Raw genomic sequence first — 60,948 nt, 5'->3', positions numbered from 1 at the left:
TTGCCAAAATTGGAGTAATGCAGAGCCATCTATATAATAGTTTGTGCCGTACTTGCATGTTTTATTCAATGACAAATAAAAACGCGCGAAGGTTGAAATAATTGCCGCGATGTACAACAGCTTTAATCCAAGCAACTTTCTGCCAACTGAAGCTTGAACGCACATCCTCGTGAGGACTCGGCATAGAAGCATTAGAGAAATGTCTGGAAAAACGACTTGCTGCTAACGTTTATGAGACGTTTGATCTAGCGCAAGCCGACTGTAGACTTTGGAGGTGTATCAAGACGTTTTTAAGGCGTTTCGTGTGTGGGAAGACGCAAACGAATACACAGAGATGTGGGCGTATGTCACTATAGCTGCCACCGCCGCAACAACCGGGCGTAGGAATTTAGCTGCAGACCGGTGCAATTTTTGAGAGCGCTGGGAGTGCTTCGCAGCGCCTAAACATAATCGTGGTGTGCAGTGGTTTTAGTCGCGACGACCGAGTTAACCAGCTTCATTATATGAAAACTTTGCGTTCATAAACGGTTTCTCGCTCGGATGCTTTTGTCCAGAATTGTGTATGGACACACAGAAGTTTATTCTGAGCTGTTAAAGCTGTGGTAAATGGTCTGCAATTGGTTGACGGCAGCCTTGCAGAATGGAAATACAAAATTTGTAGGACCTGAAAGCCCTTACGGGCATTGGGAATAAGTGTATAAGAGAAAAAAAAAGAATGACTCAGTTTGGCAGTCTATGCCCTTTTGCTGTCAGGCAGGTAAGCTACGTAGCTACATTCACTGGCTGACATAAACGTATGTTAATAGCTCCTTCCATACTAGTGACCTCTTTAGACTGCCATAATTCTACGGCTGCCAGGAAACACGACAAAATGCAATCAGTCACAAATAACATTAAGGAGGATTAAAAAAGAAAGTCGGTATCGTTTGAACCTACGATAAGAAGGGAGGCGAACGAGCACATAACCTCTCTATACTATACTTCATGAGTGGCTTAACTGATTAGCCAGCAGCTGCACCGGAAAGATGCGATAATGAATGCCTTCCGTGCCGAGCGCCTATGGGCGGATGCTGGTGGACAGTGGACGAGCTGTAAAAAAAAGGACGGCGCTGCATATTCAGGAGCACAACTGCAGGCGTTGCCATAACGCAAATTTCGAGGCGGAGAGAGGAAAAACGTTACTCACTATTTTCTTTAACCGTAACTCTTATTCATCCTGCGAGAGAGACCTTTGACAAATCAGTTTAATGAGGCGATAGATTTAGCTAGTATTTTCTTAAATGTGTGAGCCAACAAAGGTTTTAGTAGCAACACAATTGCAATTCTCTCGAAGGTGAAATCACGGAAAGCTCAGTCACGGCGAGCGCCGTCACAGAAGGCATGAAGGAGAAAGAGGACTGACACGCTAGCGCTATAAATAAATTTCGACAGTGTGTGATTCATTTGGAAACATTGATATCGCAGGGTAGTTTTAATTGAGGTACGCATTTATCGGCTACACTTTTATCTCTCCTTCCCCGCACTATATTGTCTGCCATCCCATCGTCCAACAAGTAACAGCAGCGGGAAAAAAAAGAGGAGCACAACAGTGGATCCGGAACTCCTCCAAATGACAAGTCACGCTTCTTTGTAGTTTCTTTTTCTTTTGGTTAGCTACGGAAGACCAGTCCTGGTCAAACATGTTCACCACCACATTATCCCCGGTCTGCCTCATTTTTATAAACACGATAACTTTGCCCTCTTCTTCCATCAGACAGGAAGGACTCCCAGTGAATACAAAGTGGTTAATACAGAATTTTTGCGTTTAGTTTTGTGAATAATGTGGAGTTTGTAATATTGTTCAGAAATTCACAAAGAAAGGTTGGTTTGGTTTATGGGTGTTTAACGTCCCAAAGCGACTCAGGCTATGAGAGACGCCGTAGTGAAGGGCTCCGGAAATTTCGACCACCTGGAGTTCTTCAACGTGCACTGACATTGCACAGTACACGGGCCTTTAGAATTTTGCCTCCATCGAAATTCGACCACCGTGGCCGGGATAAAGCCCGCGTCTTTCGGCCCAGCAGCCGAGCGCCATAACCACTCAGCAACCGCGGGGGTTCACAAAGAAAGGAAGGTAAGGATTGGCAAACCGAGCCGTACTCTACAACACCATAATGGTTATTTTAAACACTGGATATAGGTATATGTTCCATCTAACGGATGTTCCGTTAGGCAGTAACGCGGGAAGCACCATCAGCACGCAGGGGGGCCGATTTCGAATTGCCGTTTCTTGCACAATCTCTGAATTTCAATATAAATACTTTGAATTATTAATTATCGGTTTTCATCTCAGACCAAATCCAGAAGGCAATATTTAGGCGTTGCCACAGGCGCAACCTTCCCCTTTACATGGCGGAATTCCGGTTGTGCCCGATACTCAATTGAATTCAGTAAAATACATCAGGCCAGCTAGATTCCGGATCGAATTTTGACTTTATTCTTTGCAGCCTTTAGACCGACCAGTGAGTGAATCCAATCACGTGGTGTCCTTCGACAGGGGGAAGCACTGCGTTCTTGCTATAATTTTTTCATCCAAACTCCCTGAGCCATCGCTAGTATTCGTGCACCATCCGATAGCACGAAACCTTACCGGGATGGGAGGCTGGCTTCACAGCTGACCCATAGCTATTGGCGAACTTCAAGAGCTCGGGTGAAGGGACTTGCTTGAACTCGCGGAGAATCGCAATCAACTCCTTAGCCCGGCGGCGGTCGGTGGGCGCGAGGAAAGTGTGCATCATGCCAGACCCATCAGCGCGAACGGCTAGCTTAGCCCTGCGAGCGTAGTCGACTGCGTATCGAGGGTAATCGTAGTTGGCCACCAAGCGCACGCCGTCTGCATCTATGTGCCGTGCCACTGCATCGGTCGCCACCAGAACCGCCACCTTGTGAAACCGCCAGGCACTCAGCGCCCACTCCTGCTCCTCCTCGGTCATCTTGCCGTGGATAGCGACAGCAGAAAAGCCTTGGTGTTTCAGGCTCAACACCAGACTATCCACTGTTTGCCTCATCTCGACATACACGATAGCTTTGTCGTCCTCATCCCATGGTACCCCCTGGAAGAGGTCAGTGAGGTGTTTCTCTTTCTCCCCTTTCTCGCACACTACCAAGAATTGCTCGACTCGACGGTCGTGGAAAGCTTGGGACGCCCCGATTGTGACAGTGACGGGCTCAGTGAGCAATTTTTCGGCCATATACTCCATGCGCATTGTCCGGGAGCCTGCCCACAAAAGCGTCTGGCGATCGGGCCGGATGTTATCAGCAATAACGCGCAGCTGCCTCTCGAAGCCCACAGCCAGCATGTGGTCGGCGCCGTCCACCACCAGGTAAGTGCAGCGGCGCAGGTTAACTTTACATTCCTCCATGAAGGAAACAAGGCGACGGGGCGTTGCGACGCAGATCTCTGCGCCTTCTTCCAGCTGTTTTAGCTGCTGCTCTCTCGGGGCGCCAGAGCAGAGGCACATGACTCGAACACGCGTGTACTTCTGGAGGTCGCGTACAACCTGCTCAACCGCTCGCGCGCACTGACGGGACTCGGTCAGCACAAGAACAACGGGTCCACTGCTGGGCTCGATGGGTCGCTGGTGTTGAACGTGAGCGATGGCCGGGAGCAGATAACCCAGGGTCTTCCCCTCACCTTCGTCCTTGACAATGGCGAAAAGGTCCCTGCCACTGAGGGCCACTGGCCAGCACTGGGCTTGGAGTCTGCTGAAGGTGCCGTGCTTCAGACTTTGAATGGCTTCCACCAGGTCTTCAGGGAAGCCGGCCTCCTCAATGTTAAGGAAGGGTTTGGGCACACCGCGTCCTTGTACCGAAATGTCGTTGGCCTCGCGGTAGGCGCGAACTTCAGCAAGCGATCGCTGGGTAGTGGACGAACGCTCCCTGTATAAGTTCTTCTCGAAGGGTGGAAGTTGCAAACGGTTCCATTTCGGTGGGCGTAGGTTTAGGTCTACGAGACTGTGGCGGGCACCCTTTGGAGCGCACCTGTTCTCAAATAACCTCAAGCTGGAGTAAGCGGTGTCTCCGAGGATCTCCGGATGTCTTCTTGCGACCCACCAAGGAGCGTTCTGATTTAGTTGGTTGAAGAGTTGAAAAGGATTCATCATGGCGTTCATACCGGCCATTGGGAGGGGAACCTGGTTCTGGTTAACCACTTTTCTCGGCTGGATGGAATTTGTAGCGCTGGAATCCGTTCGCCGGTTGTTGTTGTTGGCCTCTGGAGGAATTGGAGCAGACACGGGCCCCTGTCCCAGCTCACGTCAACCTCTTCTTCGTCTGATAAATGCATTGGACACACAGGATACAGTGCGACTTCTTACCATGGGGAAGTCAAATAATAGCCTCAAAAATTGCAGAAAAAATCATGAAGAGAGGGTAGCTTAGACCGATACTGCATTGAAAAAGGCGGGACAGATAGGAGGGTGGTAAAGCAGTGTAATTAGCTATTTAGAACTGTATTTATAAACAGATCTGAAACCTTTTCAGTCAGGTGGACAAGGAAGGCACCATTAAAGAAATTATAAGTAATGGCAAGCATTTATTGTAAGACGTACCTGCACATTTCAGCGGTGATAATGCATAAAGGTAATGGATGGATGATGACGTGCGGAAAAATAGGCTTTGCCCCTATACATAGCGTTGCAATCAGAGCGTTATTGAGGAGAGATAGAAATTGGTCTTTATTCATTAATTACCATATTCTAAACACAAAAACAAATTTAATTTCAGGAAATCACCATTTAAGCAGAAAAAGAATGCAATTATAGACAGCTATCGCCGCTACAAGACGATTCTGCAAATGCAGTGCGATAACAGCTACACAGGTTTCTCCGCCTGATTGGGAAGCATGGCGCTAACTATACCTCTTCTACATGAGATGCTCAGTTGATCGGAAGGAGAGGCAGATTCCTGCCTCATCGGAATCAGAAGCCTTCACATCCTTTGATGTGGGCGACTAGGATAGAGAGCACAACGAAAAACACCCCTCTGTGGAAACGTTAATAATAATAATTGGTTTTTGGGGAAAGGAAATGGCGCAGTATCTGTTGCATATATCGTTGGACACCTGAACCGCGCCGTAAGGGAAGGGATAAAGGAGGGAATGAAAGAAGAAAGGAAGACAGAGATGACGTAGTGGAGGGCTCCGGAATAATTTCGACCACCTGGGGATCTTTAACGTGCAATGACATCGCACAGCACACGGGCGCGTTAGCGTTTTGCCTGCATAAAAACGCAGGCGCCGCGATCGGGTTCGAACCCGGGAACTCCGGATCAGTAGCCGAGCGCTCTAACGTTCAACTTTACTTTTTGACCTACAGCAGTGATCTCAGTAACTTTCTTGCGCTAACATTTTCGCTGGCTGTAACTTTCCTGTGGATTGGCTGCGACTATACACGCTCAGCCATCGCGCCTTCGGTTCGAGGAATTTACCTTGGCCATGGCCCATGTTTTCTGGTTTACAAAGGTTTAGCTTCACAAAGCGACTGCGGCTATGAGCGACGCCGTAGTAAAGGGCTCCGGAAATTTCGACCACCTGGGGTTATTTAACGTGCACTGACATCGCAGAGTACACGGGCCTCTAGAATTTCGCCATCATCGAAATTCGACCGTCGCGGCGGGGATCCAACCCGCGTATTTCGGGTCAGCAACCGAGCGCCATAACCACTGGGCCAGAGGGGCGGCTGCCATGGCCCTTGATAATGGGGGAAGACTTTGATTTGGGTGCAACCAGTCTGTTAGCCAGATTCTGTCTTTCAAGAGTGGTAGCTCTGTAAGAGGCTCCGTTCGTCTAAACACAAACCTACAGCCAGAGAGGAAATTGCAGCGCCTTTTAACTATACAAATTATGACCTCATCACGGGGCCGATAAGAACAGTATTCCAGTTATGCCGTATTTGGAAACTTTTGAAGACATTTCATTCATAGGGATGTGACATAGATGGCTGTGGTTAGTTCACGCGCAGCGGTGAAGCTCCTAAAGCCGCCGTGAATATATAGCTACGGGATCGAAGTAGTGGTAAAATGTTTCCAGCTTTTTGAACGGATAAAATCTCGCTTGCATTATAAATGCAGAAGGAGAGGAATGGTTTTGAGGCACGCAAAAATGTCTCCCCAACAGAACTGCCGAATAGGGTGTTGCTTCACGAAGAATGGCAGTGCGCCAGCATGCATTTCTTTGAGATGTCTGTATAAGAAATCGACGCTCCTTTTGAACAGGATAGCACTGCGTGGTTCGCCTTGTAGGCGCGATCTGAAGGCTTATGGAAATTAGGTACAGAAACCTACCTGTTTCCTGGTAGGTTTGATAGTTTGATCACAAAACGAAAACACATAACCCACAAATGTATGCTGCGCGCGTTTGCTTTTCAAAACTCTCATCATACGTTCATCGCATAAGGTCACGGCAGATACATTAAAAGGCCGTCGCAAATTTTAGCAATGTCGCTGACGTGCATAATCAGTAATTCGTTACACAGATAAATCTTGACATTCAGGCAAGTGTCTCACAAAAACTTAACAAGTCCCACAAAGTCGACATTCCGATGCAAAAGGAGAAACGTCTCTGGTGGCTAATAAGGGATGAAGAGAAGAAACAGAACATATATCACCGCATCAGGATCGCGAAGAAAAAAAGAAAAAAAAGCATCTGCGAATTCATATTCTCTGTCGTGCTGAAGTCAGCGTCAGAAGAAGTCGGAGACGCCGCACGTGTCTTCGGGAACCATGGGTGATCCGGGCTTGCAGTTGAACGTGCGACCGAAGTCCCGGATGCTGCGTACTGCTGCGTTGCAGTTTCGGGTACGCTGACTGCCGACATGCCCGATTTCTGCACACCTGAGAGCAGTAGAGACGAAAAAAAGAAAAATTTTGCGCATTTTTGGTGCACAAGACCGCTCAACATTCCTAATTAAGATCCCTATTCAGGTCTGTTGTGATTTCAAGCTTGCAAATTCTTCTGAGATGGTGTCGAAAGGTGCTTGAATTGTAGAATGGCTTTTTTTGCATCTTGATTGCAAGCTGAATCATAATTCAACTCCAGAAGAAAATGACCATGCCTTGCTTGGTTTTAACAAAATTACCGAGGGGGACAGCGTTCAAAGCCATCGATGAGCCTGGAGGCAGCCACCGTTCAAATGTCTAAATGCTTTGCTCATGTGCGAATTAGTTGGCTTCGCGTCTACCTCGAAAAGAGATCCCGCGTCTCGCTACCATTCGGCCTCTCCCATTCTCGCCATTTAATTCCGGAATATCCGGCTACTGAGCGTTACACAACTTTTGTCCGTAAAGTTTCGAGACTGATTTGTTTTCTTTTTTTAGGAATGACTCCCCAAAAACAAATGTTGGTGCGTATGTGTAGCGCCACCTTTTCCTTCTAACCTAAGCTATTTATGTTATTTGCTGTGGCAGCCGCTAGACGGCACTAGATGTAGAAAAGTACGTTTTCACTTGTCGTCTGCGCATTCTACTGTGAGTGAATGTGGAGAGATGGACGACCACATCGAACAGCGTGTAAACATAAAATTCTGTGTGAAGCTTGGAAAGACAGTCACAAGACGTATGAGCTCCTTCGTGACGTTTAGGGAAACGAGACATTATCGCGGGCGCGAGTTTTCGAGTGGCACAAGAGGTTCGTTTCGGGCTGAACGTCGGTGGAAGACGACACAAGGCAGGGGCGCCCTCAACCTCACGAAATGCAACAACGTGGCTTGGATCAGGGAACTCGTACAGCAAGACCGCACCGTTACAGTCCGCATGCTATCAGATGTTCTCGACATAAGTAAGACAACATGGCACCAAATTTTTCGTGAGAACGGGGGAAACGAAAGGTGAATGCCAGACTTGTGCCGCACTTCCTCACACATGACCAGAAGGACACTCGGACATCATTGAGCGCTGATTTGGTCTCCGAGGCAGAGAAGGATGCAGCATTTGTCGACAGCATCATTGCTGAAGACGAAGCATGGTGTTTTCAATACGATCCTCAAAGAGGCAGAGCGCCGAATTGTGGTCCACAAGCTCTCCGGTGTCGACAAAGGTGCGGCGACAGAAGACCAAAACAAAGACGATGCTGAGAGTTTTTTTCGATGCCAGAGGTGTCAGACCACGAGTTCGTACCACAAGGGCAGACGGTGAATCAGGAGTTTTATATCCGCGTGCTCCAACACGTGCGTGATGCACTGCGATGCCGTCGCCCTGACTTATTGGCATCTGGACAATGGAGCCTTCTTCCCGATAACGCAAGGCCGCACACTGCTCTCAGCGTGACAAAATTTCTCGCCAAACACAGAATTACTAGGCTTCCCCATCCGCCATACTCGCCTGACCTCTTCCCATGCGATTTTTTCCTGTTTCCTCGTGTGAAGAGAGCCCTAAAAGGTTGCTGGATGAGGAGCGCGGAGGCCATTCAAGACGCCACGACAAAGGAGCTGACAGCCCTGCCAAAAGAAGCGTTTTCAAACTGTTTCCAAGACCTCAAGAAGCGTTGGAAGCTGTGTATAGACAGCAAGGGAGACTATTTCGAAGGAGTGCTGCACAAATGATTTCAATATTAAATGCATTTTTTTAACGGACTCAGTCTCGGAACTTTACGGACAAAGGTTGTATTTTGCGAACAACCTAGAAAATGTGAAACCGCTGAGGTACTATGCTCGGGGCCTACTACAACTTGAAGGTATAGCAGTGTTTGACTGACACCAGAATAATGGTAAGCGCACCTGCTCCTACAGTAGGTCAGGAAGAACAGCTGGTCTTCGTTGTAGAGATGTTCTACACGGTGGTCGTCTTTGATGGCCACACTGGAACGCGATTTACGCTTGCTGCCGTCTCCTCTGGAAGCATGAGCTTCGCTCCTCATTCCGTGCCAGGCCAGGCCCAAGGCGATGATGTCCCGAATATTTGGGAGAAACTCCGCGCTGCAGTTGAGCTTTTCTGCCGCCTCCACAATGCCGCCAATATCCGGCCAGCTGCCCAAGACATTGTCGATGTCGGTGTCCTTAGCCTGCACTCGTGTCCAGTCATGAAGCGAAGTGCTTACATCGATACCTTTAATCCATCTGCGCCATCTTCGTTTATTTGGGACAATGTCTGCAATGGCTCATGCGCACCAAGTCTAGGTTCAGTGGTCCTTTGAATTTCATGTCATAAGCCGTGTTATGAAACAAAGGACATACCCAATCGAAGCGGTATCAAGAAGAAAGTCTCCCGAGATTGTACCCACAAAGTTGCAGAGCAAGATTAACCAATTTTTCGGTTTAAAATATTTGCGTTTTGTAGAAAACTTCTTCCTATCCAAATCTTACCAGGAACTGTCAATAAAAAAGAGAAGACTGTCTGCCAAGTAAGCTTACTATTTCGTGTAGATTCTTGCTGGGGGCGGGCCAGACTGTTAAAGGCGCAACCGGAAAGATCTTAGTCTAATGGTCTGACCACAATCCAGACGTTATTAGGATTTGCTAAGTTTAAGGCGCCAAGGCTTCTGGGGTTACGAGAGACGCCGTAGTGAAGGGCCCCGGATAATTGCAACCACATGAGGCTCTTTAACGCGCACTGACATTGCACAGTACAAGGACCACTGGCCTCCATCACAATGCGAGCACCGCAGCCGGGATCAGATCCGTTTTTCTGGGGACAGCTGCCGGGCAATATAACCACTGAGCCAACATGGCGGTCTGCAAGGGGAACTAGTCAGGGGAATAATTTGGAACAGAGTCACGCGCGTGCTGCTTCCTGAACATGCTCTCGCACTAATTACCTCGAATCCGAGCGTTCATTCTCGAGACTACCTCAGACCTGAGCGGTCATCCTCGAGCAGTTACGATCAGCATTATCGGTGATGTAGCTACTTGGCAACAAAGAAATACTGTTCAAATATCTCAAAATGGGTACAGTGGAAGAAAAGAGAATATATCCTCGTGTTACTTCCAGACTTCTCTGGAGACTGACCCATGGAATATAGCTCATAACTTCCGAAGACAAAAGGCTGAAAACGCTTTGGATGCACAAAATCACTAAGCTTTGAGAATTCTGTGACATCAACGACATGTGCATTCAGAAACTCTTTGCTATAAACGACACATGAGAAGCGTTAGTGCAAAGGTTCAATACAAAACAATCTTTGCATGAACATATGAAACATGCAAGCCTCTGGCTGACAAACAGGCGCAAACGTTTTCCAGGAGCATGAACGTCCTCGACCTTTGAGGCACTCACAATTCCAAGCACACTCACCGGCCGCACAAACATCTGCAGCGCGTTGACCAGGAAGGCGGCTCCGAGTCCTCCGAAATTCGCCGCACTCAGCTCTGCGCTCTCTGAGTGGTAGAGCGGGGAGCGCAGAGCGGCGTGAGAGATCCGCAGCTGGTTTTTCAGGGGCTCGTATAGAAAAGCTTCCAGCGAGTCTCCCTGCCACTGTAGCTGCATCAGCTCTCGCTGCGGGGAGGTCAGGTTCCAAAACCTTGCGTGGGCGTTCCACCAGTAGTCTGTCAGCGTCAGTCGGTCTTTGCTGCCCGCGGTCCTGTTCTGCGATGGTCGGACTCTCACTGTACTGCTACGAGGATGGCACGAGATGCAGAAGTCCGCGTAGAGCTGCCATAGGGTCTCGTTGGAGTCGTCCACTTCCAGAGGCCAGAGTGCCATCTTAGGAACGTAGGATGCAACAGTAATTAGCTTAAATTTGCTCTGATGTTAAAGAAGTATGAGTGGGCAGGGAAGTACTGTTCTAGCAGTTTGAAACAAAATGTTTGACTGGTAACTTAGCTCATGACATATTGGACATTCAAAAACCAACCAATGCTTGACGCGGAAATCTTGTGTTTTTAATAATGGTAACGCAGAAAATCAGGAACAATGCATTGGTTAGAAGATTTATTACGTCAACAGTGGTGAAGGACAGTGAAGGTGCTGCGCTAGAAAATGGGGTGATCTGCATACACACTGCCAACTGACCTGAATGACCGTGATGAGACTTCTGCACTTAGTTGCATGAGGATAATTTACTTAAAGGTGTTCGCAAACCTGCTTTATCAAGTCTATAATTTTATTCTCTCCATTAAAGAAAAGAACAGCGCAGGCTCAAACGCTGCACTTCAATTAGCCCGTAGCAGGTGTTTGTTTCTGAAGCTGCTGGTCACCAATAATAATATACATGAAAACTGATGAAGGGGAAATTTATACATCAGGCTTTCGACCACGATTTCATGAACTGGGGAAAGGTTTAGACTTTGAAAGTGGCACGTGAAAATAGGAGTTCAAGTACAGGTAAACTTCCTTGGAGACGAAAGAGAGAACTTCTTCGTAGCGCATATACAGAAGGATAATTTCGATTTAATTATGTAGAAGCAGTTTAGGTGGAAAGCCGCACTCACTCTTCACAAAGTGGAGGGGGGGGGGGCAAAGGCTAGCAATTTCTCCCTAAATTAGCTCAGCATCGGATGAGGAGGAAGCTGGCACTCATGTGAAAACCGATGGTTAGCGACGGCACTTGACATCGAAAGCATCACCTCCAGCATACCACGGCGATTCTCATAACGGTTGGCTATCACTACGCTACTTACAGGACAGATAAGATACGTTTTTAGAAACTGGTTTAACGAAAGGAGGGATCGCTTTCTTGTTATGCGTCTTGCGTCTGCTAGGACAGGTGAAAGTGCTGCAAGAGGGAAAGTTGGTTCTGGATGCCTCAGTTTTACCTGACTAATATGAATGACAAAACCGCGCAGCTATGGAACGCAAGCTCGAAGGTGAAAAAAAAATCGGTATAAAATGAACCAGAGGGCAACTATTAGAGCATTGATCAGTGTAGACGGTAGATGCAATATTTAGCACGTTGCGCGTAGCAGGTCGAACGGATTAAAGAGAAAGTTACCGGACTAATGAAAGCTATTCCGCTGGTCTCAACAAGAATGCGAAACCCCAATGCGGGCCCAGTGACCTGAGCATCTGCTTCGTACTCTGTAGGTGCGGGGTCCGATGTTCATAGCCGCCGTTCATTTCCAAGTCTTCTATTTTGTACCACTTTTCTCATGGCCAAGTGCTCGGCTTCTCTGGGGTGAAATGCGTCGACAGCGAATCCTCGAACCCGGCTTGAAAAAACCAGAAAGCATTTTCTTGATGCTCTTTTCTAAGCAGCCCTTTTCACGCACATAAAATCAAATTCATTCCATTACGACAATGCGAGAGCGCTGCGCGCCGAAGTGAAGCGAATATGACGAAATGTGCAATTTATGGTCTCGTTATTTTCAAGAACTGCCACATAAGGATGAACGATGCCTTGGATTGTTATTTTTGTTTCGAATCGTGCAGTAGCAGTCGTACTTATGATGAAGTTTATAATAGCGTCCTTTCTGTCTTATAGGTGGAAGCGGGTATATATAATTAATGCGCCTACATCAAGATCAAGGATCTTCTTGGTAATGGTTGCTTTTGCCTTGTCGTTGAGCCAGGGCGTCTTCACTGCGGCCGCTCTGAGGACGCCTAGCAGACCTCTGAGGAACGCCTCAACCTCCCACCGGAAGTCGCGCGGGAAGAATGCGACGGAACTCTCCGAGGCGAGCAGCAGGCCGAACCTCGCAGCCAACGTCTCGTAGCAGTCCACCTTAATCTCTGTTGTAGCGACCTGCGTATGACGACGAGCTCAATGGAGGAGCGCTGTATTTTCATGTGCTTAGCTTTTATAGGGCGAGCTATTGACATTTTGAGCTGGCAGTCCATTGGGTATTTTTGCCTCTTTAAAATAATTGAGGTTTCAGTGAAAAGTTTTTAAAAAATACTGTTTTCGAAGACATCTGGCATATACATTGTGCCGTTAGTCAGCCAGGTCGAACGGACGCCCTCAAAGTGCCTCACTTTACTCCTTGTAACGATGTCTTTTCGAAAGAAAACGATATTTTTCCGCTAAGTAGTACATACAGGCACGAAGAGAGCGAATCGGTCAGTTTTTCACCGTATAACACTAGCTGTTTATTTTTTATATGCATGGTAAGTGCCCCTAGAGTAAAACGCAGAACGCGAGCAGTCTAAAAACCGCTTCCCAGCGCGTTCTAGTAGCAGAAGCGAATGCATACCTACATAGAGGGTCCGCCGGACGCATCCTGCAGTTGCAGTGCGAAAGCGATACTCCGAACCTACCAGCCCCGAGCAAAAATCTTGTCATCTTGTTGTTTTGTCCTGTGCTCCGAACTACGAGCTTGTTCGAGTTACTCGGGTAAGCTCGGGTAAGTTCGGAGGAACGTCGAGCAAGCTGCAGCCAATGGGAAGAGAACGTCGCGCCACCAAGGTCACGTAACGTTGTTTTGTCATCACAACCTGCCCTGGCAGGTGGCAGTTAATTAAGACTCGTCGCGAGTGGCTGCTTGGGAAGAACAACACAGATAGCACAATCACTACCAGTTTCTGTGATAGGAACAGCCACCTGCCAGTGAAGTGGTGCATCGCTTAACAGCTGCGCCACTGCGCTGGTAGTGGCACGAGGACTCGCCGCCATTTATGAATGTTAAGTAGAGAATGACCAATCCGGCATAAACAGGCAATAACCCACTAAAGCAATCGCGTCATACCTTTCAGGTGGAGCTTAAGTGTCCCCTCTAATTAAAGAATGAACTCCTGCGTTTGCACCTTTACTCGGTCTAACTGCATTAAACCATTCCCAGTACTAGATGCTCGCCTTACCGCTGGCATCCGTGAAGCCGCGGTTTTTCTTTACTGCTCGTTAATGGCGATTTAAGGCCTCTTTCAGAGGTTATTTGGTTGGCACACATCGTGCCCAAAGTCTTTGTCGGCCTGCACGTTCTGCTTCGACACCAATGCGACCTCTTTCAGGCTGCGTGTTCACGTGCCTGCCATGGTAAACACTTCGTTTCGCGGTTGTTCTTCAACCACCGAAATGCGGCGTGCCAGCGGCAAATTCATGCATCAGGCAATAAAAGCGTCCATGAAGGACACTGATGCAAACAGCGCGGCTGCGCCAGTGCCGACGGTAAGGCATGCATGAAAACTTCAGGATGGGTCCGCAGGTTCCCTATCTGTCTGCACGATCGTCCGCTGATTAAACAAGCCGGAAAGCACTTTTGTCTCTGATCGCGTGGCCTGTTTTACTTTTGGTGCATGCGTAAAAATTTCGTACAAATTGTCATAAACCCAGAAATGGTTACACCTAACCAGAGGCTCCGGGCTACACCGAATACCAGTATTTCTCAAATGAAACTGCGATTGAACGTGGGGACACCAAATATATTGATAGCGGACATGAAACTATAAATTCAGGATAAGAATGACATAACTAGCAGTGGTGAAATATGTCAGCATGAAACTGCCAGCTCATTGTAAGAAAGTTCATTTACTGCGTGTCAAGCGGCATTAAAATGCCCTCAGTTTGCGATGTGGTGACAAATTCCTTTCAAACAAAGAACCGATATCGCTAGGAAAACGACCCTTAAATAAAGTTGCAAGTTGATACTATGTACACAGTTGCGCAAATAACGCCTTAAAGATTAAGTGTCATGCATGCTCACGATCGCTTCCTGCCATGCTTTAAAAACCATGCAAGATAGCTAGCGAATGGTAAAAGAGGGGCACCTCCGCCTGAAAAGGTGTCAGTCACGATATTTTCCCCTGTCTCTCTTGTTGTGCGATTTTGTTGTATCCAGATGTTGACATGGAGTGGTAGAGGGCGGGTCTCGTGAGTGACCCGGGGGACGTACTTCGCGACTGGTGAGTTTGAGACAGGCGTTCAGGTCTTCTGACGTTGGCACTTGGAAAGGCTTTCCTCAAAAAGTTATTTATTACAATATTTACAAAACTGATTTACATATGCCGAAAGATTTCGACCTCGCCGCTTTAACTAAAAAAGACAAAACTCCAAAGTCTCGCGACTCCGTACCACCGTCGGCCACCACACGGCCAACCCGCCCGGCCGCCGCTAAAGGAACTCGCGTCTCCAACTCCGCGACCCCGGGACCACCACCGGCCGCACACGACTGATCTGTCCGGCTGCCACCAACCAACCTCTCGCGCTCTCCTTAGCGCGCACCCATCTCCTTGTCCTCCCGCCAAAACTACACCCTCAGCCAATAGGTGACTTTCCCGCCACATTTCGGACGCAACATATCACAACACAAAAGAAAAGCACACAATATAACACACACGCCTTGCAACGCAAAAGAAAAGCGCAAAATATCGAACACACGGCTCGCCGCAAGCTGCCATGGCTAACTAGAAACATTCCACAACGAGGGGAGAGAAACCATTTACGACACACGTGTCCTGTTAGCCACTCTGGCCTAGGGAGCCCGGGTGCCCGCTTGCCTCCGGCGCTGGCCCATCGAGCAACCTGCCGTGGCTAACCAGAAACATGCCACAACGAGCGGAGAGAAACCCTTCACGACACATGCGTCTGATCAGGCCATTCCTCCTCGCTTAGGCCGAGGCACCCGAAACTCGCGCGCGACGCCGCCCTGAGAGCTTCTCCCTTTTGTCGGCGTGTTCCCCTGCTCCCCTTCGGAGGCCCTCCTCACGCCTTACCACGACGTACGCCAGCTGCGTCGTGACAGTGTCGCTGCGCTCATCCCGCCAAACCAATTTTCCTACCACTGATTTATTGTGATGGGCGGCCCATGGAAAGCCGCCGTGTTCTCTACGGGTCGTAGTGCCCTTGTATCTCACGTAGAAATTTTGCTGAGCTTGAAGTCCTCTCTATCGCTGAATAACCATCTATAACAGCACGAAAACTCAGCGCAGCGTTTGTGGCTAAAATGTTTTTTTTTTATCTTTGCACTTACCAGCTCTGTGACACAGCCTTCGCAAGGCAAGCTGTTCAGTATAGGTAGCTGCTTACAAAATTGTCATTTGTAAACGCCATTCATCAGAGGCATAGCTTCAACGAGGAAAGAATCAATCACTCGTTTACCAATATCTCCTTGAAACGCAGAATAAGCTCACCTCTTTGTTGCCGGCTATGATGGCATATTCTTGAGGCCAGCCGATCACGATGAGGATCTGCACCAGCCACCATGACAGATGTTTCGTCAACGCATCTGCACTGCAGTTAAACAACAGCCGGTCGACTACCTCCAGAATGCGCCTGTCCTGCACCGAAACCAATGTCTTCGAGTCCGCAGCCTCCCCGCCGGGTGCGTCCACGATTGGGCGAGCCAGTTGTCGACAGTCGCGTTACGGACGCCAGCGGCGACCTTTGTTAGGCTGCTAATTACGGGCTGCGGGTAGGATTCCGGCGATCGCATTGCATCCAGGATGTGCAGGACGCTCTTTTCGGAGTCCAGAAGTTCCTGGATGCTTCCTTCTTCTGGAACCGAAGCGCCGAACTGGTCATGGAACAGTCGGAAGTACTTCTCTCGGCTGTGGACCGCCTCCAGGGTGAGCACTAAGTCAAACCAAGACGAAGCTTGCGAGGTGGGCTGTGGAAAACCATGTGACCAAAGCAGTGAATATACAGGCAACAAGAAAGCGAATTCAGAAGAGCACACGACCACCTTGGCTCGAGCATTCCTTCATTTATTTCCGCCTTTTTATTGGCTCTCACATTCATTGCTATGCACCATCTCGCTGAGCAAGAGATGTTTGTACGGAATAAAGAGGAAGCAAGAGAAACTTTCTTTAACTTAAGTTTGAATGGCGAGGAAAGTGTGGGATATTGTTAGATACAGTTATGAACGCATTTATGAGAACGGTCTAACCTTCAGATGCGTGCCAAAATGTGGCTGTTAGCGCTTTTCGTGCGTTCCCACAGACTATATTTAGTAATGCCATAGAAAACCAATGGAGCAGGTTTTGGACAATAAATAGCAGAGAACTAGAAGCGTCCGAAGAAGCGATCTGCCGACATTTTGATTGCTGTGGTGCAATCTCGAGGTATGCAGAAAACGTTGCTTTCATAAATTACTTGCAGTTGAAAAAAATACTCGTGTAGCGAGTTTCTGAGTACAATAAGTTTTCGTAACCATACTTTTCTTGCAACGAGATTTAACTAAAGTGCCACATCGATACCGCTGAACAATTAGGTGTCAGGCTTAAGCAAAGAAAGAGGCTGTAAACTTAGCACAATGATCATTAGCCGCTGTGTCCCACGACAAGTTCGGACCCCTTATTCGTATGCTGCCAGAATTGGAGCCCAGGGCAAATAGAAATAGGGTAGCAAAAAGAAAGGCATCGAAAACGAATGACCGGTGTCGTCGGAGGCGTTTCCAGCTCCCCAGGGTTTGTATTTCAAATGGAATTTAATTTAATTCCTCAATGTTAAGCGGTTCCTGCATGCTGGTGAGGAGCTTTTGCTCATGCGACAACATTCGGTGTTGATGAATGCTACTGGTACCGGTAATTACTCTTCAGATTAACATTTTTTAATCAGAGAAGGTATGTTATAACAATTTTTTATTCTATTCTAATCTGTTATATTTGGCAGTTTATCATTCGTCAAAGTAACTGCGCATCTTTGCTTACGCTTATCATCAACGACGTAGGGCAAAAGACGCGGTGTGCAACGTCAGATGCTCGAAAGTGAAAAAGTCGCAAATAATTCAAGAGAATAAAAATGGTGTCACTCTCTTACACTGGCTCAGGAAGCTCTTTTTGGCAATAAAAATTAAAGCGATTATCCAGAAAAAGGCGCAAGTGAGCGGTTTCAGTGCAGCCTTCTTATGTTCTAGGATGCAGTGTAGTTGGCCGGCGACCACATATTTCATGATGCCAGGAATACTTAGAGTGGAGATTTCATTGAGTCTAACCTTAGCGTAGCGCTTTGATAAAACAGGGGAGAAGAAATAAGAGAGGAATGATATTCGGCCACAAAACAAAGAGCGACTTCAACTACGTTCATTATTTCACAATTTTACAATTCTGTGCAAATTATTGCGTTGCGAAGTAACGGGTTGCGCTCTGCATCTGGCGTGACCAAAAGAGGCAACAAGTGTTGATAAACGGTTCGGAATTCAGCGTCGTTCATATTGGCCTGCTTGCCTGAATGAACAAGGCTGGCAATCCGTTCCGGTTGACCGTGTGCACGTAGGCTCGAAACCAGGTGTCGATGCCCCACTTCAGGCTCAGGGTCAGAACTGCCTCAAGCGGATGCACGTGTTTTACATCTGAGGGGTAAAACGGCCACGGCAAGGGCATCAACTCGAAGAGTTCCTTGAAGGTGTCCACGGAAGGCTGTGCTTCGTCGCTGCCCGTGCACTCACGCAGAAAGTCGCTCACAACCCTGCGGAACATGTCGTGCAGTACAAGTCGCACAGTTAGTTCAGAAAATAAAACTTGGACAACGCTAAACGTATCCCTAGGAGCACAATGCGATAGCATTACAGAATATTCCGATGAAAGCGCTCCTCTTTCATAGATTTCTACATCGCGGGGAATTCTTATACCACTATTGGCGTGGTGCAGCGCTGAAATGATGTGCCGATGAGCCGAGAAATGGCTGTTTCAAACATAGCCACCGATGGCACTTGTGAGACCCAGGTTGCCCTACTTAGCAGCTCTATGGCTCACTTTTGCAGAGATAGTTCTTAGATGACCTTTCTATCTCTCTACCAATGCGCTGAAGCGCAGACAGCGCCAGGGTAGGCAGGTGGCAGTTGTATTGCATTTTTTTGAAAAATTTCGTTGACACTTGCTTTTTGTGACGCAGACGGACCGACGCCTAATTTTCTCGTGAACGAGACCTCTATTAGTATCGCTTTCAGACTACCCCGCTTAGTGAGATAGAGCTTTAGCATACTGTATACCACTACATACGAAACAAGATTCTAGAGAAACAGTCGTTGGAAAGCAACGCGTACAGTTTCAATTTTCAAGAGCTAGAGTTTAATTCCGTCAATGGGAAATGGAATATTTTTATAAACAGGTTTCATACCCATCGCGCATTGAAAGATCGTATCCTAATGTGACTCGACTTTATTCCCAGCTTGATATGGAAATTTTTCGACATTTTTGGTGAAATAAAAAACCGTTTGGAGGTTGGGGTCACATCGACTTACGACTGAACGAATCCGGATCAGGTACGTGTTTTTATTTCCTGATGAAACAAGCAACGAAGGGCATTATTCTGCGATGCCACTTGAGCTGTTAATTGGATACCAGGCAATATTTAATGTCATTGCTTTCGAGTGACATTTATACGAGTTTTAAAGTGGTAATCGGAATTTATATTAGAAGCAAGCGCTTGCTCCTCTCCTGCGATAAACAAAAGAAAAAAATCAAGGAACAATAAAATCTATACATCACACGTGAAGATCGAAAAGCATTACACCCAATTTCAAAGGCATCATCGCACGACCGGATTGCATTTCCCGTGCACCAGCTGCTCAAAGATGTAGTTCAATAGAATAGAAAGGAGGGCGAGTTGGAAGCCGTAAGTTTATGATGTAGGACACACGTCGTCTCACAATGGTTCATTTGGGAAGGAATAGGATACTTAAATACGATACAACAAAAATAAAAACTAGCAGTTACCAACTAAAACTCACAAAGAAAGTCAAATAAATCAGAATCTGCGAAGATAGCCTATTTCTTTTTTGACATCGACAGCGATGGCTTGCTAACACCAATTTCCGGATGAGGCGATATGGAATGTTTCCATCAACTTTCTGGTTTGCTGTGGCGAGCTTACGGTTGCCGAAACAATATACTTAAGTTTTTTTTCGCAGATAGGCCGGCATTTTCTGCATTCATGAAGTGCGCACATGCCCCGGAAGATGTGTCCTTGTTTTGTTTGTTGAGGCGAATGCTAGTTTGGCCTACGTACACGTGTCCGCACTAAGAAGGAATATTGTAAGTTTGGACTACCTACGCGAACCCGCATAAGAAGAGAATGTTGTAGATTTCCTTTCTTTCCCCTCTAGTGCGGATGTCGTAAAGTTTCGGGACACAAAGCATCATGCTCGTGGATAACTGTCGCCCTCGCCGAACTTTCACTACCTTCGTTATAGCAAGAACAACATCTAATTAAGGAGGCCGTTTCAATGTTTGAGTGCAAAACACCAATTTTATGCTGTTATGCCGCTATCGTCGCTCTTCGTAAAACCTGTCCTACTGCTTTTTTACAATTTTTAAATTTACGGCTAGTTTTTAGTCTGGTCTTGACCTAAACTGCGCGTTTAGTGTCTGAAACAATTAAAAGGCCTTCTAATATAAAACTTGCCGTTTACAAACACGTCTTAGATTTTAGGGGTGCTATAAATTCAAGGCCAATATGCATGTGGTGCAGTGCGTCCATGTGTACATTTATCTGTGTCTGCTGCGCCAAGTCTACTTATGGCAAGTGAAAGTATCTTTAACTTTAATGCGTCTTTTGTATTTTGTCGAAAATATGCATCTTTCGGCTGCCAGCCTGCTTCAGAGATTTTCCCTGCGCTCTACGTCACGGCTGAGGCATATTTCACTGGCACTGCCGTCTTGTCTTCAGAGTCAGAAGCTTTGCGTTCACTTGCTTGCTGGCCTACGTACACCGACCGGCATATGTGTAGAGAACTTAACCTCGGAGAATAAATAAGGTTTCCTTGTATGGGACGCGAATTTATTTAATTGCGTGTATTTAATTGCGAACTTTAACTCACACAGTCAAATTAAGCTGCATCTAGCTGCTACCGGAAATGTAGACACAAACACCGCCAGAACGGCTACTACCGTGCAACATTAGATTCAGCGACAGCTGTTCAGGTATTTATACATCACGACATGCTAAGCTAGAGAATATCGGAGCGGCTTCATATTAGAATGGTTTTGGAGCGCTCTTTTTACTTTTCCTCACATACTCGCTTTTCGATTATAGATGTCCTATCAGGTTGATCGCCCTAAGCGCGCGGTGCCGGTGCTAGAGGCATAAAATTTCTGGAAATTTTCAATACTGCAAAAAACAGGAAAAAAAGCGTTTTCCGGAAATATTGAAAACATTATGCAGATACTCGGAAAATGAATATGCAGATAATTTACTCCCGGTACGCCTGAAGTTGGACTCCGAAAACACTTGTTCATGCATTCATGCTCATTTATATGGGCTATTTCCTTATGCTTTGGTTTCTCAAAAACTTCTGCTCGCTGATGTGTGGTATCAATGGTGGATACTTTTGTTTGCACTCTTAGCCATTAAGGGGCAAAGAAGGGCACGCAGAGAAACATTGAAAAGTGCGAGAAAGGGTCACCGGTGTCACCTCTTGAGTCTGCACGATGGTGCTTTCAGGATCTCGACTGGTTTGTAATCTCTCCGGAATCCAATCTAGTAAAGTCGTGAGATCCAGGAGTGCTCTCTCGAAAGCTACTGCACCATAGAAGACAAGGAAGCTTCCCGTCGAAGACCACGGGAAGAACCCAGAGTGTAGACACTGAGGGCGGAGCACGTAATGACGCTGGCGGAGGAATGCGCAACCTCACGGTGATTGACACGTGAACAACCCGGCGAGTGGATACAGTGGAAGGTAGGTGGAAAGTGGGACGGAAAGTGAGCTGAGAAGAGGAACGGATATATCATAGTGGCGTGTGAGCTCGTTCCGTGTGCTACTTTGGTGTTGAACTGGCCGTGTGCGAGCTTCCATTAATGGCTTAAAGGCGCTGAGCGGTGCTAGTCAGTGTGTTTCGTGTACAAGGGGAGTACAAAGCGTCAAAGACGTGCCGTGAGCCGAGCAGCAACGGCTTCGGAGAACGCGTCAGCGAGAGATGGGAGATCCTGCCCTCAGAGGGGAAAAGAAGTAGAACCATGCAAGTGAAGTAAGATAATTACTTACCGTTTGATAATCTTTATGGAAATGCGACGTCTGATGTACGACCAGAGTAAGTATCACACAAAAAGGCCTGATGTTAACGCTGCAGTTGAGCGGATTGAAACACTGAAGGTTTTGCCTTGGAATGTGGAGCAAGAGCAATCGATTACTGTCCACAATGAGCGCCGGTTGGTGGCCATGCTCCTGTATCTGTCCTGGACGGTGAAGAAGTAGGGCATTTAAGTGGTTGGGAAGTGGTCTAACTGCGGTGTGTGGTGCCCAGGAGTGCGTCTGACGGAAGCTGAACCGTCAACGAGCGACGTACAAAGCTTCGAAGACAACGGCATTGTCTGATCTTACCAAACAGCAACGCCTTCGGAGAGCAACAAGACACATACATATGTAAAGAAGTATAAAGAGGACAAAGTGTGCAATAAAGGTGGATGTAAAGAAATTTGTGAGATGTATCGTGTTACGCAAAAGGCAATGAATGTCTAATGCTAAGCATTTCCGTCGGGCCGGCACAGCGACCACCGGCGAATATTTTCGTATTGCAGTGTGTTCCATCAAGCTTTTACGTCGAGTGTAGGTACTTCCGTGAAAAAAACCCCCAGGATTCTGTCTAACACCAAGAACAACTCTAGAGCGAGACACTGAATGTGTACTACACATAAGAGTTAGAAGAAAAGATGTGTGCTGCTGAAACGGTGGTCGAGTGCTTTAAAGGTGGCAGGTGAGCTATGCGCTGTTTGGCTCACTTGCGTGTAATGAAGCTGGTATATCTTTGGAAACTTTTTATTATAAATTAATACATCTCCGACCAAACGTTCGGCGTACATACGGTGTACTGATCCGTCCCCTTCCCGCGTCAGGTTCGCGTGATTTCGGGGAAGACGTACGAATGAAAGCGCCAAGAGCTGTGAACCCCATGAAAGCACTCACCTGGACGCCGCGAACTCGGTCTTGCCATCGAGGAACAGATGGACCATGTCCAGCTGGTACTCCTTGATGAGGTGAGCGATAATAGTCCGCGAACCTGGCCAGCCTCCTTCGCCACGCCGGAGCCCCTTAGAGCACACGAAGGCGTCCAGGTCGACGCACGGGTCGACGCTGTAGTTGAGGGTGCCCTTGAAGACATCAGAGAGTTCCGCGCAGGCGGCCGACGTGCACACACCCTGCTCCGAGTATCTGGGGCCAACGGCGACCCAGAATAGCAGCGTCAGTGCCACCACGATGAGCACTGCGATCGACACCGTCAGCACGACGCGGATCTGCAGGTTGTGCAGCGTCATCGGCGTGCGGCTGGCCGCCTGCACTCGCATGGCCGAATCTGTTCTCAGCGAGTTCGCCTGCACCAAACGAAGAACAACAGCACGTTGTTTACCGGTTCTCATTGTCAGACATCATTATGTATACATTCTTCGTAACGTAGCTTCTAGTCGTTCTGTCTGGAACGCTTATTCTAGTTCACTGGCTCAAAACATGGTAACTAGCGCTAAAACACAATGGACGACGAAAAAAAAAAAGATACCGATGGGACCTACGGTACACATCAAGCTTGTGTTTTAGCGCGTCTAAAAATTAACACGCAGAAAACCAAAGTAATGTTCAATAGTCTAGCAAGGGAACAGCAGTTCACAATTGGTAATGAGAGCAGGTAGTCACAGCCGATCCGGATCATGCGAGGGAAATAACTAGAAGAATAAGAATGTTGTGGAGCGCATATGGAAGGTTCTCTCAGATCATGAATGGCAGTTTGCTAATATCCCGCAAGAGAAAAGTGTTGAACAGCTGTATCGTACCGGTACTCACCTACGGGGCAGAAACGTGGAGGCTACCTAAAAGGGTTCAGCATAAGTTAAGGAGAACGCAGCGAGCCATGGAAAAAAATGATACGCGTAACGTTAAGTGACCGGAAGTGGGCAGTGTGAGCGGGGGAACAAACGCATGTTAATGGCATCCGAGTCGTAATCAGGAGGAAGAAATGGGTTTGGGCAGTGCATGTAACGCGAAGGCAAGATAACCGCTGGTTCTCAAGGGTAGCGGAGTGGATTCCAAGAGAAGGCAAGCGTAGCAGGGGGCGACAGAAAGTTAGGGGGGGGGGCGATAGTTTGCAGACATAGGGTAGGCGCAGTTGGCAAAGGACAGGGTTAATTGGAGAGACATGGGACAAGCCTTTGCCCTCCAGTGGGTCTAGTCAGGCTGATTATGATGATGATGATGGCCACGTTTCAGCCAGTGTATCAAAAGCACCAACTAACCCTTATACTTTAATAATTGTTATTTTACGCGTTTAATCGAAATCATTATTTGTGTTAGTGCTATCGCTAGAATCCGGAAACACCGGCACGATGGAAGGGTGTTATGATCACTTGTTGGTTCTGGCAATGAATTGTTTTGAATCAGAGCCCTCCCATAGGACATATCGGGACAATATTAGGTGAATACGACATGCTATGAATTGGTAAAGAGGACAGACTGTTATTTTCTAATACTAAACGTTCTGGAATCTAGAAAGACGGTGCTATGGATAAGTGAGGTGTGTTACGGCCTTTGGCCTGCTCATACATTCTCCAAAGTGCAGCTTGCCAGACGAACATTTTCGGCGAAAACTTCAGATTCTGCGATTTAAATAATGCCTCGTCAGCAGGCTCAAAACTTTTCCAACAGTGAGGGAGCTAAGTAGATTCCATGTGGTGATAGGTCTCGGCAAAAGAATGTTGTCAGCCCTGAGTGTAACAAACGAAAATCATATACACCTAAGAATCATATGAGAGATAACGTTTACTTGCAACTTAAATTTGTCGCCATGGTCACAAAAAAAGTATCATTTTCCGAAACTTCGTTTCTGGGAGAGAATTCGAGTTGTCAGCATATGGCGACATCCCTGGGGGCTCTGTAATCGCGCTGCGAGATTTGGATAGCTTTCATGTGGTTTCATCACAGATAGCTTTTACCGTTGTATCCAGAATAACAACGGAGGGAAGCCGGCAAGCGGAAAAAAGAATTTAAAACAAAATAACCTGCAAAGAAAAACAAGTTAGAGCATTTTTATGTACATCCTTTCTCGAGTACCTAAAGCTGGAATAAAACACGGTGAAACGTGTTGAAAGAGCCGATAGTGAAATGAAATTTCTTGCTTCGAACACACTGTCCGTAGCCGTCTTCGCGAAAGACTTTGGGTGTCACACACCTAGTAAACATGTACGATGAGAGTAGCTTGAGGGGATGCACGTAAGAACGATGTTATCGTGCTGTACGTCTCACAGCCTCCATGCTTAGGTAAGAAACTAGACAAAATAGAGATTTCAAATGATTGCAGGTGATGCCTCAAAGGCCTTGGCTTGGAATGTGTCATAAGAAGTTAGTCTGTTGATACTGCAATTATTATATTTCCGTAAGCAAGGGCCTAAATAGGTAGCCTTATTAGCGATATCCGAGTCCACCGTCTATGTTTATGAATTGCAGCGTTCGACGCAGTTTATGTTTTGATACACAAATTAGCGGTCCTGAGAGTATAAGAGGCGGGGAACAAGATTGTATGTCCCGTGCAGAGAAAGACTCGCACTTTTTGTTGTCTATCAAGATCTACCCCAATTCAGGTGACATGAAACTTTACGGGAGTCACCTTTACGCTTTATTATGTTTCGTGCGGACGCTCCTTCCCGTGAGACTTTTTTTCGACAACGAAGCTTAAACGAGTCGAATAATTGATAAAGACACTTTATGAATTGCTTCGCACAAGCAAGACATATGTAACAAAGACGTGGTGCACATTTTGTTTAAAAGTGTATTCTTAGTTCCACCGGTTGGAACAGATTTACCATGTTAAAAAGCACGCCCATGGCTAAGCGCCAGACTACCTCCATGCATATCATCAAACAGTAGCGTAGCGCCGATTCCGAATATGACACTAGCCGGCGATGCAGGTGCTACTGTGTTTATAATGAGTTCACCTATTGGGCCCTCGCTGTAACACGCACTGAGACGAAGGAATTGCGCATCAGGCTTCAAGCAGTATCATGTACACCGGAAGCCCTTAGCGCACAAAGCAGTTTTTTTTTAAATATCAAATGTCTAACTAAAGTGAGAATCCTAGTAGCGTTAATGGTACGTCATTAGAAGAAAAAAGTTGTTATGGTGGCAAGAATTCTTACTGTTTTCTGTCAGTGCAACGTACTGCAAAAGCAGAAGCGCGAATTGTGCTTGAAATTGGCTGCTCTAGACTCCCCTGGCTCCGCAATATTTCATGCACAAACTGGTTAGCTCTAAGACGCCTGAAGGCGGTCAGAGTGCTTGAACCTTTTAGTCCTCCATTCGGGAAAAAAAATTTATCGAGCGCGAAAACTATTGCTCTAAATAGGTCCGTACATACGCCGCTATTTGGAGAGACGCATCCTGAAGAATGATTTGGGGGTGACTTTGTCTGCTTACCAGGTCTCTGAGCGCTGATATCGAGCGCGCAAAACGCGCGTCTGTAAAAGAGCGCCGTCGGAGGCTTCGGCCGCTTCTCCTCGTCTTTTCACCGCACGTCGCGGAGTTAGGAGCGGCGGACGCGTCATTTCCGGTTTGACCCAGAATGTTAGCTTGTGGTGATACAACTTACACTGCAGAGACCGATTTTGTCCCTTCGTTATTCAATTTTTCTACAATTCCTCCATCTATCTCGTTGGTAGACACCTCTGCTTTGGTTCCGGTTTTGATTTCCGTATCCGCATTTCCCTTGTTGCTCGACTCTTTGGTTCCGGCCGCTTGGTCCGAATTGGCGTTTGTCTTGAGCGTCGTATTGGAGGTTTCTATGGGTTCTTTGAGTTCGGCCTTCACACCTTCATCTTCTTCTGCTTGGGGAGCGTTGGTTGCCGTTGCAGAGGCCATTAAATCTTGGACCTCAACACGCTCCTCCTTATCTGCATTCTGTCTTTCTTGCTTGTCTGAAGCTATGTCTTTAAGACAGCGTTGCTGGACAGCCGTGCTCCCTTCTGGCATTTTTGTCGCCTCATCACCTTGCGGCGGCGAAAGTAGATGCGGAGTTAGGCTGGGCTTTTCCTCAATTGTCCCTTCCGAACTACTCGTGCCAATGGGGACTTTTGATTTCCTCCGTTCAGAACCAGGAGTTTTCGAGAGCTCCGTTGTACCGGCATTGACATCGTTACTTCGGTCAGGCTTGCGAGGGAAGTGTCCGCGCTTGCGTTGCCTTCTGGATGGCTTCTGCTGTGACGTTAGCGCAGAAGTGTTCTCGTCGTCCTTGGGGTCTTCCGGCTGCTCCTTGGCCAACGTTTCAGTCTGGGCATTTACAGCTGAAGTTCGGGGTTGGTTTTTCGGCTTCTCGGTGTAAGGGTTCATCGTTGCCGCTTCACTCTCGACGCTAGACGAAAGAATTGTGAAAGACGTCTTTGCAGTGGCGCCCGTGGTGGTTCTATCTTGAGTTTCCTGTTGGAGTAATCTGTGTTTCTCTGAGGGGTTGCATGAGTGGTCAGGAGGCCCAAGTGGGTTTCTGTCTTCGGTCATGCATAGTACTGAGTAGCTTACCAAAGCCGTAAGTATTGCTTTCAAGATGAGGGCTCTGGCTGGTGCAGGTGCGGAGCGAGAGTAAAGCGTTGTGCGTGTGATGGGGCTCTGAAAATGAAAAAAAAACAACGAAATTTTAGAGGCGTGGCGTTTACGACCTCTGTTGTCATTTTATTTACACGTTCGCTGACTTATAACAGCTTGAATCATGCGACTGATATGAACTATATATATATATATATATATATATATATATATATATATATATATATATATATATATATATATATATATATATCTGAGAAAGTTAAACGTTAGATGAAATATAAAGAAGAGGACTTTGAGATTCTTTGGGCGCAACATTCTAGAATCAAATGTGGCATTATTTTCTGTTTCCGTTTGTACAACTCAACCTGCCCGAGTTCGTCCTTTTAGGTTTGCTACTTTCAACGGCTTAGATCAGTGGCCGGCCTCACTCACCTAACCATATGACCATACACACTCAGTCTTTAACTTGTTCCCTGCTATGCAAAAAAAAAACAGAACGCAAGGAATAATTCGACTGGCCACGCAGTGATGGCTGCTGCTGATGAGTATTGAGAACGGTATCCTGCAATGAAATTTTAGTTGCTACACAACTTTCAGCGGAGTCAATAATGAGTGCGCATCTGCCGGGCAACTGTGGTGAACTGTTTTAAATTTTTGTTACCCTCGGACAATCGCAGAGGATTTCTTACGAAAATCTTTTACCGATACACTGTAAGTGCAAATCCAAGATATTCTGTGGCGTCTGGGAATTTGGTGCGCTTTGAGGTGCACCTAAAAAGTAGAGCAATAAATTTTATCTCCCGATGGGTGTCTTTTTTGGACAACTTGTATTTTGTATAATGTCTTTAAAGACTTGCAGTGCACTCGAATGAAGTGGTGGCGAGTTTCTGCATGGTACGTCTCCTCCTTTTCTAGAACTATATTTTGCACCGAAAAATCTCAGCTAGTGTGATGAAATTAATTTGTTGTCAAGTAACATTGAGGAAATCATGTTAAAGCACGGCACTGTGCGCTTACTGGAAACTAAAGTAGGGAGTGCGCATTTCTGTATGGTGTAAGTGTGTTAACGTGACTTTCTGGCGGCGGATTCCTTCATGCCTTCAGCCCAAACGTCTCGGAGCATATGCTATTATTAGGCATTCCATCTAATTGCAACTTGAATAACGGAAAAAGCGGCATCGCCACGATCTCCGTAACCACGCTTACATACGCGACAAACTGAAGGCCTCTTCTATTGTCATCCGATTATCCTGCCCTCTTCCTGATGCCGTCATCCTATACCCACAAACTTCTTAACCTCATCTCTTCTTAGCCTGCACTCCGCATTTCGCATTAAAGGATATGGTTTACGCATGATAAGAGCTACGAGGATTACAGGATAGGAACGTAATGCAACTGTGGCTAGGTGCTCACTGGCGCCGAGCTCTCACACAGCCGCCTTATTGTCGTCGAGAGAAGTGGGGTTACAGTGCTACTCGAATCTCAAGAGCATACCTCGTTGTTTTGCGTTGGTAATGGAGAGTGGCTTTGGTAGAGCAGTTCGGGCCTCCTTTTAGCATAGCGAACGGAGTGTTGTGCCCCCGTGCCAAGGTAGTTTTCTGATGAGCCCTTGAAGTTCGGAAACAAGGCAGAACGACAGCGCAGAGACACGCTCGAAATAATCTTCTTCTTCATCGAGCCCATTTAAAAGCCGGGGGACAAAGATGGCTCACAGGAAATGAGAGATGGCTAAAGTTTGCGATCTTGATATCTCTAGGTAGTAGAAGTGTTACCCAAGACCACAGGTAAACAAGAAAAAGATACAATAGAACTAGCGGAGCTTTAAACAAATGACAGTAAGTGTGCTGCAAGTGTGTGCTGTTTTTTGTGTTTATCCCTTTCGACTCTGGTGGCGTAAATTTAGACCTCAACGCAAATGTTCCGCTCGAACCACTGTAATGGACTAAAATAGTACTAATTATTACTAGGATAATTCCTACGGTATCCTTTTTTTCGATTGGCATCACATTCCCACATAATTCCCGCTATGTTTTGCTGTCTAAGGGAGAAGAAGCAGCAGAACGGTAGGCATGGCCGAAGAAGTTGATGTATAGCAAAATTTGTCAATTTATATATTATTAAGCATTCTCTCTTTTGCGCTCAGATTTTGAAATGTTTGGTGAAACACCTACCCGAGCTGATATCGGCGCCGTAAATATTACTGAATGAGTCAATGCTTGGCAGTACCTCGTTTTTTGACTTCTGTGATTCTGACACCGGCAAGGCTCAGTGGGTGCCAGCGGTGACCATTTAGGGATGGTACGTAATCTCTCTAGAGAAACATCTGCGTCTGTTTGCAGATGCAATTACACTGACAACTTTGTTGAACTGCTACCATAAATATTATTTGGCACAATTACACGAACTCATGAATTTACGTTTTGATGAACTAGAAAATGATCATGATGATGATGAATTTTTAAGGCCCAAGGGCGTCACTGGCCAAAGAACCTCCATGGCACAAGGTGTATTTTTTTTTTGTCTTTTCAAGGTGTGGTCAAAGACCAATTTCCCAAGCATTTTCACCCTAAAGAAGCCGAACACCAGGCAGGGGAAAAATTGTACCCATTTTATCACTGGTGGGCACCCGGCGGCACTGGGGTCGAACCCTCCACCTCCCGTATGCGAGGCGGATGTTCAAACGACTAGGCCGCCACTGCCTGGCAATAACACTGCGAGTTAATGGACGCCCGATCTTGAGCTTTTATTTATTAATTTTTTCGCTTTCTCTCTCCTGTGAGCATCGGCAGCGGGCTGCAAGAAGCGACCGGAGCATGCACACTGCAACTCGCGCTCCTCCACTCGTGCAGCACTTGTGGCGCGCCCTCGACGCTGGGGTCAGTGTGGCGTGTTTGGCTACTTGCTCTTGGGAACGCGCATTCGGTGAGCTCATATAAGCTGGCCCTGCTTTCTGCCTGACAGCGAGATATATCCGCGCCGTTAGGGCTATGGATCAGATGGAATTTCTTGTCGCCTCTACTGAAGAGCATTTGGTCAAGTTGCAGGCCATGCAAATTATCTTTCATTTTGTGAATTTGTCTGTAGTGAATCACTGGTTTGAAAACAGGAGCAATCCAGATGCATTGTGCCTCGTTTAAGCTGAGAACTTTGATTTGCTGGACTCCGCGCTGAGCGTTACTGGAGCTCCATATGAAACTCGATAGAAGAGTGTGTTACAGGAATGCCTTGAGTTTAGCCACAAGGAAGGCTAGGCACGTTTGTAACATATATTTTTTGTTTGACCTTCTATCAGCTGCAACCCTCGCCTGTCAGCGACAAGAGCGAGGAGAAGCGATACATAACGCATTGTAAGCAGGAGAGAGCGGCGTATATTCTGGCAAATGCAAGATCCATCGCTCCCTTACAAAGTAAAAAGGCTGGTTTAGGTTTCTTCACAGCGCGAAATAAGATTTTTTTTTCGTTCACTTCTTTGTTGTGAATTGTAGTAACTAAAGGCATTTTACATCCACTGAGCCCTAATGTGCGATTTTGGCACCATACCTATAAATCAATACTTTATTATTGACCTTTACATTTTCTTGTGTGGTTATGAGTCCTTCGACATTGTAAAGGCACATATTACAAAAAAGTGCGACCAAAATAAAGAATCCAGAGCAGAAAGGTTAGAGTTTTAGCTAGTCATTTTTGGATCCCGCAACGCCATGACACCAAAGTTTTTGTAACACCTTATAGTTTTATAAACAGGAATTTGGGCTGAGAGGCATAGTCACCGCTGACTTAAAGGTGACTCAAACGAAGAAGAGGGCATTAGTGATTTCAATGCTGTTAATTCAGTTCTGGTAATAAAACACTTGACTAAAGAAAGTTAATGGCAGCAATGGGATTTGAATCATCCCCTCGCGCGTGGAAAATTAAGCGTTAATCTGCGCCGTTAGATTACTTCTTTTTGCGTAATATAACAAACAAATATCCAAACAGGATAAAACCAGAAAAACAAAGAACAAATTGAGAAAATGCCAACGTGCATCGCATGCGTTGGTATACCGGGAGTTAAAACACGACAAAACTTAATTTTCAAATACTTACTTCAGGAAGCTAGTCTGCCTTCCGGTGCAGTAACTTCAGCAGTCTTCCTTGTTGAATCTTGATTGATAAATGTCAATACTCTGGAACCCTCATCAGCATGTCTAGCAGTCATCCATATCGCTTTCAACTGCAAATGCCCAGCTACTTTAACATATCATTACGGAAGAGAGGAAGACGAAGGAGACTGTAGCACGGGGCCGGATCACAGGCAACGTACGCCCAATTTCTTTAACAGCGAACCTAGTGAAACTGGTGGAAAGAGTTGCTTAACCGTGTCATGTCTAATTTTTTCGAGCGATCAATCAAGTCCGTGTAAAATTGGCTTCAAGCAAGGCTACTCTATTTGATGCGCACATACTGACCTCGACAGTCGTATTAAGTTATCCGGTAAAACAGCGCGGAAAAGCACTAGGACGGAACAAACACGACGACACGAGCGCTGACTTTCAACTGGTGATGGATAGTAGTAAACAACTTGCCCAGCTTTCCGTTCTTCTAAGTATTAAGTTAGCTCGCAATAGTAAGCAGTTTGGCGCTCTTGCTACTCTGGATGTCAGTAAAGCCAATGACAGTGTTGAGCCCTCGGCGCTGTTACATAGTGTCACAGACCAGTGGGACGGGGCCCATTGGGAGAGAGCAGAGGAGAGGGCTCACGTAGAGCAGTAACTGCGTCCCAGCACGGCTGCTTGCGGGGAATCCGTCGAGGTCTTTCTCGGAGCTCGGCCATTGGAGAACCAAACGAACATTGAGTTCCGAGGAAGCGTGGCGTTTTCAAGGACAGTGGCGCATATGCGCTGGTTGCCGAAACTCGAGCGTGCAGGCCCGGCCGACTCGGCGACGGCTGTCACAGAAGGCATAAGTCTTGTGCGCTTTCTTCTGCCCTCCCGAGGGCGCGGCTCTCCGGCGCGCTCCTGGGGTGCTTTGCCGGTTACGGCGTCCCCTCTTCCCCGTCGTCCCCACGTGGAAAAACAAAGATTAAGCGTCCCGATGATGGGAGGGAAACTGTGCGCTGGCCGCCGGCCCCGTGCGGGTTGCGGCGAGCTGAGGAGAACACAGTCGAGGGAAGACAGACAACGAAAGAGGTTGGGTGGTGTGTCCGCGGCGTTGAGGGCCGAATTACCGCGCCGAGGCACGCGTTCCATCGCACCAGGCCCGCCGCCTTCGAGCCATCGCCGCATTGACAGCCACCCGAACCGGAGTCGTCACCTTGGCCCCCGTATGTGAACTGTCCGCCGGACTTCTCCTATTATTTTCCATGTAATGTTGTATTTTCGACATCTAATGCATTGTATGCCTCTGTTGTTCGTGTCCGAACTGGACGGATTAACTTTTGTGTTGTGTGCCTCCTGCTTGTCGCGTTCCGTGTTTTGTATTGTTCTTCCTGTCACTCCCCGTGTTCGTTTCACCTTTTTGTGTTGTTCCCTGCCGTCAAGTAAAGTGTTTGTTTGAGAAACCTCAACCCATTGAGTTCCTTCTCGATCCCCGACGCACCGACACACGTGCACCACGCACGGGCTGACCAACCTTCACAAATAAATGTTGTCCAACTCTCGCCTTTAGGCCACAGGGAAGCGTAAAGCGGCCCCTGTGCCTCGACGGCTTGCGCTAGGCAGCCGGTCGACGAGCGGTAGTTGGGACACATAGATTACAAGGCCTTAATTTCCAAACCGCCTGTACCTCTGCGTTCTCGGAAAACAGAGAATTTTATTGTTGCAAAATCGGTGTTTCCTCTGGGAGATTTCGACACACAAGCGTCGTACGGCAGGGATCAGTTGTATCCCCTGTTCTTTTTAAGTTCTCTCTTAGCTGCATTTCATGCATTCATAATGTGAAAATGTGTGAGTACGCAGATGATGTTACATTATTTGTCTCCGCTACGCTCAATGTTCTTGAAAACTGGTTAGGGTGAAGTCATCAGTTCCTCAATGTGAACAAATGCACGTTGTAAATTGGCCTGGCTTCTTACCCTGTAAACAAATGCGTTGTCTACAGAAATAATGAAGGCAATTCCGCAGTTTCAGACAGTGGGAGCACATTGAGCAAGTTTCTGCAAAAGGATTTCGGTCCGTCGGCATGCTATGTAGGCTTTGCAGAGCTAGGTCAGGCATGAGAAGGCCTACACTTGTGCTGATGTATAAAATGCACATTCACGCAATTTTAGAGTTTGGCTGTCGTGTGTAAATCATTTTTAGATCATAGTAATTTTCTGCAGAACTTTCAGATAGCTAAGGTGGTGGTCTTTTTCAAAGGCAGACATAGAAATAACTTATCGAACGCCACACGCATATCAATTATCTCTGTCTGCTCTAAATGCATTGAAAAACAGATGAATGTAAGAATGGACGCATTCTTTGAGAAGCATAACATTATAACGAATAGCGACTTTGCGTTTAACACGGCCGATTCATTGAGTAAGTTTTGCTAACCTAGGAAAGCAACGCATTCGAACAGTAGTTCTTGATGCGAAAGCATTATATGTCTCATTAGCACGAAAGCCGGCGTCCGTTGCCGTGTATGGCACGAAATTCCTTATTGAAGTAACCACGGTTTCGCATGACGTCAGTAATATTCCATAATATAGTGACAATCTCTGTATAATTTGCAGACGCTCGTCCATGTTCCGGCAGTCGGGCGGCTCCACAGTTACCCGGAAGTAGAGAGGTCCGGGTAACTGTGGAGCCGCCCGACTGCCGGAGCTTGGACGAGCGTCTGCAAAATTATACGGAGATTGTCATTATTTTATGGTGGGCTGCTGATGTCATGCGATAGCGTGGTGACGTCACTTAGGAATTTCGTGCCATACACGGTGACGGACGCCGGCTTTAGTGCTAATGGGACATATAATGCTTTCGCATTATACGGAGACAGATGAGACTGGTGCCACCACAGGATAAAAGTCTAAACAATCGCATGGCAATCGCTTGGCAGCGCCTCCAAGCTGGGAACTTCGTAAACTCGGTCTGGGCATATCATGTTCAGAAAGATTAGAGACAAAACGATAAGTGGGCAAGCACTGTGAGGCGAGAGGGACCCTCGACCACATAACCTGGGAATGCGGTAGCTCCCCAGAGGCTAAAGGAAATATAAATTGTGCAGAAACCTGAGAAGTCCTGCTGCGGAGCGAGGCCCCTGCTCTACAGCAACAAGCCATATGCCTGGCGGAAGAAGCCGCGAGGAGTCAAGACCTCTTTGCCTGCTTCTAATCGCGGAGGTTCCGGCCCCCGTCACCCAGGCCTGCGTGCCGGGGACGGGGAGTAGGGGGCCCCCTTATCTGGTGGAAAATGAAGTTGGTATCATCATCATCATAAGATAGTGACGTCTCAAGCAAAGAAAAAATTGTTGGTAGTTTAGCTCTGGTTAAACCGGGAGTGACGCGATCGCTACAGCTGGCCTAGTGGAACTTGTTCAGTTGAATTGCAAAGTCAGTCTCTCGCCGCTCCGTTTTGCTGGGCGTTCCTTCGTCATCTTCGTCCCACTTGTCACGGCACATGCGCACAGCTGTGGCAGCTCGGTTTCGCCGGTGTGCCGCGCCGCCGGCAGCAGCAGCTGCTCCGCACAAATTGGCTGGTCACGTGATCAAGCAGGTGACGAACCACGTGATCAGCCATGGCGCCGCGCCGCTGGCATCTGCTCCGCACCACGTGACCAACCACGTGACAGCGTGGCAGCGCCACCACCGCTTTGGCGCCGCCACGCTGAAGGCTCGAAATGCTACCGTAATGTAGCTATCGCTAGAAAAAAATAAATTTCTTTCGAAAGTCCGGGGAATAGAACGAAAGGTTATTCAGACTGCGTGGCAATCACTCAGCCTATAGTCCACAAAACCACCTCACTTCTTGACGAATAAAGGTGAACATAGTGTATGCGTTTCCTTACGACTGTATGCTAATGAGTAGTCACGTCATAAAAAAGGTCGCAATCTTTAATGAACCTTGGAACTGAGCTCACGATGAGATAATGCTTTCACGTTAAAAGCATACAAGCAGTCTTAACGCTTCTGTAATTTTAATAGTTGACATATTTACGAACTTCTGCAAGTCTTCCCATCGAATTAACCAAAACATATTACTGCGAAAACTTCATGTGAACTTAACTAGGTGTGTATTTTTAGACTCAGTTGCAAATTACCTACATATTCGAAAGCAAAAAGTTACTGTGAATGACCGTGCTTCGTATATTAAAGAAATAAAATGCGGGGGGGGGGGGCGTCAGGGCAAGGTTCTTGAGCCCGTGCTATTCAAAGTATTCACGAATGACGTAATACTGATAAATTTGCCAGATTCTTTAATAATGCTGATCACAACAGTTAAATTTTAACATGCTCAGACGCTAAAGATTTAGCCCGTCACGCTAATTTACCTTTTGTGAACTAAATACCTGTTGTTTCAGAAGTTCGCTAGTAGGTTGGGGGGCGTTTAGCGCTCCAAAGCTACTCAGGCTATCAGGGACGCTGCTGTGAAGGGCTCCGGAAATTTCGACCACCCCGGGTTCATTAGCATGCACTTACATCGCACAGTACACGGTCCTCTAGAATTTCGCTTCCATCGAAATTTGACCACCAAGGCCGGGATCGAACGCGCGTCTTTCGGATCAGCAGCCGAACGCTATAGCCACCGAGCCACAGCGGCGGCTCTGAAGGCCGCTAGTAATAAGTGGCAGTAAAACTAAGTTTGTTCTTATTTTAGGGTGGAAAACCAGATGTTTCGTGTGTATTGCACGGCCAAAATTCGCAAAGTGTAAAAATATTACAATAAATTAAAAGCCTGGGTATTTGCACAATAAATTGATCATGGACCACTCACTACTGTGTGGTTACAAACGAATCTTCTCACATCACTTATGTTCTTACGAAGTTACGGTGTTTCCTAATTGGAATAAATTGAGAAATAATTTTTAATACTATTTTGTTGTTGTGGGTTGTGTGTTGGGTTTTATGGCACATAGGCAGCTAAGGCCATCATGCGCCAAACTCATGGTGTAGAATTGGCTTTCTGTAGAATGTTTACGAATATCAAAAAATGCCGATGGCGTAGATTACCTAAAAACATTGTGCTCCCTAGTAAAAGAAGAGAAGAAATTTGGAAATCGCTAATGGTAAAAGCCTTAAAGAAGGTCAGGCAGCCTTAGCGGCTATCCTTGGCTAGGCAAGGATCCTGAGGCTCCCAACCAATCAAATAAAAAGCCTCAGCCTACTTCTCAGGAATGAGAAAGTGTCTGAGGTGTATCATGTAATGAAGGGAACCAGTGGTTCAAAAATTACAGTTTTTCGAGGACGCCGGCTGCTTTTAAAAAGCTAAAGACGGAGGGTATGTTAACAATGGCATTATCAGCTAAGAGCAATGTTGGGTGAAAAGGAATGTATTCATGATAAAATTGAGTGAAGTACTTTTTTCTTAGTTTTTCTAGTTTCACACATGAGTATAAAATGTGGTTAACAGTAAGTTCTTCTCCGCATTCCTCGCAACCAGGTTTATCTTGTTTTGTTAGCATGAAGTTGTGCGTGAGGTGCGTGTGGCCTATTCGCAGACGGCATAAAACCACTTCTTTAAAACGTTCCTGGTGCACACATGACTTAAATTCACCCAAAACTGGTTTTACAAAGTGCAGTTTATTATTCACTTCGCTGTTTCAACGCGACTGCCATTTTTGTCTTAATTTCTGTTGAACTAATTTCATGCAGTCATTAAAGGGTATATCTACTTTTTTTATTTTCTTGCCCCGAGCTTGAGCGGCACACAAATCTGCTCTCTCATTTCCTTTTATTCCGACGTGGCTCGGGACCCAGCAGAGTTTAATGTTTTGTTTTCGAGCTGTTGCTGTTACTATGTTGTGTATGATGTCCCCAAGTATGGGAGTGGTTGCGTTTCTAGAGTGGAGGGCTGTAAGTACACTTAAAGAGTCTGTGTAAATAATAGTGTTTTTGAGGTTCTAGTTTAGTATTTTTTTGTTGCCACACATACTGCGTAACATTCTGCGCTGAAGATGGATGCGCACTGTGGAAGTCGCATTGCTGTCTCCGAATTTCCTCGCACCACTGCGCTTCCTACGTAAACATTCGTTTTTGAACCGTCAGTGTAAAAGTCCGTAAAACTACTGTATTTTTCTTCGAGTGCAAGGAATTCCTGTACTATATGTTGTTTTAGAGTTTGTTTTTTTTGGAACTGCGTAAGGGTAAAATCACAGATTGCCGGAAAATTGTGCCATGGAGGCAGTGGAGCTCGTCTTCGAGCAATGGCAGCTAATGTGTCCAGTACGCCGAGGTTTTGAAGCATCTCTTCAAAACGCAGGAGGAGTGGCCTGATAGCTTGTGGTTTGTTGTTAAAAAGTGTTCTTGATGGGCACTTTGTGACTATGGGGTAACATAGGTGTTTGGGAAGCGAACGGATTTTTAAAATGTACGAGCAAGTGAGCATGGTTCTTCGGTCCTCGAGTGACGGTTCGTTGGTTTCTACATAAAGACTGTTAATGGGTGATGTCCTGTAAGCACCAGTGGAGAGACGCAAACCCAAGTTATGCACTGTATCTAGTCGTTTAAGGTATGATGGTCTCGCTGACCCATACACTGTGACATTCCTTGTGTGCTACGAGGTACATTCCTTGTGTGTGCTACGAGGTACATTCCTTGTGTGTGCTACGAGGTACATTCCTTGTGTGTGCTACGAGGTTCCGCGTTCCACGGCGCGGCGTAGACGGAGACCCAGATGACAGCGGCCCTCCCGAGCACATTCCAGGACAAGGGAACTGTCAGCGATCCAGAGCGCGCCTTACCTTGAGGAGCGAGTGTCAGTTGATGGATGAAGAATGGAGGCCGGTGACCCGCGGGAACTGTCAGCGGGCCAGAGCGCGCCGTACCACAGCCGACGCTATGCGCTACCGCGAAGACAACCTTCTTTCCCTCGGACTCAACACGTGAGGGGGGCGAGACAATAAGTGCGGTGGTATGTTTGTGCGACCAAGTGAAAGCCCTAGCCCCCCCTCCTTCCCCTCCGGCGTGGGCGTCCTCACCCTAGGGAGTGTGGAGAAGAGCATATAAAAATCGACAAGCAGTACGGAAGAAGGACGCTCAGGACGACATCGTTCGCCAAGAGGGCCTTCAGCGCCGAAGCCCGACGGCGTGCAGCTTCTGCCAGCAACCGCTCGAGCCCAACTCCGGAGCCACTCCATCGCCCCCATGAAGTCGTCGGCACGTAAGCTCGGACGCCCCAGCCTCTGATGTATAATCTTAATCATGTGTAATTATTGAATATATCTGTTTGTTTAAACTGAGCCATACGGTGTCTCTTTGCCTCTCCGTCCCGTGTGGACCTGCGCATTATGGGGGTCATCACACTGGTGTCAGAAGTGGGGTCTCAAAAGCAAATGTCCTCTGAATGCTGCGACATTCATGACTTCAAAATTGTAATCAAAAGGGAATCACGGGACTGATTGTGGGACTTTTACCCCCATTTGAGAGGCTTGAGGCACCGGAGGGCTTGAAAAAAAAATGTCTTTATCTGAGGGAGCTCCCACTCCACAGCCGTCGCTCGGAGCAAGCATGCTGGCATTAGGAAGCGTCATTCCGACGTTTACGGGAGATAAGACAGGGGTTCCAATCTGCGATTTCTTTTCCATGCTAGAAGAGATTGGGAAAATGGGGGGATGGTCCGATGCTCAAATGCTGGGAATGGCGAGGTGTAAGATGGCAGGAGCTGCTCATGATTTTGCATGGCGAGACGAAAAAGTAAAATCCACAAAATCATTTGCGGAATTTAAGAAGCTCGCGTTTGAGCATTTTGACACTGAACCACGTCACGTGCGAGTACAGAGGTTCCGTGACGCCGGACAGATGGTAGGGGAGGACGTGCGAACGTTTGCGTCGCGGCTTCAGCGCATAGCGCGCGATACGTTAAGCAGGGAGGAGGAAGGAGACCAGCTTAAGAAGAAATACGCGGAGGATATACTTAAAGAGGAAATGACCGCTTTGTTCGTGGCTGGTCTGCAAGACCCCGTGCGCCGGTTCGTGCTCTCGCGCAAGCCGAGCAATTTCGACCAAGCCGTGGAGGCCGCATTGGATGAGGAACAAGATGAGGCGTTAACGACAGCCGCAGCGAGAGTACGCGTCATAGAGAGAGCGGTGCTCAACCCTGAGGTTGCTCTCTTGACAGAGCGGTTAGATCGCTTAGAACAGCTGCTATCTCAGCAGGTAGAACGCCAGGTTGAAGCGCGCGCTCAACAGCGCCCATTCGCTGGAAACCGGAGACCGCCACAAAGCTACAGGCGCGGTATGCGAGATTTTGAAGAAATCGTATGCTTCGCTTGCCAGGGTCGCGGACACATTGCCAGGTTCTGCCAAAACGTGCGCCGTGGGGAGCCACAAAGAGAAGCAGGCGAGACACGCCCTAAGCAAGCCTACAGCGGGGCTCCAGATACCGAGACAAAAAACTAGATAGTATCAAAAGTTCCGTTTTTGAACAGGAGAGGGGCTGAGATTCGCATTACCGATATTGACACCCGTCAAACAGTGGGATCATTGGAGAAGGTATATTCGCGGGTTGCCGTCAGGCTGGTCGATGAGGCGGTCGTCCTTCCTTGGTCGGAGCACATTTTGTACGCGTTTGTGCCTTCAGATGTAGAGAGCGGCGCCGTGGGAGTGCTTGAGCCGGTCGACTCTCTCAGCAATGGCCTGAAGGCAGCCGCGTGCCTCGTGACAGTTAATGACGCCCACAGAGTGCCCCTACGGGTGGTTAACTGTAGCCAGCAGCCACTGAGCCTTCCCAAGAACAAAACATTGGCTTTCTTCACCTCTGCGATAGAGAAACGTGAACCCACCGATACGGTACTCGCAACTGTAGAGCATGCTAGTCCTTCGGCTGCTCCAAAGGTGTCGTTCGATCTTTCTCACGTAAAATCCAGGGAGAGGGAGGCTCTGGCTGGTTTGCTGAACGACTACTCGGAAGTATTCGCCGCGTCCAACCTGGATTTGGGCTGCTGTGGCGTTATAAAGCACAGGATAGAAACCGGCACTTCATCGCCCGTTTACCAGCGTGCGTACAGGATTCCTTACTCCCAACGTGAGGAGATGGAGCGGCAGGTGCAGGACCTGATTGATCGCGGCATTGTCGAACACTCAAAGTCACCCTGGGGAGCACCAGCACTATTGGTGGAAAAGCCAGATGGCTCGTATCGATTGGTAGTGGACTACCGCAAACTAAATGCCGTAACTCGCATCGATCCATACCCCATCCCCAATATACAGGAGACGCTTTCTCAGCTGGGCTCTGCCAGGTACTTCACGGTAGTGGACATGGCGGCGGGATTCTGGCAGATAGCAATGGATCCGGCAGATGCCGAGAAAACGGCATTCAACACGCCCTCAGGGCACTATGAATGGAAAAGAATGCCGATGGGTCTGGCCAACAGCCCTGCTGTCTGGCAGAGAACCGCTGATGTTATCCTGGCAGGTCTTCTGGGGAGGCTGTGCTTCGTGTATATGGATGACATTATCATATACAGTGACAGTTTTGATAACCATTTGCGCGATATTGAGCAGGTTTTGGTGCGACTAAGAGCAGCGGGTCTCAAGCTGAAGCCCTCTAAGTGCCAATTCCTCAAAAACGAGGTGAAATACCTCGGGCACGTTGTTTCAGCTGACGGCGTGCGACCGGACCCTGAGAAACTAAGGTGTGTCTCGGATTTTCCATCCCCGACTAGCGTCCGCCAGGTCCGGCATTTTCTCGGCCTGATCGGTTACTACCGAAGGCACATAGAGGAGTTCGCCAAGCTCGCTAAGCCGCTCACCGCCTTAACAGCCAAAAATGTCGCCTTTCGCTGGGACGAAAACGCGGAGAATGCTTTTGGGGCCCTGAAAAGGAAGCTAATGAGTGCACCGCTGTTGCGCCACCCGGATTTTAATTTGCCCTTCGTTATGGCCACAGATGCGTCAAAGTTCGCAGTTGGTGCCGTGCTATCTCAGGTTATCGAGGGCAAAGAACATCCCGTTGCTTTTGCTAGCCGACAGCTGAGCCCCACAGAGCAAAAGTACGGAGCTACGGAAAGGGAGTGCCTCGCCGTTGTCTGGGCAGTAAAGCACTTCAGATGCTACCTTTACGGCCGCAAATTCAAGCTAGTCACAGACTGCCATCCTCTGAAATGGGTGATGAGTGTCAGGGACACTAGCTCGCGACTCGCTAGATGGAATCTACACCTTCAGGAATACTGCTTTGAAGTTGAGCACAAGTCAGGAAAGACACATCTGAATGCTGATGCACTCAGCCGCACAGCTGCCGTGGCAGCTATAGATGAGTTTGTCCCCGTAGTCGACCCCGCCGAATTACGCACAGAGCAGTGCAAAGATCCTGACCTGAAGCGAATAATCGAAAGCTTAGAGGGCGCACCGTCTCACCCCGAACAGCTAGGTTATTTCATTGGCAAAGACGGCACCCTGTGTCGGCGCACGAGGCCAACCAGGAAAGGGAGACCAGAGAAAACCGCTTGGGAGAGAGTCGTCATACCTCGGTCGTGGACAGAAAGGGTTCTTCGCGCGTTTCACGATGCGCCATGCGCCGGTCATTTTGGCGTAGCGAAGACACGCAGGCGTGTGGAGCGTTTGTACTTTTGGAGTGGCATGCGACAGGATGTTAGAGACTACTGTGCGAAGTGTCATTCCTGTCTCGAAAGAAAAACACCCAAGGGACGAAGACCAGCTCCAATTCAGCCGTTCTCTGAGGTTTCGGCTCCCTTCGAGCGGACAGGTATGGACATAATGGGCCCATTGCCCACGACCACTTCCGGAAACAAGTACATTTTAGTATTTGTCGATCACCTTTCAAAATACGCGGAAGCGGTAGCACTCCCAGATCAGAAGGCAGACACGGTTGCAAGACCATTTGTCGAACAGATCGTGCTCCGACATGGACCCCCGAGGCAACTCTTGACAGATCGGGGAACGAACTTCGTGTCGCAGCTAATGAGGAGAGTTTGCGAGCTGCTTAAGATCGCTAAGAAGCAGACAACACCGTACCATCCGGCTTGCAACGGCGCGGTGGAGCGACTGAACCAAACCGTGGCCGGGTTCCTGTCGCATTTTGTTTCGCGCGACCAGCGGGACTGGGACTTGTGGCTCCCGTATGCAATGTTTGCCTACAATTCCGCAGCACACGAGAGCACGGGCGAATCGCCATTCTTTCTTCTCTACGGCCGAGACCCGGACCAGCCTAGTGAAGTGCCAGAGGGCCCCCGTCGTGTCCCATACGCTTCACTGGACGACTATAAGGTTGAGCTAGAATCGCGCTTGCAAGTGGCGAGGGACATCGCAAAAGAGGCCTTAAAGAAAGCGGCGAAGCGCAGGAAGGAGGTGCACGATCGCAGTGCTAGAGACGCGCCGTTTAATGTGGGGGACAGCGTGTACAGTGAAAACTGCCAAAGGCAGATTGGGCTAGCTCGTAAGTTCCAGACGAAGTGGAGAGGACCGTGCGAGGTTGTCGAGAAGCTTTCTCCGGTAAACTTCAGAGTCCGAGACGTGAACCGGCGCTTGATAAGGATACACGCAAATCGCCTCAAGTCGGCACCGGTTCAGTATTCACGAAATGAGGAAAGGGAAAGCGTGGATTTTGATGGGGACAGAAGTGAAGCGGAGCGCGCAGATAGTTCGCAAGAAACGCCCTCTCCTGCATTTGTTCGGCAGGCGCCAGAGGTGACGGCCGGAATGCCACCGGATTTACTTCATGCATTGCTAGAAGAAGAAGCGCGCGAGGTTGCCGCGCAGATAACGCCAGGGGAGGCTCCTGCCACGAGCCCTCGCGAGTCCCAAAGCAGACAAAGGGTCACAGACTTACTTAGTATGACTCATGAAGGCCGATATCCGCTGCGAAATCGGAAAGCTAAGTCGGACTAATGGCGTAAACAGAGCGGAGTTTTGAACTGGTTAGAATTGTGTAATGCCACAGCTCATAACATTGCTATGTGCTTATGTGTTAAGTTATCGGAGGTGGTAGTTAAACCTTTCTGTCATTAAGTAACACCTTCACAGGAGAGCATGCGGAGCGCATGCAGAACCTGCCCTACTTCCTTTCGTTATCTATATTTTTGTCTGTGCCGTGATCGTGCTAGAAGTGGGAGCTCCTTTGTAACTGTGGTAAATTTATTTCGTCCAGTTTGGACTAGAAAGGAGAGGCTTGGGTGCTGAGTTTCATGTTTATCTGTAAAGGAAGATCAGTGCTGCCCCTGGAGACGCCAGTTATGACAGCGGAGGCATATGGTGTTGTGCAGTGGTGTTGAGTGCAGCGAAAAGTGTTTTGTCGGACGCACTGTGCGAAGCGATTCAGAAAGACAAGGGGAGCTGCGTGGACTCAAATGTTCGGAGAACATTCTTCTGGAGGGTGAGCGAGTGTGACATTCCTTGTGTGCTACGAGGTACATTCCTTGTGTGTGCTACGAGGTACATTCCTTGTGTGTGCTACGAGGTACATTCCTTGTGTGTGCTACGAGGTTCCGCGTTCCACGGCGCGGCGTAGACGGAGACCCAGATGACAGCGGCCCTCCCGAGCACATTCCAGGACAAGGGAACTGTCAGCGATCCAGAGCGCGCCTTACCTTGAGGAGCGAGTGTCAGTTGATGGATGAAGAATGGAGGCCGGTGACCCGCGGGAACTGTCAGCGGGCCAGAGCGCGCCGTACCACAGCCGACGCTATGCGCTACCGCGAAGACAACCTTCTTTCCCTCGGACTCAACACGTGAGGGGGCGAGACAATAAGTGCGGTGGTATGTTTGTGCGCCCAAGTGAAAGCCCTAGCCCCCCCTCCTTCCCCTCCGGCGTGGGCGTCCTCACCCTAGGGAGTGTGGAGAAGAGCATATAAAAATCGACAAGCAGTACGGAAGAAGGACGCTCAGGACGACATCGTTCGCCAAGAGGGCCTTCAGCGCCGAAGCCCGACGGCGTGCAGCTTCTGCCAGCAACCGCTCGAGCCCAACTCCGGAGCCACTCCATCGCCCCCATGAAGTCGTCGGCACGTAAGCTCGGACGCCCCAGCCTCTGATGTATAATCTTAATCATGTGTAATTATTGAATATATCTGTTTGTTTAAACTGAGCCATACGGTGTCTCTTTGCCTCTCTGTCCCGTGTGGACCTGCGCATTATGGGGGTCATCACAACACTATACATCCATAATCAAGGGTAGAGCGTACTACAGAGCGGTAAATTTTTAGAAGGCATGTCCTGTCGGCACCCCAATGTTTTCGTGACAGTACTTTGAGTATGTTGAGGGATCGGGAGGCTTTCTTTTTAATACTATTTAGTTGAATGATTAAACAACTACCGCCGACACAAAATCTCCTGAAAAAAAAATACACAGCGGAAAGAGTGTTTTGCAGAAAGGAACCATTCCTTAAATGCACTTTCTACGGCATGTCTGCAAAAAAGTTGCAATTAGGAGCTCACAGCCTGCATTTCGTGTAGCCTGTCAGAGTCTAGTGTCAGCGGCCTGAAACAAATGCTGGGGCTAAACCAATAGGAGTATGATTACTCTCAACATTCTATTCGATTATGAGCTTGGAACTGAAGCTTCGCAACAGATTGTATGAATTATTCATTTGAAATGGCACATTTCTTGTGAAAAAGGTCGACTGATATCTGATTATTAGCGCTGCAGCGTGTCACTGTATGTAATGTGGCCTGCTCCAGGAGATCATTCGAGAGAAAAAGTGGTGCTCTTGGAGAACAAGAGACAGAGTTGTATTAGGAGGCGCGTACACGGTTAATATTACCCATCTTTAAGAGTATGAAGCTGTGGAGGTTGTTAAGTGCACGACCCGGCCGCCACCGAAATTAATGAAGCCTCGTCGACTTCTAAGGAAGGGCGGCTACAGCGTTCGGTGGAATGCCCGTTCTGAGCTAGCAGGGCAGGCGCGCTACCTTATACTTTTTGGCACGCGGCCATCGCTGGCCACACGGGTCGCTAGAAAGTGATAGAAGCTACCTGATATTCAACCACGTCAAGCAATTAACTGCTATGATTTGGCGTTTATATTTTCTTAATGACCGCCTGAAAATATCCCAGTAAAAGACCGCATTGGTCTAGTTTGTGCGTTAATATATGAAAACGGAAGGGCCGAAAAGCGCACAGTGAAACGGGATGACAGGACAAGTGCTTGTTGCAATTATGCACTGTTCAGAGCAAAGCGGAGCCTCTATTCTCACGCAGATAGGCGAATGAAGAAACGCGCACCAGAAACTCATGCAAATGGAAGGAAACATGGATGTGGCAACTGAGCGCCACCGGTCTAAAGCTTTGCTTTATGGTTATGCACTATCCAAGAGAAAATTCCCCTGAACGCAACAGCCGCACTCATAATCAATGGCTAGGTTCGTAGTCCATGGTTCATGACCAGACCTGAGGAGGTAAAAGGTGTGATCACGTGCATAACGTGTGATAGTTGAGTCAGATGACTTTTCTAAGCCATGGCGAATATACGCAAAAAGGGCATTTTAGGAACTCTGGAGAGTTTAGTCTCTTCTAGTACATTAGAGATAACGTAATCACACATGAAGGTCCAACATTCCCGACATGGTAGAAGTCTTTTGGCTGCGGGGCTACCATGTCTTTTGAAGCGAAAACCTTCCCTACGCCAGCTTTTCGGGCCGTCACCGGGGCCGCAAGATTGACCTTGAATGTCGCTAGAGGTCACGGAGGCCGCAAGTTTCGCCTTGAATGTAGGTAGAGGTCAAACCATGAGCATAACTGGTGGTAGTCAAGTTCGACACATGATGTCAGCTACAACAGCGACACCAGCGGCTGTTGAAATATCTCGACTTTGACCTTTCACCTTGGCATTTGACATTTGACCTTTGACACTTGACCTTGACCTCTGGTCAAGCGGGAAAGCCTCTGCAGGCATCACATGCGCAGGTCATGACAGTGGGTTCTGCATAAAACGCCGGTGCACTTTGATGCGTTCAGCGGAACGCTAGGTGTGATCCATGCGACACCTGCCGTGGAGACCGACACCCGAACGGCGCCCGTAAGGGGAGGGAAATGAAAAGAAAATTGGTTTTAAGGAAAACAAATGACGCCTGCCTCACATATCTAGCTGGACACCCGAACCGCGCCGCAAGGGAAGGAAAGTGAAATGAAAGTTGGTTTTAAGGAAAGGAAATCACGCCTGTCTCACTATCTTGTTGAACACCAGAAACGCGCCGTAAGCGATGGAAAATGAAAGTTGGTTTTAAGAGAAGGCCCCGCCGCGGTGGCTCAGTGGTTAGGGCGCTCGACTACTGATCCGGAGTTCCCGGGTTCGAACCCAACCGCGGCGGCTGCGTTTTTATGGAGGAAAAACGCTAAGGCGCCCGTGTGCTGTGCGATGTCAGTGCACGTTAAAGATCCCCAGGTGGTCGAAATTATTCCGGAGCCCTCCACTACGGCACCTCTCTCCCTTTCTTCTTTCACACCCTCCTTTATCCCTTCCCTTACGGCGCGGTTCAGGTGTCCAACGATATATGAGACAGATACTGCGCCATTTCCTTTCCCCCCAAAATCAATTATTATTATTATTTTAAGAGAAGGAAGTGACGCCTGTCTCACATTGCGCCATTTCCTTTCCCCAAAAAACCAATTTCGTCGCCAGTCATTCCACCACAAATGTAGCCAGGTAGATAAGCTTTTCGCTTTAGACCATGGTTATCCAGAGCTAAACTACCAGCATTTTTTTTTCACCTTTCTAGACAATAATAGGCTCAAAAACTGAATTTGAAGTCTGGCTGTAATTTGAGCAGCTAACTGACGTCGGATTTAGAGTAAATGGAGTGCTAGTATTTTCACGCAGTGGTGGTCAAGCTCAAGCGGGCACAGGCTTCATGCCACGGCGCATGACGCATTGCGCTGACTCTAGTCCAGCACGATGATTCGTGCGCCGCGCAAAATATGTCACTAGGTAATATTGTGGGGTTGTCTAGAACTTGTATTTTAACGTTATCTTCGATGCAGTGACATCACTGCTTGCTCGTAAACTTTATTTAAATCTGAACCCATGGGTTATTGCTAAAGGGGCATAGGTAACAGTGGCTGCAGCAAAGCGGTGAAAAACATGTGCTAGTTGCTTTATGCCAACGGGGAAATTTTTATTGGAACAGGAAGTATAGAAATACACGTAGAAAAAGAGGAGGAGCGCCAACTATTCTTTTGGCGCGCTGATATAAGGTCAACGAACTTTTTCAAGAAACCAGCTGCTAACGATGAGATCGCGCGTTGTCACCGCTCAAGGCTGATGGGGCGTCGACCTTTTCCCGACAAATGATCGACGCTCTTAGTTTACGCGGCGTACAGGATAATGAAGGCCGACCCTTAGAAAGCGATTTCCCGCATTCTTTAAATTTCTTCTTGATACCCGTCTTTTTTTACCATTTGGCTGGTAATTACCATTCCCTCTTTCTCAACTTATGCCCCATGAAACACTTCTCTTGAAATAAAAATAATTAGGGCCACAGAAATGTCTTTGAAGACGACGTTTCAAACCGTGGCAAGGGTCACTACAGTGACTCTCTAGATCTTACCCGCACATGCGGCAAGTGCCAAGAAAAAAAATTAGATTAATACACCAAACTGCACTAAATCACAGCATTATGGCATTCCTCGCCATTGTTCTTGCTATGACGAGTTTCTCGAGGTCCTGGAGGGTGTTAGCGTCAAGTTCTTCAGTAGCGAGGAGTTCTGGGGAGGCGTAGGTATCTGCACCATCAGTGGTTCCTGCCCCGTGTCCTGGCAGCGTGGATGCGTCTGTGCATACACATGGCTGTCTCCTTGGCCGTGGAGTTCCTGAATACAGCGTGCAAGGTGCCATCTTCTGCATTGACGTCTGTCTGGGTGCACATTACACGATAGCGATCAGACGCGAACACGGGAGCGCTCGAGATGCTGTGGCAATGGCCATGTGGTCTAAGCCAGCGGGAAGCATCTGTTTGCATCATCGCCGGTCCAGATCCGCGTTCTGGGCTGAATATTTTCATTTAATACAGTTCGGACACAAACTTAAGGATTATTGCCAATAATTTCGTCTCCATATTTTGCGTAAAGTTCGCTCTCATCTTTCGCGTCTGGGGCTCTCTCTCATATTTGGCTTCAGGATCGGGAGACGTTCGCCCTCCGTGGTATTGCCGAGAATGGGAACTAAGAGTATTTCACCCGTTCAAAAGTTCTGCGTGCCTTCCTTTGTTACAGTGACAGATTGCGTTCTTTATGTATTTTGCTCTTCGAGTTAGGTTTAGTCGTATAGCCTTATTTAAGATTTAATCGAACGTGCCTTTCAAATCTCCCTTCATTTACTGTAGTTTCGAGATCACCAAAGCAGCAAATGGGCAGCTCCTCATTGGTGTAGTTCTATCAGCTCTTGTACAAGCCGGAGAAGTTTAGTCTAAGCGGATGATTGTCTGCGAAGAGCACAAAAAAAAAATATGGTTGGTGCGGTGGCGCCATGTACCCAGTTAACGGTGCATTGGAAAAGCCACAGACTGCTTTTTCTAGAAGTGCTCTGGAAAACCGGTTCATTCCCCTTTCTCAAGAATGCTGAGCAATCAGACGTTGCTATTAACTGGTAAGAGCTTAATAAGGAGGATGCTTCATAAAACTTCCTCACAACGCTACTGTGGTTCCAGTTGTATTTTAGAAGGGGTGGTTTTCTTGAGAAAAATAAACACTTCCAGGGCTCAGATAACAATGTCGCAAAATTTTCCCGCTATTACGCTTTAATAAAGGCCCTTTGTGTGCTCACGCCGTTTGTGTCGACGTATAAAAGTGATGTGAGCCTCGACTGTGTCATGGATATAGCAAAGATGAAGCTGGCACTTCTCGTTCTGTTGTTCTTTTCTGCTGCTACATGTGAGTAGTTTGGTTAACGCCCGCATTTGCACTAAAATGCATGCATGGTAAATACAGATTTGAGAAAGCTGCCCTTAACTGAGCCACAGTAAGCTGAAAGCGCCTGCACTTGTCGAATATGGTGAAGAGAAAGTTTAGTTGGTTCTTCGGGTCACACAGGAGCGTTTGCTGTTTTTATGTTTTGAGAGAACATAAGATAAACCATGGATTACGCGTGCTGTAATTGCCAAAATAAAAACCCCCACGGATTTATTGATATCTCCAACAAGGTCGGGAATGCTTCATATAAACACGCAACAAAAAGCTGCCCTGGAGTCTCCTGGGGAACATTTTCAAAATGCACCATTACAATTTTTTTTGCTGCTCTCTTAAAGTTTTCTTCTATTCTCCTAATGCATAATGAAGCAAAAGCGATTGACGCTTATTGATTATGTAACTAAAAAGATGTGGCCGATATCGTTATTGCACGCAGACGAAAAGAAGTACAGTCATGGTCAAAAGTCTGTGGACCCTACGATTCTCAAATGAAGCCGACAGTTTTGCTATTAGCCGGCGGCAGGAAACCATACTTGTGGAGGTGAAACTCAGTTTTCTTCTTTCATGTCGACCACTGGGGACTCCAGCCGCCGGCTAATATTAGAGATATCGGCTTCATTTGAGCAACACGTGGTCCACAGACTTTTGTCCCCAACTGTACAAGCAATGTTTGATGTACGGTGACACAGCTAACTTAGAGCAATACTACTTGCGGCACTTACAGGGCAATAAAACATTTATCATGTTGGGTTAAGTCCAGAGGCCCTAAATTGGCCCTGAAGGTGCAGGAGTCGCAAAAATAAATGAATATATAGAATGTGAGAGGCATATAAATAAAATATGGGAGGATGAAATGAGCAGCAAACTGGAAGGGAAACCTGGAAGTAGCAAATAGAAAATTAGTAACAAGCAGAAAACAGATGTGCAGGAACCAGTGCGTGCTGGTCCTGTCACTTGCATGTTTTCTTTGATCGCGTTGGCCACGCCGTCTTTGCTATATTGTTTACCATGAACCAACATGCCCAAACGTGAGTATTACATGAAAAGAGAAAAATTTAACGCTTTTACCATTTCTGATAACGAAGGATTTCCATGAGAACGCTTACAGTAGTGAAAATAGCTCGTTAATTAGTACCAAAAATAGCCGCTTCAAAGGTATAGAAATTCAGTTTGTTGGTAACGATGAAATGTGAAACGTCGTGTAGATATTGTAGTGGGAAAAGGCAGCACACGGGCGATCAGATATTCTTTGTCGGATCTCTTTTACCTGTTCCACGTGCTTGAAACACTATTTTTTGGCAGCATGCCGATACTGTCGCGTTTGGTCGTTTTTCATGCGCAGCAACATGAGGCATTGCTGTTACATCTAATAGATACGAGGACACGAAGCCATCGATAACTTTAGTAAGAGTGTTTTCGAGTAAATCTCAATTTTTTTAAATGTGCGCAAGTAATATTTATGCAAGAATTGGGCGGAGAAATAACCAAAATAACCGAATTTTGAGCTAATCCTGTCAAAGTTACCTGGGCTGTAATATATAGTTCTCTTAACGGTAGTTTTATTTTCATGAAAAGAACGGTAATGCGTCCTGTTTTTACGTCGCTATCCGAAATGTCATCTAAATAAATTATGCTTGAAAAAAAACATCAGAATATTTTTTTAATAATAAGTCAATATTGTTGGCGGTGCTCTATTCCCGGAGCGTGGACTTGGTAATAACGTGCGATAATAAAACACCTTGACATGATTGAAGAAACGTATGAGCTCCAGTTTTACTTGTGGCGAAGAGTTGTGTAAGCCTAATTATTTTACAAAAAATGCAAGTTAATAAATATGAATCGAGTACAGTTTTAATCGAGCACGTATTTCGCATGTAATGAGATGAAATATAAAGAAAATAAATCATTCACATTTTTGGGACGGTAGACAGCACCAACTATTAAATCAGTTGAATGACGCTTTAAAGAAATATCTCCAGCATATTCAGGAAATGAAGTAATCTTTACCGGTGCAGTCAAAAAATCATTTTTTTTTACGAAGAAAATGCACTATGCCCTCTACGGTTTCTTCTATCGCATCAAAAGATATTAAACGTTGTTTTGCTGGTAAAAATAGCGTTATCGGGAATAACATCAGTGAGCTATGTTTCAGTGAGTTCTGTTGCTGATGCAGAGCATGAGTCAGCGAATATAATTCCACACTCAGAAACAACACCTATAATGTTAGTGTAAAGGAAAAAGATGTCTTTATCAGTACGACATTCTCATAATTACAAATGATGGGATATGCGGGTCTGGTGCGAGGTAATGAATGCAGAAGAACGTCATTCTTCTGTGTTAGTGCCGAAAAACAGAAACTAAGCCCGACCGCGGCGGCTGCGTTTTTATGGAGGCAAAACGCTAAGGCGCCCGTGTGCTGTGCGATGTCAGTGCACGTTAAAGATCCCCAGGTGGTCGAAATTATTCCGGAGCCCTCCACTACGGCACCTCTTTCTTCCTTTCTTCTTTCACTCCCTCCTTTATCCCTTCCCTTACGGTACGGTTCAGGTGTCCAACGATATATGAGACAGATACTGCGCCATTTCCTTTCCCCAAAACCAATTATTATTATTATTAAGCGACCAGTGTTGAATTTGCTAAAGGGGAGACGAAAGTGATCAGCCTCTTTCTTTACAGATTTTTCGTGTTGTTATAGCTGACGATGTTTTGCCCAGGTGCCCTCACAGTAATCACGAGCGATGCCGAATAGAAGTGGGTGTTCTTGACGTTCGAGCGGTTACTTAATACCAGTTCAACCTCTTTATCGTTGTAGAAGATAACCATGATTGGCCGCCTCTTACAAGATGAGAAACGGCCCAAACGATGGGCTGTCACAATAGACTTCTATTGTGACGCTATATTTAGTTGAACAAAAATCGCTCACGAGCTCCTCTGAAGCCACCCAAATTTCATTGTCTATACCGGTATCACTGATAAACACCATCATAAGGCGCTCATAAAAAACTGATAAAAGCATGAGAACGATCACGTTGTTTACTAGGTAGTAATTCAGAGTAATTCAATAACAATGCTTAGGCTCTTACAAGTATTCACTGAAAAGATTGTCATCTTCAGGGCCCATGGCACTATTTTTGATTGCACTCTGTTCCTTAGCGGCTGCGGTACCGACACAGCTGTGTGTCAACAATCCAGTGTACGAGTAATGCAATACGCACATAACCGGACAACGAGGGCAGACACAATACAACAGATTCGCCGGACGCTACATTCATCATTGTCCTTTTTAAATGCTTTCGCCTGTACTACCAGGTGTCTGACCTGGCTACAATCCACGTAATAGTAACGACCTTCAGTATCAAGTGGGGCTATTTAATTTTCTGTTGATTTTAGCAGCGAGAACGTCGGAACGAGGTGGACGATTTTTAGGAATACAGTTAAATACCATTTAAACGAAAATTCCAGATCCAAAAAACATTCGCAAAATCTCTAGCTAAAGCTTTGGTTATTTAACGCGAATGATATCCGGCTGAATGAATGTTAGCAAAGTGCAGCTTTCGGTCCAGAGCACGTTTCAAGAAGAGAAAAGCACTGCTTCCGGTTGCAATACATCATTACGGCAGACCTTCAGCAGACTTCGCTCACAAAAATTTGGCCACTGCAACTCCGCCACTGCTGAGCTTGAATAAATTTGCAGCGGCGCAATTTGTACTGCAATATTTCAGTATGTCATCCCTGTTGAGAGGGCAGAATGGCTACGCATCTAGCTTGCAGACTGAGTGGCTGCAAAAGTAGAACAGAATGACCCTCGTTAGCTTTAAATTGAGCACGGCCGAGAACATCGGCTTCTCGGATCTTTGAACCTCGCTGAGCACGCTTACTGCTGCTGCCACCGCCCAGTTGTTTCTGTTTTCTGGCACAAGTTTTCTCAATAAACAATCTGAGTTGCACGCCAGTCTCACGTGTGCTGTCAATGCTTCATCCATGCTGTCAAGATAACTACGTGGGAGTATTGCGTGTGGCTGAGCAGTTAATAGAATGAAGCACCGAAAAAATCTTTAATGTGGTAACCGCACTCAGGCACAGGACACAAAACTGCTGGACGTGTAATCATCATCGTCATCAGCCCATTTCAGTCCACTGCAGTAGGAAGGCCTCTACCACAGCTTTCTAATTAAACTTGCCCTGTGCGAGCTGTGACTTACCTGTTCCAAAAAATCGCCAGCGTCGTTCGGGCTCTCTTTCCCTTTTTCAGTGGCTCTTGCCCTTATCTCCTTCGCCTATTTCTTTTGCTGCGCCCGTCATGACAGGAATCTGTCTTAAAAGGATGGATGAGTGGCTTTCCGTGGCTTTCCCAGCGGGAAGGAGTAGCCACCGTGATGACTTACGGCGAAGAGACGACCAGAAGGTTATAGCGGGGCTTAAGGCTGCCGCCGTGCACAGCCTCAAGACTACAGCGGCGGTGGTCCGAGGAAGGCATGACTAGCTCAATAAGATAATTTACAGGGGACGTACGGTGCACAGCTCGATAAGTGCCATGCTACTGGGGCAAAAATTTACTTTTGGCAGGAGACCGGAGCGAAACGAAGCATTCGTCGGGGAAATTCAGAGCAGACTTATGGTTATGCTGCTCTTCGTGGTAGTCTTAGGTGTCCGTAGTAAAGGTGCTGGCCAGATGACAGCACGCCTTAGCCTTCTTGGTGATTTATGCTTCAACGTCGCTGGGGCGTTGAAAAAATCAGAGCCCACTCAAAGCTACAAAGCTCTCCTCGCGCGATCAGGCGTAGCCATGGTAACCTGCCAATACTCCGAGCGCTAATCCAAGGGGAAAAGAATTCTGCGCCCTGCAAGTAGTGCAATGGATCGTCGATGCGCGAGAACGGATACTAGTACCCATAGCGGATACTAGGACTGATCACGATACGTGAAAAAATTGCCTTCGATACCGATACCCAATAATCGCAAAAATGGTTATTCTGATACCGATACAAGGTGCCTAACCGATTTCCGATGCAGATACCGGATACTGTATCGTGGATACTTCGATACACTACGGAAATCGCCATTATTAGGAAAGCTGGTAATTTGATTTTCTAAGAAAAGTTCTACGTTGTTTCTAGCATTTTAGAGCGTGGCTCTTAGGCATCCAAGCCTGGCTTCCATGTCGTAGTCGTCACTGTTGTCGGCGTCGGCGTAACCGGTCGTCCAAGAAGCAGAGCGGAACGCCACCTGGAGGGTGGCTGCCACGCAAAGATCCCGGTGGATAACGAGCAGCGCAACACGCCATCTGCCAGCCGTGACAAACAGTGCCGAAAATTCGCATTACTGGCCATTGTTATCATGTGTCAACCTTTTATCGTATATCATAAAGAATACTGTATTTAATTGGCTGCACAGATTAGTTTACGCTCCTCTGCCGGTGCTGCTGGGTTGGTTGAAAATTTAGCATTGAAGTGAAGCCATGTGGACGTTGAAGAGATTCTTTTCGCAAGCAATCTAGCAAAATCTTTTTTTTTAAAGTTAGCGTTTTTTATGTGAACAAGTCTATGAGCTCTTGAGAACATACGAGTAAACGTGAAACTGTTTGTTATGCTCTTCGTTTGATGCTGCACTATTTACCGGTCGGCTCTGTTTTTGCCCTGCGCTAAAGAGAGCAAGCTACGTGCGTTTGGACGAGCCGAAGGTATTTCACCAGCACATTGTTTAACAAACGTTTGATGTTGAGCATTACTCATTAAAGGATACAAGAAAAAACGCAAAAAATGGCTAGGAACTCTTATTTAGCAAAGAATACTCAGCTAATTTGTTATTTACATGTACTCTTACTTAACGGTAGCAGGTAATAGCATTTCGTCAAACCGGCGCTTCTAAAGGGCCCCTTGATGCGGCCTCGCCTTAAGAGCAGCAGTTGAAAAAAGCCTCTTCGCAGAAGCCACAAGAACACGTTTTCGTGTTGTGTTATATGAAGGCGCCTTTTAACAACGGGTAAGAATGAAGCATAGCCACGCTAGTTAGATGATCCTCGAGGTATAGTTAAGAAACTCATGTCTCATGTCTCATGTCTCATCCCCAAGCCAGGCAAACCACAAACCTTGGCCAACCTCCGTCCCATCTCTCTCACGTCCTGCGTTGGGAAGCTGATGGAACACGTTATCCAGACCAGACTCTCACGATACCTTGAAGACAACCATCTTCTACCAGACACTATGTTCGGCTTCCGCCCTCATTTAGCAGCCCCGGACATTATGCTTCTTCTCCATCATCAGGTAGTCATGAGACGTACACTAGACACGAAAGTCATCGTCGGCCTCGATGTTGCCAAGGCATTCGACAACGTCCTCCATGAAGCGATTCTTCAACAACTTCAAGCTCTCGGTGTCGGACATCGCATGTATGCGTACATCCGAAACTTTCTCACCGACCGCACAGTGCAACTTAAAGCCGGCACGGGAGATCCTTCCATCATCTCTCCGGGAAACCGTGGCACGCCGCAAGGCGCCGTACTTTCGCCGATGCTTTTTAACGTCGCACTGATAGGCCTGCCGAAGCTACTGGCCGACATCCCCCACCTGCATCACAGCATTTATGCTGACGACCTCACACTTTGGATCACGCGCGGCAGTGACGGCCAGATTGAAGAGACTTTACAGACCGCGATCGAACGGATCGGAGATTATCTAAGTACAGTTGGCCTCACGTGCTCGGCGACAAAGTCCGAGTATATCATCATTCCTTCCCCGGGACGACGCCCTTCAAAGATACTTCCGGACATCAACCTCCAGGTGCAAGGAAACCCGATTCCTCGAACAGACAACATCAGGATCCTGGGCTTGCATCTACAGGCCAACGGCAGCAACAACATCACGATCCAACGCATCGACCAGTCGGTTGTGCAGATCGGACGCCTCCTTAAGCGAATCTCCAACAAGCATCATGGCATGCGAGAGTCCAACCTCCTGCGCCTCGTTCAAGCTTTCGTCTGCTCCCGCATCACCTACTCTGGACCCTACTTACGTCTCACTCGTGCCGAAAGCGAACGGCTAGACGCGTCACTTCGAAAAGCATACAAGACGGCCCTAGGTCTTCCCATGTCCACAGCTACCCATAAGCTCATGGCTCTCGGAATCTCCAATACCGTGAGCGAACTGATCGAAGCAACCCTCACCGCCCAGTATGAGCGGCTCTCACTCACACACGCTGGCCGAGCGGTACTGCAGCAAGTTGGGATCTCCCCGCCGAGATCGGCCCCAAGTTACGCTGAACTTACATCGGAATATCGCCTAAATCTCCGCATTCCTCCCATTCCCAAACGGATGCACCCGGAACACCACGCCGAGAGAAGGGCCGACCGGGCTCGTCAGTTCGAGAAACGCTTCAGCGGACGTCCGGACGTCACGTATACGGACGCCTCTTACCATCCATCGAGGCCAGCGATGGTGGCGGTAGCTCTCGCCCCTCACCGCAGCTGGTACACAGCCTGCAGCATTCGCAATGCAGAAACAGTCACCGCAGCTGAGGAGGTTGCCATTGCGCTCGCGCTAGCCGACCCTAATACCAAAGTCGTCATCAGTGACTCTCAACAGGCTATTCGCAATTACGATGCTGGCCGTATCTCTTGCCAGGCGTTACACATTCTACGTTCTACAGCACCCTCTTCCACATCTCGCTTACTTCTTTGGGCTCCAGCCCACGAGTCGCTCAGCGGAAACGCCCAGGCACACACTCTCGCTCGAGATCTCAGCTGCCGAGCCGAGAGTATGATCAGCCACCCTGCTTCCGCTGACACTAATATCCCACGCGCTTCACTCTCTCTACTCACCACTTACACGGACATACTCCAGCACTACAGACTCCAAAGGTGCACATATCCTCCCGCACACCGCGATCTAACAAGACGCGAGGCCGTCCAATGGCGCAAACTACAAACTGGCAGCTTCCCACACCCCCTCTTATACAGCAGGATCTTTCCGGAACAGATAGCCCCCATGTGTAAACACTGCTCAACTCCGGCCACACTCATACACATGGTGTGGACTTGTACATATTACAACAGAGACAACGCAAACACCCCAGAGACGTGGGAGTCTCTCCTGTGTACTTCCAAGCCAGCAGACCAACGCTGGCTTATCCAGCGCGCGGTGGAGGCCGCGGCATCCCAAGGGATCCCCGCCGACCTCCTCTAAGTCAGCGCAACCGGTCCTTTGACTGGTCCCCTGTTTTTGGGCGCAATAAAAGAGTTTACCTACCTACCTCATGAGAGACTCTTGGGAACTACGGCTTGTTGTAGATTGCTCCTCCAAACAAAGTGGATTGCGCCAGGTGGTATATTTGATGCTGCCTGCGCTGATCCCCTCACAGGCACGCGTGTAGCAAAGTGCGCGACCTTTATCGTTTTACAAGGTAAACAAACATTTTTCTGTAAGATTCTGATTATGAAAGCCAAAGTCTTTCATTTTGTTGACAACCACCGCAACTTTAAATAAGGGTAAATAGGTGTTGTTTCTATTATACCGATGAGCCTGGGTCCTGAATTCAGTCGAGTGAGTAGAAACACACTGTACATGTATTTTTTATAAACTTTACGAGCTGTTTTCAAAACTGCGAGAGGTACGTCGGCTAGGCGTGCATAGTACTGCAAGGTTGACATTATCTAGTACCTCATACGAATAAATATTTAGACAAACAGAGAACTTAATATAACAAATAAACGAATTTTTTTTTCATTTAAGCGGAAAATGTTATGTTGCGAAACTGATGGCTGTCAAAATCGAAGATTAGCCCTGTTTTTAAATTTTATTAGTCGGCAGTGTGGTTCGGAATATCAAACGTTAAAAATTCGCACTTTAAAGATTGTTGAGTTGGATTTCCCGCATTACGTAATTGTAGAATGGCGTTGAGCGCATGGTATCGTCACCAAATTCAAGTTTACTTCCTCTGCGTCACCAAAAACACCACGTGCGCCTTTATTTGATAGATAAGTGCGAGAGACGCCATTCTATAAACATGCAACGGGCGAAATCCAACCCACCGAGCTTTCAAATGCTTATTTTGACTTTAGATATTTCGAAATAGAGTGCCGATAAAGAAAATTTTAAAACGCATCTTACCTTCGATGTTGGCAGCTATCAATTTCGAACTAAAACCTTGCCCCATAATCAAAATTAATAAAAATTATTTGTCAGTTAGATTAATTATTAGTCTAATTATCAATTCATATGAAGCACAAAATGTGTACCTTTCTGTATCTAGCTCAGCAGATTGAATCGACGTACGATTCGCAGTTGTTAAAATAAATGCCTGTAAAGGTTTAAAAAACCTGTACTCGTCGTCTGTCTACCAAGCATAGAACTTAGGAAGAAAGACGATTGACCTGGCCAAGGGAAGTGGCACTGTCTCTTGCTAATTAGTCCTTTTTTTCAGTCTGCTGCCGCCTGACCGAGCGCCGCCAGCGCAAAGTCTGACTCACCGCAGCCTCAAAAATGGCGACAAATTTTTTTTTCTTAACGGGTATAGTTAAAGGAGAAGATACAGTAAATGTGTTCCCACACATTTTGGCAACTGATACCTGTTATTATACTACAGCACAAAAACTCTCGGAAGGCAGTATCGAAGATACAAGTGCCTTCAATACACATGATGAGGCGTAGTTTGTTTGAGTACGCAAGTACGCAGTGGCGGCAGTGGACCATAGCTTCTCCACTCTATTCAGTGCTTCTGGTAGAGCCGAAACACTAGCGGCCGCGGAGACAGCCGCCGTGGCCATTTCCATTAGGCATTACGAGTCTCAAGGCCAAAGCGCTCTTGTGATCACAGACTCGCAACACGCGTGTCGAAATTTCCTGAGAGGCCGAGTTCCCAAGCACTTCAGTCGGCTCATGGGCACTACACCTCTCACCAAGCACCGCCAAATCACCTGGACCCCAGGCCACCATGGACTGGAGGGAAATGAGAGGGCGCATGCTCTAGCTCGACGCATCATCAACGGAGCGGGGCCCCAAACCGTGCCCGCTTTTACCCCTTCACCTTCTAGGTATAACAAACGCCTCGAGTTTCAGCGTCTTCAAAGGTGACACTTCCCTCCACCTCATAGAAAATTAGACACCCCAGATGCCGTCTCTTGGAGGCAGATACAGACGAACACATTACCAAACCTCCATAGTCTACATCTCATACACCCAACATTATACTCCGACACCTGTCCCTGGTGCCAGGCCCACCCTACACTCTTCACCATTTCGTGGGGTTGTGGGACCAAACGAAACACTCTACAGACGGAAAACACGTCTTTTGAGCGGTGGGAGGCGCGCTGCTGACCAGCGATAACCTAGAGGACCAATGGGCCCTCATACAGCAGGTCCGCAGGGCAGCTCAAGCCAGTGGAGCCCTGGAATAAGGGCCCCACCCATAAGCTCGCCCAACTCCACTTCAGTTTAATAAACTTTTTCCTCCTCCTCCTCCTTGTTGAGAGGGCAATAGTCCACACAGAAGCGAATGGACCAATCCTTCTTAACAAGGTCATCAGCAGATGAGCAGGGATTACAGGACTGCTGAACAACATTGCGTTCCAGCATATAGTCGACATGTTGGGCAGTGGCACGGCGACACATGGTACAATGACACATGGTACGGACGCTGGTGGAGAGATGGATACGCCCCTGTTCGTTGTTGTGGGGGACGGTTGATGCCCGGCGCAAGAAAGCTTGAGGGGTTCGAGCGAGGAGCAGAGCTGGTGCAACCGGTAAAAAGGTGGGTCGAGGTGGCGCTGCCGAGTGCGCCTTGAACATAACGATGAAAAATACCTGTCTGAAGTAGGTCGAAGGCTACACTGGTATGGGTCAGATCATCCACTTGACAAGAAGGCGAATGATCGTCAAGGTGAAGTTGGAAAAGAGGCCCACGTGCTGAATATGACCAAAGCACTCCCACCAGATAACGGTGTGGGAGACAAAAGAGGATTGGTCGCAAGAAGCATGCTTGGGCCATTGCGCAGGTCAAGGACGGCGATAGGCAGCGATGCGTGGCAGCGGAGGCAAAGCAGTATGGAAGAAAAAACAGAACTGCGGCGTCGGTGGGAGAACTAGCAGAGGGAAGTACCATAACAGCGCTGACAAGAAGGATAGTGTTATGCTGAATGACCAGGAGTTACTGTGCGGAACGCGGACACAGCTCTCCCAGCATGGCATCCTACGGCATAACACAGGGAACAGAGAGTTCGACATGAGGACGGGCGCAGTCAATCAGCGCATGATGCTGGGACAGGATATTCTAGCCATGAATGACGTCATTAGAACAAAAGGGGAGAACGAGGAGTTGACGAAGTACAAGGCATTGCCAGTTAGAACTCGAGCGGTGCAGAGAGCTATTGGCTGTGGAATATGCGCATTGGCGGTACGTAGCAATAGGTCGGAAAGAGGCGTGGTCACCTTACAAAGGGATCGACGGGGTTCTTGACTCATTACGCATCCTGCGGCAGCAGTGTCGACGGGCGCTAGCATGAAAACCAGGGTTTCGAAGGGGAACCCAACATGAGCCCGAAACCGGAACGGAACCCGTATATTTGCACGGCATCGAAGTTCGGAACTGAACCGAACCGATATGTTTTCGCCATCTTGGAACGGAACTTGAACCGCAGTGATTCAAAAAAAACTGTTTCGACCCGGTTCGGGAATCGGAACAGGCGCATTTTTCTT

General features: G+C 47.5%; 1 pseudogene; it reads right to left on the bottom strand.

Annotated features, from left to right (window-relative positions):
* Nucleotides 1-2,453: 2,453 nt before the first annotated feature.
* Nucleotides 2,454-4,299, bottom strand: LOC144110084 (putative ATP-dependent RNA helicase DDX5 pseudogene; annotated as a pseudogene).
* Nucleotides 4,300-60,948: the final 56,649 nt, after the last annotated feature.

Source organism: Amblyomma americanum, chromosome 11, assembly GCF_052857255.1.
Source record: "Amblyomma americanum isolate KBUSLIRL-KWMA chromosome 11, ASM5285725v1, whole genome shotgun sequence".
Classification (NCBI taxonomy): Eukaryota; Metazoa; Arthropoda; class Arachnida; order Ixodida; family Ixodidae; genus Amblyomma; species Amblyomma americanum.
The sequence above is the reverse complement of the archived record's forward strand: the minus strand, read 5'-3'. Positions and strand labels throughout refer to the sequence as shown.